This window comes from Garra rufa, chromosome 13 (genome assembly GCF_049309525.1).
Source record: "Garra rufa chromosome 13, GarRuf1.0, whole genome shotgun sequence".
NCBI classification, from domain to species: Eukaryota; Metazoa; Chordata; class Actinopteri; order Cypriniformes; family Cyprinidae; genus Garra; species Garra rufa.
The window spans coordinates 5,255,280-5,327,368 of NC_133373.1; the positions used below are offsets into that span (position 1 = coordinate 5,255,280).

The 72,089-nt window shown below is 35.6% G+C and overlaps 1 protein-coding gene across 3 annotated transcripts; it reads left to right on the forward strand.

Moving 5' to 3' along the window:
- Positions 1-15,383: 15,383 nt before the first annotated feature.
- On the forward strand, positions 15,384-45,525 carry kita (KIT proto-oncogene, receptor tyrosine kinase a). 3 transcript variants are annotated; one of them, XM_073853163.1, is made up of 21 exons: positions 15,384-15,514; positions 19,316-19,573; positions 20,195-20,494; positions 21,625-21,764; positions 23,002-23,170; positions 23,281-23,467; positions 25,546-25,661; positions 26,122-26,236; positions 27,912-28,096; positions 33,354-33,460; positions 34,040-34,166; positions 34,578-34,682; positions 34,964-35,074; positions 35,162-35,300; positions 35,387-35,469; positions 36,954-37,084; positions 37,867-37,989; positions 39,473-39,584; positions 39,673-39,772; positions 39,906-40,011; positions 42,755-45,525. In XM_073853163.1, exons 1-21 carry the CDS (start codon positions 15,460-15,462, stop codon positions 42,926-42,928), a joined length of 2,943 nt encoding a protein of 980 aa, XP_073709264.1. In that variant the 5' UTR covers positions 15,384-15,459; the 3' UTR covers positions 42,929-45,525. The 3 variants fall into 3 exon arrangements, with proteins under 3 accessions (XP_073709264.1, XP_073709265.1, XP_073709266.1); XM_073853164.1 differs by having other exon boundaries at positions 20,210-20,494; XM_073853165.1 differs by lacking the exons at positions 39,906-40,011; positions 42,755-45,525 and having other exon boundaries at positions 39,673-39,776.
- The last annotated feature ends 26,564 nt before the right edge of the window (positions 45,526-72,089 follow it).

Here is a 72,089-nt window from a genome sequence, read left to right on the forward strand (position 1 = left end):
ATCATGTGACTGGAGTAATGATGCAAAAAATTTTAGTTTAAATAGTACAAATATTTCAGAATTTCACTGTTTGCTGTGCTTTGGGTCAAATAAATGCAAGCTTGGTGAGCAGACGAGACATCTTTAAAAAAACATTAATAATCTCTTGACTGGTGGCGTAATTCTGAGATTATATCTTAAAATTCTGAGTTTATAGCTTACTTTTTTGTTTTGTTTTGTTTCTGCCACAGAATTTTAAAATATATATATATATATAAAACCAATGATAATACTTTTTTATCTCTCAAATCAAATTTTTGTTCACAATTTGCAAGCTTACATCTCACGATTCTGACTTTTCTCCTTAGAACTGTGAAAAATAGACTCAGTTTTGATATAGAAAGTCAAAATTGTGAAAAAAAAAAAATCTGAATTGTGAAATAAAAAGTCACAATTACCTTTTATATTTTTTTAATCCCACGGTGGAAACAATCTTTTAGTCAACAGTTTGTTGACTAATAGCAGAAGGGTTAGAGTTCAGAACCTGTTTAAAACAACTTTATTTTTGTATTCCATTTGGTGAGACTTTAACTTTCAAAAGGTCCCATAAAAATATCTTTTGTGGCCATGGGTAATAAAGTGGCAGATTTGAAATAGAGTAGTTCCTCTTTTGCATTTCATCTGCCATATGCAGGTGTGAAAGAGAGAGCGTGGAAGAAAGGCAAGAGGTGAACCAAAATAAATAAGGTGAATAAATTGTTCCTAAGCATCATCCTTCTTTTGCATTTCTTTAACGTATAAAACAAAGTTCGACAATTCTTGGAGACTGAAAAACACAAAGCTAATGGGGGGGATTTGAAGATATAGTTCTCACTGTTCTGTCATCTTGATATGATGCACGAGCAATCATGAAAGACTGTCATCAACACCCCTGCTGATGCTCATTTAAATACAACTGAGTAAGCATGGTAAATCGATGCACTGATGAGCTGGAAGCTCTTAACCAATTGACCCCCAGCAGCTCTTTTCGCATTTAGCCTCTCTTATTGTTTGAGACAACGTATAATGGCATCATTCATCAAAGCTGGGCTTGTGATAAAACCACCACAGCAAATTCAGATCTGGTTGTTATTGCAGCCCTCGAAACAGTGTAGAGGTTAGATTGTGTTCAAATGCAGACTATAGGACATTTTCTTTTCTTTTCTTTTAGGCTGTAAGTGTGGCATTCAGACTAGACTAACTTACCATTGTAGACTCCTGGGTAGCACTTTATGGTAAGGTTCAATTCATTAACATTGATTAGTTGATGCATTAGTCATTGTGGACTAACCATGGACAAATATGCACAATTTTATATGTATGAATTCCTGAATACAAATTTCCTGATACTTTCCTTACCCCAATGTCATGCAAGATGTTCATGTTTTTCTTTCTTCAGTTAAAAAGAAGTAAAGGTTTTTGAGGAAAACTGCCTAGATTTTTTGTCCATATAGTGGACTTCAATGGGGATTAACAAGTTGAAGGTCCAAATTGCAGTTTCAATGCAGCTTCAAAGGTCTCTACACAATCCCAGCCAAGGAATAAGGGTCCTATCTATCTATCTATCTATCTATCTATCTATCTATCTATCTATCTATCTATCTATCTATCTATCTATCTATCTATCTATCTATCTATCTATCTATCTATCTATATATATATATACTTTTTAACCACAAATCTTTGCACTAATGTCTTTTTACTTTGGTTCAAAAACGTACTCTAAAAAATGCTGGGTTAAAAACAACCCAATTAGGGTATTTTGGCAACCCAGCGCTTGGTAAATATTGGACAGAACACATTCTGGGTTATTTTATTTGAGTCTGGCACTTATTAAAAAAAAGACTGAGAGAATGAGAGGCAACAGCAATAATCAAAAGATGAACATTTATTATTAAGCAAGAACACATGGACAAAATACAAGACAAATTGAATTTATTTGGGTGAATACAGCATAGTTTACAAAACTACATTAATTTAAACTCATTTAACAAGCATTAAAAATGTAACCTTTAAAAGTAGCATTTTAAATTTAGTGTATTTAACCATTTTCTGTAATCACTTTTTACCGAAATAGCACTAATTCTCATGACGGTGTGTCACTCGTAGCTGAGAGATGCTGTGACTGACTCCAAAACCTGCCCATAAACAAACAGTACTGACATTAGAGAACGTATTTTATTATCAAACTGAATTAAACTTGAATAAAACCCATCTATTTTATGCAAGGCAAAACAAGTCAAAATTAAGTAAGTTTTCCTTATAACAAGCAAAATAATCTGCCAACGGGCTAAGAAAAAAAAATCTTGTTTTCTGTTTGAAATAAGGAAATTATTTCTGATTAGATTAGAAAGCTTTGTACAACTTTGTGAGGTTTCTATCGTGTTGTATACGTAGAGGTGCTGACCTAAAAGCAAGAAAAATAAACTTATCTGAAACATGTTTATTTTTCTTACCCCAAAGCTTACCTATTTTATGACATTTTACTTCTTAAGTAAATTTTTTACTGAAAAACAAAATGATAAAACTTTTTGCAGTAACTGATTTTAAAATGTATTAATGTATTGTATTATATAATGTATTGTAACATGGTGTGTAATCTTTAAAAAAGATTTCATTTTCTCCCCCAGCTTCAACATTGTCCAATATTTTTTTTTTTTTACCTTTTTTTGTAAAGAGTGTTTGACTTTCTTTGCACGTTTGCTTTGTAAACACTAGGTCAGTAGTTCCGCCAATGTCAATATATGAAGTTGACCTAATGGGGGATGAGCATTTGTGGTTAAAAACTATATACATTTTTATTTTTTTCTGAGAAAATAACAAATTGTTTCACTGTAAAGTTTTGCCAGATGTTGTAATGTACTAAGTGAGGTCTGTGGAAAAGGTATCTGATATATAACAGACATGTTCCCTATCAAATGCTATTTGTGAAAGGTGTTAAAATTGTAAATGTAATATCTGCAGCAGCTTGTCACACCTCTGGGAAAGAACATAATAGCTCAGACCACTTTCTCAGTCAAACTTCTTGTTTTTTTTTTATTAGAAAACTTTGTACAACTTTGTGAGGTTTCTATCGTGTTGTATATGTTGAGGTGCTGATCTAAAAGTAAAAAAAATAAACTTATCTGAAACATGTTTGTTTTTCTTACCCTAAAGCTTACCTATTTTATGACATTTTGCTTCTAAAGTAAATTTTTACTGAAAAACAAAATGATAAAACTTTTTGCAGTAACTGATTTTAAAATGCTGACAAATAATAGTTCAAATAATCATTATATAATGTGTTGTAACATGGTGTGTGTAATCTTTAAAAAAGGCAGAAATAAATCAAAAGCATGACTGTAAAATGCATTTTATGGTTACAAAAAGAGAAGTATTTTGTCACAAAGTGTGTTTGGCTTCTTTTATATTTCATTTATTTATAATAGTATTAATTATTAAGCAAAAACTCACTTAATTTTGACTTGTTTTTTCTGAAAACCAATAAATAATTTTTACTTGTGTAGAAAGTTCTTCTTAATTTAAGAATTGTTAGATATTTTGGCTGGAAACAGGACAAAAAATCTAAGTAAGAAAAGATTTTTGCAGTGAAAATATAAAAAATAACCCAATAAAATAACCCAACAAGTTGAACCCAGCATTTGGGTTAAAAACATAGCTTAGCACCTGGGTAAAAATATAAAAAAATAACCCAATAAAATGACTCAATGGGCTGAACCCAGCATTTTTTAGAGTGTAGGTCTCATTTTCTCCTCCAGCTTCAAAATTGTCCAACTTTTTTTTTTTTTTTTTTTTTTTTTACCTTTTTTTTTTGTAAAGAGTGTTTGACTTTCTTTGCACGTTTGCTTTGTAAACACTAGGTCAGTATAGTTCCGCCAATGTCAATACATGAAGTTGACCTAATGGGGGATGAGCATTTGTGGTTAAAAACTATATACATTTTTATTTTTTCTCAGAAAATAACAAATCGTTTTGCTATAAAGACCCTTATTCCTCAGCTGTGATGGTGTAGAGCCTTTTGAAGCTGAATTGAAACTGCAATTTGGACCTTCAACCTGTTGATCCCCAATGAAGTCCAATATATGGAGAAAAATCCTGGAATGTTTTCCTCAAAAGCCTTACTTTCTTTTTGACTGAAAAAAAAAAAAAAGACATGAACATCTTGGGTGACTTAGGGTTGAGTAAATTATCAGCATTTATTTTTTGTTCTGGAAGTGAACTAATCATTTATCCTAAATTAAATTGATATAATGTGTGTATTTAATGCAATGTAAGTTTTGCCAAATGTCGTAATGTACTAAGTGAGGTCTGTGGAAAAGGTATCTGATATATAACAGACATGTTCCCTATCAAATGCAATTTGTGAAAGGTGGTAAAATTGTAAATGTAATATCTGCAGCAGCTTGTCACACCTCTGGGAAAAAAACATAATAGCTCAGACCACTTTCTCAGTCAAACTTCTTGTTTTTTAGTAATATTTGACCAAACAGCATTCTGTGTTTACACTAGTTTGTGAAGTTTGACCTCAGTACAAGTGGGACTTTACTGAATGCTATTGACACCTTTTCGAATACCGAGGTAAGTGCATGTGAAACTAAACTTCCTCTCTCCCACAGCAGGCCTGACATGTTAACAGCCCTCATCAGGGACATGGTGACAACTTTACAACCACCAAAATAAACACAAAACTCTATCGTACAGGCTAGCAATAGATATAAAATTTGAGGAAGTGCTCCAAACAATTATAGTTTCACATTACCAGTGAAAATCACTGGTTTCTGTGACATATGTGGCCCTGGACTACACAACTAGTCTTAAGTAGCACGGGTATCTTTGTAGCAATAGCCAAAAATACATTGTATTTGTCAAAATTATCAGTTTTTCTTTTATGCCAAAATCATTAGGATATTAAGTAAAGATCATGTTCCATGAAGATATTTTGTAAAATTCTTACTGTAAATATAAAAAACTAAAATTTTGATTAGCAATATGCATTGCTAAGAACTTTCTCAACATTTCGAATTTTTTGCACCCTCAGACACCTGATTTTCAAATAGTCCTATCCAAACAAACCATACAACAATTAAAAGCTTATTTATTCAGCTTTCAGACAATGTTTAAATCTCAGTTTCAAAAAATTGAGTGTTATGACTGGTTTTGTGGTTCAGGGTCACATATAAACTTTTTTTATAACCACTTGAATACAGGTACAGTATAATATTCTTGCAGTAAACATTTGTCAATTTCTGATTAGATTAGAAAGCTTTGTAAAACACTGTGAGGTTTCAATCATGTTGAATACGTTGAGGTGTTGACCCAAAAGTAAGAAAAATAAACTTAAGGTAAACAAGTTTATTTTTCTTACCCCAAAACTTGCCTATTTTATGACATTTTGCTTCTTAAGTAAATGTTTCTCGATTTATGAATGTTTAAATATTTCTACTGGAAAACAAAATGAAAAAAACTCAGTAAGAAAATCTTTTTGCAGTGACTGATTATGAAATACCAACAAATAATCGATCAGGAAATGGATGGGTTGTCGTGCAAAATTATACTAAATTATGTAATGTATTGTAAAACAGGCAGAAATAAATCAAAAGCATGACTGTGTAATGCATTTTATGGTTACAGAAAGTAGTCACAAGTGCGTTTGGCTTCTTTTATATTTTATTGACTTCTTGTTGTTATTAAAACTGACTTATAGCTAATTAATCTTAAAGGAGAAGTTCACTTCCAGAACAAAAATGTACAGATAATGTACTCACCCCCTTGTCATCCAAGATGTTCATGTCTTTCTTTCTTCAGTCGTAAGGAAATTGTTTTTTGAGGGAAACATTTCAGCATTTCACTCCATATAATGGACTTCTATGGTGCCCGTGAGTTTGAACTTCCAAAATGCAGCTTCAAAGGACTTTAAACGATCACAGCCGAGGAAGAAGGGTCTTATCTAGCGGTCTTATCTTACTTTTCAACCCCAAATGCTTGTCTTGTCTAGCTCTGCGTGTACTCTGTGTATTCCGGTTCAAGACAGTTAGGGTAGAACAAAAAACTCCCATCTCATTACTTCTCTAACTTAAAAATCGCCCTACATCGCTGTTTTTTTTTTTTTTTTTTTTTTTTTTTTGACCTTCTTTGCACATTCACTTTGTAAACACTGGGTCGGTACTTGTGCAGACGTAGGACGATTTTGAAGTTGGAGGAGAAAATGAGATGGAATTTTTTCGACATACCCTAACTCTCTTGAACCGCACGCAGAGCTAGACAATACGAGCATTTGAGGTTAAAATGTATATAAATTGTCCATTTTTTTTTTAGAAAATGACTGATTGTCTCACCAGATAAGACCCTTATTCCTCTAACTCGTTGGAGAGAAACCCTGAAATGGTAAAAAATAGACTGAAAATAGAAAGACAATACCATCTTGGATGACAAGGCAGTGAGTACATCATCTACAAGTTTTTGTTCTGGAAGAGAAATTCTTTAAATTGTCCTAAATTCACAATTTGAGTTTATTTCTGCAAAGCAGTCTGCTGAATCCTAAGCGAGATGTGTAAACCACAGCAAGCCTATTTTCTCACAGAAACATTTGAAAAGAAGTAACAGCAACTAAAAATACACGTCAGCACCACCCCTGCCGTCCACTGCCCATTTATTTTGTGTGATGAGAAGAGAGAAGGGTGCATAAATATCTTAACCCCCATTTGGGCAGCGGGTGTGAACAATGAGGAGTTTTCATGCCATCTGCCTCGTGGACAGGAGCAGGCAGGAGGCTTGCCCAGAGGGAAATGTTGACTGTATCACATGTGCTGGGTTGAACCCTAACAAGCTCTGGTCTCTCAAGTCTGGTCCTCCTTTTTGGACTGGCTTGGAAATGGTGAGAGCTTTGGAGCTAACGCTGGCTGTAATGCTCACGAAGGCCTGGGTTCGAACGTGTGAGTTGGAATCTCCAAATTTTCTTTAAAAAAAAACTAACTCAAAAGCACAGGTATCAGGTGTGAAGGAATATACAGTATACAGTAAGAAGGATATGCAAATGTAACATGATACTAAAGATGGATCTTATCTATGTTCCATCAACTGGAAAGATAGCACAAAGAGGCGACACACACACTTGAGTTCTCACACACATCTGTTTCATAGTCATGTGTCATTTGATAGAGAGCTATTAGCTGACATAAAAATAGTTTTTCTTTCAGTGCTTTGCCTGCGGACACGCATGGTGTGGGGTGGCTCCGTAAACACATACAGAGGGGCCTCTGTCCGAGACTGCTGGGGTGTGTGAATGTATGAGGCGGAAAGACTTGCGGGATTGTCGCTTGCAGGGAGCTGAACAACCTCGGTTTTAAATGTGGTCACATCAGACAAGGAAGCTGTCTATTAAAGGTTTTATTGCACTCTCTTGTGATGCCTCTTAAATGTTGTCTTAAATCGACCTTTAAGGATGGCGCCGTTTATCATGAAACATTATACGCAATGTATGCAAGTGCACCTGAAGGCTTGATATTGATATGAGGGTTCATTGTTACCTAAACCGAAGAAACACTTCCCCTGAGATGTACATGTTGTACTTTGAGTGTCCGATTATTGTAAGTGGTTTTAAGGAGAGTTTGGGTGGTGGATCAATGAGCGGTGTTATGAGCGAATAAATATGGGACTTTCTGTGGAGGTTAATCGTTTGAAGCGGTCTGATTTAATTTAGATGGAGATCGTTTTCCACTTGAGGCTAACCGCCTGACCCCATTTATTGGCTATGCCTGAGAGAGAGACACAGAGAGAGACCTGCGCTGTTGGAACTGTTTAGAGGTTGATGGTTATCTGTTAATTAATTAAATATGGTTAATAATACATACAGCTGGAATTAGTATTATCAAAACAAATCATTCATTAGAAATGCTATACCATTCCTTTTGAAAATAAATCTACAAATAAAACCAAAAAAGAAAATAAGAAAACGCTGGCGTCAATATGCAGACGCGAAAGACATTGAGAATATATCATCATGATTAAATTATATGTAGCAGGTTTGCACCTATGTATTGGTTTGGTCAGTTTCCTGGATGCGTGGCCATATTGGAGATACTCAGATGTAAAAAAAAAAAAAAAAAAAAAGCAGCATGGGCTTGCATGGTTAATGTGCTACTGAATACAATGTTCTGCTTATTTATGCTGTCTAAATTATGGAAAAAATGTGTGGAAGCTGCTAAATCATTTAGAGAAGGACTTAGTAAGCAGGAAATGGTGCAATATTTTGACAAAATGAAGTTAATAGGTGGTAAAGTTACATACAAGCAATATTAGTTTAATATTTCAACGACCTGACTAGAAATTATAAGAACAAACAAATGTTGTCAAGATTCTTGCCCTGGAAATCATGGTTCAGTATGGCCAACCACAAATGCCTTTTGCTCCTCAGACAGTTTTTTGCTCTCTCCTCCTCAATTTGATATAACTTTTGGCAGTTTATAGTACTCCAAATGTTTTTCCTGGTCTGACGATTAGTACTCCCCAAAAAATGACAGTAATTGACCATTTTCAGCAGCAATAATAAGCAAAATAAGCGAGTTCTGTTTGGTTCGGTGACATTGTTTATGTTCAGTGCTGCCAATATGAACAATTGGTTTGTGAGAGGAATAGACATGATCACCATCTCCATCCGCCATAAAGCTCAGATTCTGTGTGCTCAAATTCAAAAATTCAAAAAAGCATTACACTATTTACACATTAACCCTGATCAGAAACATTTGAAGTACTATAGACTGCTAAAAGTTATAACAAATCAAGGAGAAGAGTGCAAAATCTATCTGAGGAACAAAAGGTATTTGAACTAGGATTTCCAGAGCAAGAATCTTGACAACATTCGTGTTTGATTCGGTCAGGTAGGTGAAATATTAGGCTAATATCTTAATTACTACTGCTTATGTCAGCTTTGGTTGTGAAATGCCATTGGCTCTTGTGTGTCTTGTGACCGATTGTGTCATGCTATGTATCTTTGGCTGCATTCGAAAACTGGAGGACACATTTCAAGGTCGGAAGGCATCAGGGCACGTTCGAATCCAATGTTAGCTTCACTTTCTGCTTTCTGAGATGCCTTCATTTGGTCGATTATGGAAGGCAGCATAGATGTATCCCACAATCCTGTGCGGACCTTTCTGTGATGGTTGAGCGAAAAATAAAGATGCCACCTTAACATTGCATTTGCTGGTCAGTTTGTGTGTAAATGTATGTTTCTGACTAATATTTTTTTGTTATGTCTAAAGTGAAATCAGTATTATAGTTATTAAATATTTGCTTAGTTATCACAAAAGCTCACTCTATATTGTTGTAGATCATTAAACCGTTACGCTACTTCAGAAGCATGTCGGAAATCAGTTTTGCGAAGTCATCGTCGGATAAGGCAAGTCAGCCTAGGTTTTTGAATGCAGCCCTTTTTGAATAAGAGGTGAACACTTTAAGAGAGCAGAATCATTTTCAGCAAATTAGGATTTACTGTTGTTCACAAAAATATATTGGCTTTAGAAGACTTGGAATGCAACACAACAGCTTTTTAATAGTTTTTGCAATAAATACCTGTGACTGTTCTTTTGTTTGCCTGTGTTTGGTATTGTTCACAAGTGGGTAGGTTTAGGGTAGTGGTAGGGTTGGGTGCTCTAATGAAAGTATACATTTATTTAAAATTATTTCTACAATAGTCTATGTTTGAAGTGGATCAAAAAATTTAATCAAAGTTGTTCTTAGACAAGAACGGATATTGTTTTGGTTTTAGGACAACTATGATGAAGGGTTTTGATCCACTTCAAATGTTGACTACTACATTTTTACAAATGCATGCAAATCATTAAATTAAGGAAAAGAACTGAAAGCAATGGAGAACACTGTCGAAAAGTAGGAATGAGAACGTTGACCACAATTCAGATTTTTTTTTCTCACAATTGCAGTTTACATCTTGCAGTTCTTGTCTTTTTTCTTTTTGACTTTTTTCTTAGAATTGATATAAACTCGCAATTGCAAGTCATGAAGTCAGACTTGTGAGATATAAACTCGCAATTCTAAGAAATGAAGTCAGAATTTCATAATATGAAACATATAGGCCTAAACTCGCAATTGCGTGTTATAAAGTCAGAATTGCAAGATATAACCTTGCAATTCTGAGAAATAAACTTGCGATTCTGATTGCAAGTTTATCTGACTTAATTTTATGTTAAGTTTATATCTTACAGTTCTGACTTTCCTAATTGTGAGTTTGTAGCAAAATTCAGAACTGTGAGATAAAAAGTTGCAAAAGCCTTTTTTTTATGCAGTGGCAGAAATATTTAACGATTTAAATATATTTTTTTTATTTCTTATTTAACTGCTCGTTCCAACATGAAACTCCAAGGTGTTGTTTTTTCTGCAGATGTCACTCTAAAACACTCTATTGAACGATTGATTTGAGAAAGAAGCATTACACTATTTACACATTAACCCTGGAATACTACAGACTGCCAAAAGTTATAACAAAGGTGATAACTTTTTTTTCTCGCAATTGTGGGTTTACATCTTGCAATTCTTTTTGCGGGATACAAACTCAGAATTGATATAAACTCACAATTGCAAGTCATAAAGTCAGAATTGTGAGATATAAACTCGCAATTCTGAGAAATGAAGTAAGAATTTTGTGATATGAAGCATATAGGCCTAAACTCACAATTGTGTGTTATAAAGTCAGAATTGCAAGATATAACCACGCAATTCTGAGAAATAAACGATTCTGATTCTCAGAATTGTAAGTTTATCTGACTTAATTTTGTAAAGTTTGTATCTCACAGTTCTGACTTTGAAAAAAAATTCAGAATTGTGAGATAAAAAGTCGCAAAAGCCTTTTTGTTTTTTATTCAGTGGCAGAAATATTTAATGATTTAAATATATTTTTTTATTTCTTATTCAACTGCTCGTTCCAGCGTGAAACTCCTAGGTGTTGTTTTTTCTGCAGATGTCATTTTAGGGGCACCATACAATCAACCCAAACATCAGTTTTACATATTTTTATGTGCATAATATTTATCTAATAATGTTGATAATCAGTTAAGGGTGCTTTGACATTAAAAGCATACTTGCAGAGCAAATAAAACCCTGAAATGGCAGAGAGAGATGAAGAAGGAGATAAATACTGTATGCACTTTTTAACTGCACCTCTTTGCAGACTTTTCACATAATACATCTTGCAGGTCAAAAAAAATGTGTTTCTAGCACATACAGACACTCATTTGACTTTTGAAACAGGTGCTCTTTAACCTTGCTGTAGGCTACATTGGTTCTTTTTAAACAGAAGTGTGCGCTTGAACACAATTTTAAGAGTTTTCCCAAAATAGCCTAAGAGAGCAAACCTCAAGCCGCAGATCGTTGGTGGATGTTCAGTTTTTTTTCAACGGCTGAGATGAAGATGATCAATGTTGCCTTTAAGGCAATGATTTGTAGTTTGAAGAGCTTGTTCTTCTATTAGGAAAACACCCTTATTGCTTTGTGTTGGCAAACAATTAAGACAAAAAAGTGGTACTGAAGCATTTCAAAGGGATATTTAATCCTGAAATTCTGTTATATATTTACCCTCATGGGTTTCAAAATGTGCAAGACGTATTTATATTTATAGTAGGCCTATATTGTGCACGCTGCTCTTTTTCATTAGTGTTTGGTGACACACACAAAGTACTTGTGAAATGAATTGAAATGTAGTGCACAAGTTGTATGTAGCACTTCTGAAATCTTTATGATGCTTTTTATGATGCTGTCTACTTTCATTGTATAATAAAAAGCAGCTTATACATTTAAGTAAATATCGCCTTTTATGTTTCTACTGTAGCAGACTGTCTGTTTAAATGCAAAGCACTTTTCATTAAATGATAACATTATTAACTATATGTAACTACAGGCAAATTCATACTCCTATCACATGTTTACCTTTACCCCTCAACCCCCGGACTCGTTTTTCTGTCCGGCTTTGTCTTATAGTTCAACACAGCAGTCATAAGCAAATACAGTCACTGTGTTCTTGAGAATTAGATGAATCAGGGAGCCCAGGAGCTTAAAGTCATCTCATGAGGTTTGACAAGCATGACCAGGGACAAGCCATGGGCCTCTTGGATGCCAGAAGATCCTGAAAGATAGGTTGTATTAAGAAAGCCTGCAGCATCTAACCCACTTTCTTAATGGTTTACTCAGTAAAACTTTTGAAACAAGTAACAGCAAACCGGGAATGGCCATGTGAATTCTCCGAAATGACTACTTTGCTTAATGTTTGCTTTGTTTGATACCGCAATACACCTTAATTGGAATTGCCATTATCTTATTTTGCTGACAACTGCTTTGGGTGGAGCAAAATGAAGAGGGAAGAACATTAAGAAACTTCAAAGAGATATTGTTAGGTCCAGACGTTTAACTTTTCTACTCTAAGTTTGATCTTAAAATGACTTAATACAAAAACTGTAGAAATTTTATATTAAAATTAAGCACAATCTTCACTGGGAAGGCAATACAAAATAGTGTCAAACATGAATATTCTGGGACTGACTAAATGTGCAAAAAAATGAAAAGAGGAAGGTTATTAGCAGTTTGATAAAAGATAAATAAGCAAATGGAGGGAAAAGGAAAGGGAGTTCAAGGAAACAAGTATTTACCTTAGCCTGCATGGCCTTGGATTCATGTGATTTTTTTTATAAGAGAAAGAAAGGTAAATATTATGGTTTCGATAAACTGAGTGACTGTGGATCAGTGTGGAGTAACTATAGCCACATGTAAACAGCCTGGGGTTGTTGCTTTAACTTAGTTTGTTCATAATGAAAATGTTAGAGAACATATATAGGTGTAGTCTAATGTACGAAGAAGTATTTTTGCAACTGTCTAGTTTAGTGCTGCTTATCAGCCAAATTTAAATGTAAAGGGATTACGTCAACCAACTGTGAAAATATATTAAATTACAGTGAAATGTAGGTCAACTAATGCTAGTTTTATTGGGTCTTTTCTGTGACCAGAATGAGTACTAGGTTATTTCCCTATTGCTAGTGATAAATTCATTTATTGTTTCCTTACAAATTCTGGTCTATCGCCAGTATGTCCTATAAGGACACTATCACTATCAAAGTGGAATATTTTAGTGTATTGCAGCTGAAACAAGCTTCTGTTAAACTGTTCATTTTGGAACAATCTGTTTATATAATTTATCATTTAAAATGTTTAACATACTTCCAGTCAAAAGTTTTTGAACAGTAAGATTTTGAATGTTTCTTAAAGAAGTCTCTTCTGCTCTCCAAGCTTGCATTTATTTGATTCAAAGTACAGCAAAACAGTACAATTTTTTAAATATTTTTAGCTTTCTGTTTGAATATATTTTAAAATGTAATTTATTCATCTTTCCTCTGTATAAATAGTCTTCAGTGTGACACGATCCTTCAGAAATCATTCTAAAATGCTGATTTGCTGTTTAAGAAACATTTATTATTAATGATAATATTTAAAACAGTTGATTGAATTCAGGATTCTTTGATGAATGGAAAGATCCAAAGATCAGCTTTTGTAACATTACATGCACCATACCCTTCAAAGGTTAGAGTCAGTATTTTTTTTTTTTTGATCGTTTAAATTGATGATAAAGTAACATGTTACAAAAGATTTCTATTTCAGATAAATACTTTCTATTCATCAAAGGAACCTGAAAAAAATATACTCAGCTGTTTTCAACATAATAATAATAAATGTTTTTTGAGCAGCAAATCAGAATATTAGAATGATTTCTGAAGGATCATGTGACTGGAGTATTGATGCTAAAAAATCAGCTTTGAAATCACAGGAATAAATAACATTTTAAACATATTCAAATAGAAAACTGTCATTTTAAATAGTAAAAATATTTAAACATTTTTACTGTATTTTTCTGTACTTTCGATCAAACAAATGCAGGTTTGTGAGCAGCAGAGGATTCTTTAAAAAGCATGAAAAACTTACTTTTTAAAAACATTTGACTGGTAGAGAATTTCTAGTCAATTCTTGTCAATTTCTTGGTTCAAAACATGTGACTTGTTTTTGTGTTTTGTCCTGTTATGGTGCAATCATCATTCAAGACCAATTCAAAGTCAATATATTTTATTTCCCTAACAATTTGATTTGCCTTATTGAACTTGTTCAGCAGTTTCTTTTCAGATTTGACAATTCAGCATTGAATTAAAAGAAAACAACAAATGTGTTTATCTTTAATCTGGAATGATGACAAATCACAAGATGATACGAACAAATGGGAATACAGCAAAGACAACTAAAACATTGAGAAATAGGGGTAAATGTTGAGTGAAAGAGAGGCCAGGGGTGTCACAGCGATCATAAAGTCGTAGGTCATATGTTAGAATGACAACAAGGCTCAATGTTGGCTTTATTAGAGCATCTAAGACGGGATGAGCACACAAAAACAATAATGGTACTTTAGAAAACCAACACAAATATTGTTGACAATGAAAAGATCTCCTATCAGATATAAACCCCTGGTTTCACAGACATGGCTTAAGCCTAGTCCTAGACTAAAATGTAAGTCTAAACTGTTTCACTTCACTAAACTTGCACTGACTGATCTTAAAATATATCAGTGCCTTTGTTTTGTCTCAAGATGTTTTTTCTAAGCACGTTTATAAAAAATTACCTAAATATTTTAAATGAAGTATGGCCTGATCCTGGTTTAGGCTAAGCCCTGTCTATGAAACCGGGCCAAAGCCTCTTAATGACAAACAAATGCGTAAAACAATGATCATATCCACTCGCTAAGTTTGTTTTTCGTTCTCAGGCAGTATCAACGCTGCACAGATGCTTCCAAAACTAATAAATACCACAATATGTTTGTCACACTTAGTGATAACACTAAGATAAATCAATGTGTTTTATGAAACAAACACATACAACACAATCTAAATAAGTCACCTATCACCTCATGCTATGTACATCACTGCTTTCCTGAGATAAGATAATGTTAGTTTTTAATAAACGCTTGTTAGAATTCCTTTTTCATCCAGCTGGAAAACTCAGCTGGGATTTTTCTCTTCTAATAACATTCCATCTAAGTCTGCAACTATTTAAATGTTCCTTGTTAGAATACGTTTTTAAGGAGGCCACTGGTAAATCAGTTAGGTAACCACTTTCTATAGCCATTATGATAATATAGTTTCTTCTGACAAGCCACGTGTCACCCTGTGGCACTCTTAACCTCATTTGTGCGTCTCAGGTATGACTATAGCGCTGTTACTGTTGATGTTGCCTCCTTGTCCCCGCCCATGTTCGCTCGTCGTTCCGCATGACCCGAGCGCAGAGTACAAGGTAGAAAACAACGCTGGCCCTTTAAGACGGGAGTGATCGCTCCGCTGGCGACCGTTCCGCGGTATTATCGAGCTCGAGACTACCAACACACATGAGCTAGATGGAATTATAACAATGGAATATCACTGCGTTCTGTTTACGGTTTTGTTGCAGTTAATCATCCAACCAGGTAGGGCGACTTTCATCAATTAATGGTGCTTTTGTGCTCTCACTTTGAAGGAGAAATTGTAGAAAGTTGTTTATTGAGAAGATGTTCTGCACTTGTTGTATACACCTATGGATGACAAGCAGTGGGGTTTAATTATCCCCTATGTGTTACTCAAAAACCAAACGGGTTACCTTCAGAGAATAATGCATGTATCTGTTTACTTTTAACTACTATAGAAGGACAATTTTTGCTGTTAACACTAGCGTGTTCTCTCATAATGAACCTCTCCAAAAGGAGCTTTCGCACCTCCGGGGACGCTCTGTCAGTTCAGAACTCCATGCGTTCTGCTGTTTAAAGTATCCTTACGCGCCAGAGTTTCCATTGATAATCCCAGTGAATCATTTCATCTTCACTTACCCTGTAGAGACTCATACCAGCAATTTAAGCGGTTACAGGAACCGATCATTGAAACAAGATATCGATCCGGAGAGCTGCAGGTGAGAATGTAAAGTAAAGCCGATCCTTGCGCCATGCGCTAAATTATTTATCACTCTCCGCAACAAGTGTAGGAATACGAAGCTCGCTTTAGCTATAATTAGAGCGAATGCTTAAAAACACATTTTGATAATAACTTTAGACGACTGACTTCTTCGGTTTGAACCCCCCAAAATGTCCCAGTACGGTTTTACAGAATTTCAGACAGATTTAGTTAAACTTATTGCTAAAGCAACTTGGTTTTGGGTACCAGAAAGTATCACAATTTCAGCCGCAGCGCGTTTATCTGAGGAGGTAGTCATAGCAACAGTGCGCAAATGAAGTGAAACAAGTACTGTGTATTTTTACGCGTATTAGATGTTTTAGAAGTCCGTGCAATATTGGGGCGCAAAATGCGCGTTTGCGCGCTAAACAAATTGAGCTCCTCTAAAATTTCTCAGGGCATTGAAATGAGCTGTAGGTTAAACTAAAATGAAACAAACAATTTTTCAGTGCTTTCCCACAGTTTTTGCAGTGTTTTCCTATTATTACCCTATCAGCATGGGCATGTAAACGATTGGCGATTCCATGTAATTTCATGAAAAGTTGTTTTGCATGCGGCAACCTGACTTTTCTGCCTGCGCTTTCTGGCACCTCAGACGTATCAGATGGTCTTTTGTAGTGCTCAGATAAGCCCTTATGGATGTTCCGAAAGATGAGGGGCGAGTCATTAGCAGGACTGCATCTGTTAACTGACCATTGCGTATCAGACATTTATCCTTGTGTAACTCGTGCTTGGAAACAAAGCTTTCACTTGTCTTATTTGCTATAATAAAGATGTTTAGTACGTGGTAAATTTAAGTTTGCTCAAAAGGATTATGTTTTCTTTTATAGAGGAAAAACTAAATTTGTTGTGTTGCATCATTTCAATTCATGTTTCTTTGGGGAAATATGGAGTTGCCTCAAGAAACCTGATTATGATAACCAAAGCCTTTTTATGAACCAGGATTAGAGTGAGCGTGGGCAATATTGAACACACAGAGCTTTGGTGTGGTTTTGGCGTGAATCTGATGATCTGCTTTGTAACGCCAGGGGGCAAGTCACTATTTTGCATCGGGTTCCTTTTGAACACATGCCGCTTTCAAATAACAGCCGTGAGAAAATCGTTTACATGGAAATATCCCTAGTTAATATTGGAGAGCTCTCATATGCATTGTTAGAGTTATCGTAGGCCTAATTATGCACAGAATTTACCTTTCTTGTGGGTGTAGATGAAGGGAGGTTCTGCTGTTTTCGGGCGGATACCCCTAGTGGCTGACGATGGTAAGACAACTTACAAAATACAGTTAATTTTTTTCAGAGAGTTTAAAAAATAGCGAGTATCCACCTGAGACTTCCAGTTCATTATCCACTATAGGGAAATAAAGAGAAGAATAACAACGTGCAGTAAACAGTAAAACTAGTGTGCTCATAATTACAATAATATGGTAAGGCACACCAATTTGCAATATCAAGCAGCAAACAAACTGTTTTGTACAGTTAAAAATAGCTGGATGCGGATGAGACTAGAAGCCAGAGCCACAAAAAAGGTGGATAGGAAAATTTGGGAAAACAGGCTTTTAAATTGCATCTTGGCACAAACGTTAATCACCTTGCATCCTATTGTCTTTGTCAAGCATCATTAGCTCATGTGAACACTTACATCACCTCTGTTCAACAACTCATAATGTTATCGTAATGGTGTAATTTAGATAAAAGCCCTTTTTATATGGTTTAAACATTTACTAGAGCAACTGTGAGGTGCTAGACTATGCGTGACCAGCATTGGTGTTGTTTTTCTGTGAAGGCCTTTCTCTCATGCTGTGATTCTTATTTGCCTTTATTTGAGCGCTAGAGAAGATGAGTAAACATGGACGGTTGTTATGCTAGGTTTTTCTCTGGAACGACACCTGACTTTGCCGACGCCGTTTTCTTGGCAGAGAGTGGCAGTTTGCAATGAGGCAAGCTACTTATTAGGCTAAACCACAGTTTACGTTTTTATCATGTTATCTCATTTTAGCCTGAGGCAGCTATGGAAGCAGTGCATAACCCCAACCCCCCTGTCTCTCACATTCTCAGAATTAGAATTAGAGCAAAAATGTCACGTTTGCTGTATTGAAATATTTTGAAAACATGAGCATTTTTAAAAGATTTTCCTTTAACATAAGGGCCATTATTGCATCAATCCATCAAAGCTGACTGCAGAAAGCAATGACAGCTTACAACAGTATTTACCAGTTACCAGGAACCGAGAGTAGACATTATTGCTACTGAATAATCTTTATATATCCATGCAATCCTTTACCTGCCAGACAGGTGTTTACTTGCCTTTTTGCCCTTTGCTCACTGTTTGCCTTGCTGCTTTTATTTTTAACATTTAACAATGCAGATGCGCATGTATATGTGACAATTTTATAAATAAATTTATAAATAAATAACTTTCCGTTGATGTATGGTTTGTTAGGATAGGACCATATTTGGCACTATTTGAAAAAAAAAATCACCTTTAAGTTGTACAAATGAAGTTCTTAGCAATGCATATTGCTAATTAAAAATTAAGTTTTGATATATTTACAGTAGAAAATTACCAAAATATGATGAAATGTTTATGATCTTAATATGCTAATGATTTTTGGCATAAATGACAAATTGATCATTGACCCATACAGTTTATTTTTGGCTATTGCTACAAATATGTAGCTTTTTTTGTGGTCCATTGTCACATACATGGTAGATAAAGTAATTTATATATCATGGTACATGCATTTTGTCAGTTTTGATCTATTTTTCCCTTACTTTTGTTATTTTCTTAACTTACTTTACCATTCTCCCAGTCATGTGGGGAGTGGGAGAATAAATGCTCTTTTGTTAGATTAAAACTCTAATCTGTTGCCTTTAAGGGTTGTAGCAGCGCTTTGAATAGAGAATGATGCTATAATTCAACCAGGAATCTAACACAACTAAAAAGGGGGCATAAATCTTTTTAAGAGCTTGTTCAGAGTTGTCTCATTTCTAGAGAAAATGCTATTGGAGGAACTCTGAAGGCTTTAGTTTGGATTTGTTGAGTTGTGAAACTATTTCACACACTTAACTGTCATTTATGCATCCCGAGAGGGCTTTGATTTGGGTGTGTGAATAAATGTGCAAATGTTTGGTATATTCTGTATATCAGTGTTGGTTTTTCTATTTTCCAAAACCAGTACCGTAGTATTCTGATTTAATAATCTACTCTCTTGTACGTTAATCAAATGTTAAACGTCTTTATCTTCCACTTGTGCACCGTGCTGACTTACTTATGTTTTTTCTCAGCCAGGTCCAGGCTCACTATCACCCCTGAAGGACCCCAGCTCACAGTACCACTGTACGGCGAGTTCAGCTTGCATTGCCACAGTAACAATTCAGTGCGCTGGCTGCATGAAAACCGTCCCACACGGAACCTTAAGGAACAAAGACAGGGTCAAGTGACAGTTTATAAAGTGAGCAAAGCTGGTCCACAACACATGGGCAAATATTCATGCCGTGATGATGAGTCTGGTGAAAAGATCTCCATCTATGTGTATGTTAAAGGTAAGTCAGCCTTTTGCGTTTGTGAGTCATTTTAATTGGGTGTAATAAATTGTCTGGGTTGAGTGATATGTCTGTAGGGCAGTATTTAAAGAATTCTTAAACCCTCCTTTGTGTCCCAGTGTGTACCTTGTGTGCATGCGAGTGCAGCTGCAGCATGTTTTATGTGTGCTAGTAACAGTATACTAGTAGAGATACTAGATAGAAAGTGTGCCTGCACCATTACGTGCTCTTTCTAACATTTTTCGTGCTTTATGTTTATGTCTTTCTCTATGAACATGCTCTCCAGCATCTCTCATCTTCCTGTTCCAAAGAGACACTTTGGATGCCCTAAATACCTACAATCAGCTCTCTGTGTACACTAGTCACCTGCATGATCTTTAATATACATTTAAGTCATGTGTTATTGCAAGCATGTTCTTATAATCCCAAAAAATTGGGCAGTCAACACTAATTTTACTAACGTGAACACTGCAGGTGTGGGTGATTTGTATTTGTTTATTAGGTATGATGGAGGGTAGTTTTCACTTTCAGTCTTTTTGTGACACTCTCTCTCTTTCTCTGAGCTGTAATGATGTCATGATCTAAGCCCCCTTGGTTGTGTTTCATTGGTTTTTGATTTAGCATTCCTCTCAGCAGATCCTGAAAATCCCTTCAGGAGGAGCATCATGTTTGACTTTGTCGCGGGAGAAGGAGAAACGACCACGATCCCGTGCTTGGCCACAGACCCACATATGACAGACTTGCACCTGCAAAAATGTGACGGACAGCCTCTGCCCAACAGCCTGCGATATTCATCTAGTATTGAGATTGGCATAACGTTGCAAGATGTCAGGAAGGACTTTGAGGGATGTTACGTCTGCGTCGGGACTCTGGAAGGCAACACGGTTAAATCCGGACAGTATCAACTCAATGTCCGCCTCGGTGAGAAAGAAAAGAAGAGACATGAATATTAGGGCTGTTGATTTAAAAAAAAAAAAAAAAAATTAAAAATGGCAAAATAATCATTCAAGCTTGAAATACCATCTTACCAAGATAAAGGCAGTAGATAATAAGTAAGGAGCCATTGAATGTGTTCTGGTATTCAAAACAGATAAAAAAAAATATACATTCTAGTGCTATCAAATCGATCAATCATGATCAATCACAACCAAATTAAAAGATGGTGACCCTGGACCACAAAACCATAAGTAGCATGGGTATATATGTAGCAATAGCCAAAAAATACATTGTATGGGTCAAAATGATAAAAAAAAAATGTATGCCAAAAATCAGTATTTCATGAAGATTTTCTTACTGTAAATATATCAAAACTTAACTTTTGATTAGTAATATGCATAGCTAAGAACTTCATATGGACAACTTTAAAGGTGATTTTCTCAATATTTTTTTTATTTTTTGCACCCTCAGATTCTTAACAAACTATACCATCAATGGAAAGCTTACTATTTTGCTTCAAAAAATTGGTTTTGTGGTCCATGGTCACATATTATGTAAACACAAACCTTTATTTTGGATGCAATTAATCAGTTTAACAGCACTAATCCATTACCTTTCGAAGTTTGATCTCAGTAAGATTTTCCCACAAAAATATTAACTGTTTTCCATATTGCTAATAAGAAGAAATGTTTCTTGTGCAGCAAATCAGCATATTAGAACAATTTCTGAAGGATCATGTGACACTGAAGACTGCTGAAAAATACTGAAAATTCAGCTTTGCCATCACAGGAATAAATTACAATTTAAAATATATTAAAATAGAAAACAGTTATTTTAAATTGTAATAATATTTTGTCATTTTACTGTAATTTTGATCAAATAAATGCAGGCGTGGTGAGCATAAGAAATATCTTTTTAAAACTTTATGTAATCTTACCATCTCCAACATCAGCCGACATTTAAATGGAAGCGTGTAGACTTCTAAGGCCATTTTGGTAATGTTTTTATTTAGTGGTATTTCAGATATTGTTTGCAGTTCATTTTTTCTGTTTTACCCCACTGTAGCATGCTCTTTCTTTCCTACACTTTCCCATTGATATAATCTTTGCTTTTAGTTCCAGGCGCACCTCCTGTGATCTCACTGGGTCAGCCTCAGAAAGTGCTGCTCGTCCAGGGAGAAGAACTCTCCCTATCCTGCAACACCTCAAATGTCAACAGCGACATCACAATTAAGTGGAAGGCTCCACAAGGAGTGGTAAGAGCACTCTCACAAACTAACCAGCTCTCACCGATTTACCTGAGCACATCTGTGATACTGCATGACACGCTTCATGACCACAACACACACTTATATACTGTACATTCTGCAGGCTTTATTAAACACATCAGTCAAGTAAAACCAATGTTTACAAAAGCAGACTTATAGTATAAGTGCATGTCCCAGTTGACTTACTTAATGTGGCAATGTGTACCCATGATTAATTTAGTGTTTGTGAACTGAGAATGAGAATTTAAATGTTGTTTGTACTTCATATTGTGCCCAGAGGCTAATTGGATCTTGTGTGGTTTAAGGTGCTCCTCAAATTCTATTTGATCATTTATGTATTATATTTATTTAGCAGAATATGGTTGTCAGCAGGGTTGTGAGTCATTCAGAAGTGAATTTAGAATGTCATTTAAATACCAATTTAAGTATTGTATGTTAGATTTAGATTGAAGTTGAGAAAGTAATGATGCAGAATTGTAATACATTTATAATTCTGTATTTATCTCAATCTTGATTGTCAGTCCTGTTTAGAGCACTATATATGGTTATGTTCAAACACAATTTAGTGCATTTATAATCAAATTCACTCCCTTACATTTTCAACACTCACAAATGCCAAGTTCTTTCATAAAACTCTTGATGGCGCAGACTGATATTATTCACAGAATTAAACTACTTGGCACAAGCTGATTGGTTCATGTTTCATATACAGCCAATGAGCTTCCAGCTTTACATTTAAATGGCTGGTTAGCATTCACATTCAGAGATCCTCTGAAACCCTCCACATCCCTAGCTCCATCTGTATAAATCTGCTATATATATCTTGTGCTGCAGCGTAATGTCTTGGTAGTAGCACATTCCTACTGATGCTTTGCAGCACCAATTATCTACAAAAACAGCAATAACCAACAGCAGCAGTGTAGCATTTATCTATTCCGCCAAGACCAAAAACATGAACATTATCATGATAGAACTGTATTTTTCTCAAACTTGTGCTGAGAGAACACAACCTATGTAAACAGATCTTCAGTACTGCATCAAGATTCCACTGGCATCAGAAACTGGGATTTGAGAGCTGAATGGCATGCATTGTTTTATAGGAAGATTATAAAAACAGCCACACCTACACATGAAGACAACCACAGACACTTTACCCAAGACAGGGTCATCCATATAATAGTTGCCCAATAAGCTTAGTGTCTGTTTTTCTTTTGCATGTGCCAAGCAACCATCAGTGCAGCAGTTCTCAAGTATCCTGACTGAGCCCATTTCTCACCTGAGGAACGCCACCTTAAATCTGGGGACTGTGACCAGGCAGGATGCAGGGAGTTACAACTGTGAGGCCAGGAATGAAAGAGGGACCAGTGCAAAGACGGTCTGGGTTGAAATCTATGGTAGGTCTCTACTGTTTTATATAAATAATCACATGAATATTTAGTAAGTCTCAATGGCTATATGGGGTGTTTCAAAGAATAAAAAGATGTGTATGTGTTTCTGTGTGCAGATAAAGGCTTCATTAACATAACAAATATGAATAACAGCACTAAAAGAGTGCGGGCTGGAGAAAGTCTGTCCCTGCGTGTGGTAATGGATGCCTACCCGAAACCTCATAGATTTTCCTGGAGCTACAGTGGTGTAAAACTTACCAACACTACTGATCATGTCATCACCAGTCGCTCACATGGGAATAGGTATGATTTTGTTACGTTACTACTTGTGGTTGACCGATATGATTTTTTCAGGGCTGATGCCGATACTGATTAATAGTGATCAAGTAGACAGATACCCGATATTTCGAACCGATATTTATGGTATATATCGGTATGGTATATATAATCTGTTTTGAAAATGACAATACCAATAACCATAAAATGCTTAATATCGGTGATGATAATCAGCCAGGCTGATAATCGGTCCACCCCTAGTTATTACAAACATTTTTTACTTTGTAATTTCTAGGGATGCAAAATATATCAGTATCATATTGGTTATTGGCCAATATTAAGATTCTTTACATTTATTGAAAATATCTATTGATAATGTATATTTAATTGTGTTACTCAGTTATTGTTTTACAAGTAGATTACCTTTGCTGTCATGTAATGCTAACTTAAAGTTCATCTTTATAACTAATAATAATTTAGAAACACTAATAAATATAATCTTTAGTAAATCTACTAGGGGTCGACCAATATGTGTTTTTCAGGGCCGATGCCGATATCAATTAATAGAAATCAAGTAGACCAACAACCAATATTTTGAACCGATATACGTGTCTGTTGTAAAAATGAAAATGAATGTCAAAATAAGAGTAATAAACTTTCTTTAAATGCTTTTAAATTATTTTATCGGCAAATCTGTTTTGAAAATGAACGATACCGATAACCATAAAATGCTTAATATCGGCGATGAAAATCAGCGAGGCTGATAATCGGTCGACCCCTAGTTACTACAAAAAAATTTTCCCTTTGTAGTAATTTCTAGGTATGCAAAATATACCAGTTATTCTTTAAAATCTTTAATCTTTAGTAAATCTACTAGGGGTCGACCGATATGTGGTTTTCAGTGCAGATGCCAATACCGTTTATTACAGATCAAGCTTTGACAAAAGCTTTTTTAGATGCTTTTAAATGATTTTATCAGCAAATCGAATTAAAAAAAGACCAATACTGATAACCATAAAATGCTTAATATCGGCACCGATAATTGGCCAGGCTTATAACATTTTTTTTTCTTTGTAGTAATTGCTAGGAATGCTAAATATATCAGTATCATATTGGTTATTGGCCATTGGTTTATTTTTTTTGATTTATTGGAAATATCTATCGATATTGTATATTTATTTGTGCTACTCGTTTACTGTTTTACAAGTAGATTACCTTTACTGTCAAATCTACTAAGGTTCGACCGTTATGTGTTTCATGGCCGATGCCGATGCCGATATCGATTATTAGAGATCAAGTAGACCGATAACCGATATTTAAAACCAATATATATCTGGTGTAAAAAAAATAATTAATGCCAAAATTAAGAGTAACAAACTTTCTTTAAATGCTTTCAAATTATTTTATCGGCAAACCAATTTTGAAAATGAAAGATATAATAATAACTGTAAAATGCTTAATATCGGCGCAGATAATCGGCCAGGCCAATAATCTGTCGACCCCTAGTTACTACAAACATTTCTTGTTTTTCATATGTAGTAATTGCTAGGGACACAAAATATATTAGTATCATATTGGTTACTGGCTGATATTACAGATTTATTTATTGGAAAAATTATTAGTATTAGTAAACAGATAACTGATATTTTGAACCGATATATATATATATATGTCTGGTAAAAAAAAAAAAGGAGATTATTACCAAAATTAAGAATAACAAACTTTCTTTAAATGCTTTTAAATTATTTTATCTGCAAATCGGTTTTGAAAATAATCGATACCGATAACCATAAAATTCTTAATATCAGTGCAACTACGGTGCAATATCTACTCATTTACTGCTATATATGTAGATTACCTTTACTGCCAAGTTATGCTCATTTCAAGTTAATCTTTAAAAATACCAGTAATTTAGAAAAACTATTAAATGTATTCTTTAGCTTTTTTATACACTATGCATTATAATGTTGTAAAGCCAAAATTTACTTGCTGCGTTTAAATTGTAAATCTAATTCTTTTAGAGAAAATACTATAGAATTATCAGCCAGATTTTTAAATTTTTTTCCACTGCATTAAAATATGTTTTTTTTCTCTTCATTCAACAGTTACATCAGCGAGCTGAAGCTAGTTCGTCTCAAGGTGCTAGAAAGTGGCGTTTACACCTTTTCATGCTCAAACCGAGACGCAGCTGTCCATCAAACGTTTGAAGTCCACGTCATAAGTGAGTTAAAACATGTAATGCAAATGGCAAATATTTGGCTTTTCAACTTGCCAGAAAAGCATATAGAATCTATGTGATCTATGAGTTTTTTGTGTGCATTCTGGTTCAGAAGTGATGAGTCATATTTTTTGGAGGATTTTGCTGGATAAAAGAACTTGATTGTCTGTGTAAGACCCTGGCTTAAAGCCCACTAACAATAGTAGAGGCTGTATAAAAACAGATAAGAAGGGACTGGCCTTCAAGACTGCAAATAAGTCCTTTTCATTTCTGATTGATCACCAATTACAAACAGATATACCCCTTAAACGGTTCTTACTTTCTGCCCACATTTTAAATGGCAAAATGTTTTAGATCCGGCTTTTTACTATGTCCCTAAAGTCATATTTTAAGACAGCTGTACAAACATCCATCCCACTAACCAAGATAGTAAAACTGACCCTGTGTCAATCTTTGCTGTTAGGTAAACCACAGATTGTGTCCCATGAAGGGCCAGTTGATGGACAGGTGCGCTGTGTGGCTGAAGGTTACCCCACTCCTCAGATCAAGTGGTATTACTGTGACCAGCCCCATTCAAGGTACGTGTACTGCCTTTCTGCAGTTTTGTAATTTTTAAATACATCCACAGGTACATGCAATAGGCTCTAAAAGTTGCTTTCAAATATTAGCCGCACCTCCCTTGTGCAGTGTTAATGTATTAGCCTCTCTGAGGGTACATTGTGACGCAGCACGGATTAGCTAATAACTTGATGTTTGACGATTGGACAACAATACTTTAGCCTATTATTAATAGGGATAAGCAATTTGACTCTGTCATGATTGTGACATCGCAAAAGCAGTCATGTGACAGCACCCAATGACATTAGAACAAGCTGCTTCCATTGGGCTGTTTATTCTTGAATAGCGGTGATGACAGAACACCTTATCATAGACTTAATCACAAGCTTATCCAATCAGTTCCTCATGATGATCAAATCCGATCAGGATAACATGCCTTGCTTCAGTTTGAGCATGCAAACACGTAGGGCACTGTGTCTTTTGATCTTGTTTGTGCGTTGCTTGCTTCATCTGTCACTGGCTTGATGGTTTTCTCACCGAACAGACATTCCAATGTTGCTAAACATTGTTGCTATCGCTTAGGAATAAAGAGATGGAACTAGGAATGTAAACCACTTGAGATTATTTGTTCTGGCTTTAAATCCAAAGCTAACTTCGAACTCGGTAGCACTCATACTTAATTTTACTTTAAAAAAAAATTGGAGAAATAAATCAATCAAAACACTTGACAGCAGTACATTCCACTCTGATGTGTTTGAATAAAAGAGCCCTTGAGGTCTGTCACTTAGCTGCCTGTTATTTTGCTTTCTTGAGCAATAAGCTATTTTTAAACACATCAGTAAAAATCTGCCATAGCCACTGATTGCGGTAAGAGATGCTTATCACATCTTTATCATATTATGTGTCTTGATATGCTGTGGTTCTTAACATTTGATCTTAAAGTCTACATCAAATCAAAAACGTCCTCACATGTCCCCGGCCTTATCGTTTAATTCATTGATGCATTTTATTCCAAAGAAAAAATGTTGGGTTTCATAATCTTTCATCAAAATGCTACAATGCAATACATTTGGACTGTAAAGCAGAGTTATTGTTAATATCAACAAAAACTATGAAACAGATGCGGCTGAAATTAAGTTAGAAATGTTCCAGAAATATGTTTCGAATTAATATGAGTTGAAATAACTTGAAGCACTAAAATAAATAAATAAATAAACTTAAACTGCAATTAAATGTGACCCTAAACCACAAAAACCAGTCTTAAGTAGCACTGGTATATTTGTAGCAATAGCCAAAAATACATTGTATGGGTCTAATGATTGATTTTTCTTTTATGTCAAAAATCATTAGGATATTAAGTAAAGATCATGTTCCATGAAGATATTTTGTAAATGTCCTTCTGTAAATATATCAAAACTTAATTTTTGATTAGTAATATGCATTGCAAAGAAGTTCATTTGGACAACTTCAAAAGCGATTTTCTCAGTATTTCGATTTTTTGCGCTTTTAGGGCTAGGAATTTTTTTTTGCTATATCTTGCCTTTGTCTTGCACAAGATTGTCTTAGAATGTCCATGAAAGACCTTATTTTTTTGTATATATTTTCTGCATAGTTCCTGTTATGCAGTGTTTCTAGAACAGTTCACCCCATAAGTGCAAGACTAAGAATTTACAAGTGTGTTGCATGCCTCCTCAGATGCTCCAATTTGCTGAACGCCACTCAGGAGGAGGAGGATGTTGTCACTGTAACCATGACAAATCCTCCCTTTGGGAAAGGCACAGTGGAAAGTCGTCTAAACATCACCAAGAACACTTACGCCACCGTTGAATGCGTGGCGTCTGCCAATGGAGAAATCGTGTACACTCTCTTCTCTATCAGCGGTGAGCAAATAACCTCTCAAATCACACGCACACATACATACACACCCTTTCAGACAATAACAGAAGACTCTAGTTAGTAATTACTAAGTATCAACCTCAGACAACTCCGCCCTCAAACTGCCTGCAAACGGTCTGTTTGCTGACCTTCTGATCCCCATTTCTGACAAAACTGGAAAGCTATAATCTGATTGGCTGACTTCATGCAAGTTCTGAGAGTAAGGACACACAAGTGATTTTTACTTGAATATATGTGACCCTGGACCACAAAAACAGTCTTAAGTAGTTACGGGTATATTTGTAGCAATAGCCAAAACACAATGTATTGGTCAAAATTTTTGGCAAAAATCCTTAGGATATTAAGTAAAGATCATGTTTCATGAAGATATTTTGTACATTTTCTACTGTAAAAATATCAAAACTTAATTTTTGATTAGTAATATGCATTGCCAAGAACTTCATTTGGACAACTTTAAAGACGATTTTCTTAATATTTAGAAGTTTTTTTTTTTGCACCCTCAGATTCTTCAAATAGTTGTATCTCAGCCAAATATTGTTCTATCCTAACACACCACACATCAATAGAAATCATATTTATTTAGCTTTCAGATGATGTATAAATCTCAATTTATAAAATATTAAACTGACATTTATGACTGTTTTGTGGTCCAGGGTCACATATCTGAGATGTTGTCTTTGTTGGACCAGTGCGGCCTGTATAGGTTGAGCTCATTTGTCACCGGTCTGGGCGTGTGTCTTTGTTTTGGTGTTCTAGTTGTAAAATATTCCGTTAGTTTTGTTGACTTGTTTGTTTTTGGGTTTTCTTCCATTGTTGACTCTGAGGGTGTGTCTCAATCCGCTCCCTAGTTCAAGAAGTCAGTGCACTGCCAGGGCGTCAGCTTTTTCTAGGGCCATCAAAATCATTGCTGTGCACTGAATCACTCATAAAACATAATAAAAAAACTTAGACGTCAACTGCGCAGTATATTTACATGGAAATATTCTTTTAAAGGTCAAAGTAATAAACAAAAAGTCCTATTCTGTGTTTTTATGATGACAGGAGAGCAACATTTTTATTTATTTGTTCTGCAGTTCTGAAGTGAGATACTAATATTATACATATTGACTACTAAATAGTTTCAGTTTGGGTTCAGTAAGATTCTTTTTTTTTTTATTAATTGGTACTTTTATCCAGTAAGAATGCATATAATTGATTAAAAGTTACAGTAAAGACACTTATAAATAATAATGTTACAAAAAAATGTAAATTACAAAAATAATTAATTTTTCTCAGAATTGCAATTCTGACTTTATAACTCGCAATTTCAAGTTTGTTTCACACAATTCTGAGAAAAAAAGATGAAAACTTGCAATTGCGTGTTATAAAGTCAGAATTGCTAGATTCTGTCTCACAATTCTGACTTTATAACACGCAATTGTGAGTTTATATCACAATTCTGACTTAATTTCTCAGAATTGGAAGTTTATATCTCACAATTCTGAGAAAAATCACAATTAACAAAAATCAGAATTACAAGATAAAAACTTACAATTGCTTGTTATGAAGTCAGAATTACTAGATATGCTAGATTATATCTCACAATTCTAAAAAAAATGTAAGTTTTGCAAGTTTATATCTTGTGATTCTCACTTTATGTCACAGAATTCTGACTTCATTTCTCAGAATTGGAAGTTTAATTCTCACAATTCTGAGAACAATCAGAATTAACAAAAATCAGAATTACAAGATAATTGCTTGTTATAAAGTCAGAATTACTAGATATGCTAGATTATATCTTGCAGTTCTGACTATTTCGAAGAATTTGCGAGTTTATGTCTCACAGTTCTATCTTTATAACTCACAATTGCGAGTTTATATCACACAATTCTGGCTGTATTTATTAGAATTGCAAATTTAATCTCACAATTCTGAGGAAAAAAAGTCAGAATTGCGTGATATAAACTCACGAGTTATAAAGTCAGAATTGCAAGATATAAACTCGCAAAACTGACATGACAACTGACAAGTTTAATCTCACAATTCTGAGAAAGATAGAGACGATAAAAAAATCGTTTTTTTCTAATCAAATTATTTAATGGTGGAAATGGGCTTCCATATTCCTGAGAATCTTTAGAAAAAAATGTACTACGGTGTCCACTAAAAATGGCAAGCAGCGTAACTTATTTTCAACATTGGTAATAAAAATAAATATTCCTTGAACACTAAATCAGCATATTAGAACGATTTTTGTAGGATCACGTGATGCCGAAGACTTGAGTAATGATGCTGAAATTATATTTTACTATATTTTTGATCAAATAAATGCAGCCTTGGTGAGTCTTCAGAAACAAATCTTACTTAAAATGCAAGATATAGTGCAATTTTCAAAATGCGACTGCGCACCTACAGCGAATATGAAGAACCTCGACCTTAAATCATCAGTGTTCCAGTGTTTAGTATTCATCTTTTGCACATCATAGAAAACCAGGAAATTAAATGAGACTCAGTGACCTCCGCCCAGGTGCTTCTAGTTTCCCATGAATAGTTAAACAACCAAACAAGAGGAAACGCACATCTCCTCACGTTCGCTCCAGCTGTGCTTTTGTCTACTAGCTGCATCTTTTTGAGAAAATCTAAACCAGCTGCCAAATCGTGGGTCACCGCTCCTGCTCCAGCTCAACCTGTGTAGGCAGACTTTTTGGAAAAGATGAGATAACATCAGACTATTATATAAACAGAGGTGCTGAGTTTTAGCCCTAATCTTGTTTCTTTTGTAAACCTAGCATTACCAACTGTTTGGGATTATCTCCTGGGTTTAGGGGGGCTTCGTTTTGGTTTGTTGCAAAACACCAGGACTTTTCACCCCAGTTTGTACTGGTATTATTGTTGAGGACAGGATGGTTAACAAAAGGTCATCCACATCCAGTCTAGTTTGTTTCTGGTACATTCACTTGTTTTTTTCGTGGAAGTTGTTGACTACATTGCCTGTTTTTGCATTTTCTCAACTAAATTAGCCGTAAGTAAAAAAAACTCTAGTTGAACGTTGACCTTTTTGTAGAGTCCATCAGGAATTCAACTGGAGGTTTTGAGAGCGTGAATTGAATCCACTGCCTCAGGAAAGCCTGTTAGGTGATGTGGGAACTTGTTTAGACTCTCAAGGCTGCAGCAGGTCCAGGAAAACCAGTGGGACGATGAGCCTTAGGCTAGACTGTTGAAACTGTTCAGCCGAGCGAGATGCAAAAAATGTCCGTTGATAAGGTTTGTGTTGATTTGTGGAGGACTTGTTGGTACGCTTGGATGCAGTGCGATGATAGACGGATGGACAGGGAAGGATGGAGGGCGAGAGAGAGAGACAGAGGGAGGGAGCAGAAGAGTACTGTGAAAGCCAGTGGCAGGTTTACAAGGGATTACTTCCTGCAGAGTCTGCATTCTTTGATTTGAAATGGAGAGAAAGCTTCTTATAGCTTAAGAGCTTACTACACCGCTCAGAACAACACAGAAAAACAATAACACACCACGCATGGACACATACACACACCTTACATAAAACACAGCTGCTCATTTAAAAAAAAAAAATGCTTTAGTGAAGAGTTTGACCTCCATGCATCAGTGAGGATTATTCACACCTCAGTAAAAACAAGTAATTATGACATAACCCCACTGTGAGACACTTATTTATTATCGGTGGTTTTTTAATGCTCATGTATTTTTTTATTAGACATTCCAGGCTGTGGCTTTGTTTTAATGTTTATACAGAGTGCTGTAATCATTTTTTATTTCAACTGGCACACTCACTCTAGTCACAAGACTAGCATCAGAGCTGCTGTGGTTTTCTGTGCTAACAGAAGTGATCCTCAGGGATGAGCCATGTGTATTGATTATCCATTGATGCCTTGTTCACACAAACACACTGTCTAGAGCTGTGATTCCCAGCTGGGCAGGTTACAGACGGAAAACGCTCAAACAAAATCAATTAATGTCAGGGTTTTATTTGGTTTTACAGTTTTATTTGTAATAATGTTTTACTGTTTTCACTGCGTTTATGAATAAAAAATGCAGTCTTGATGAGTACAAGAGACTTCTTTAAAAATAAAACAAAACAAAAAAAAATGCTTAAATGAAATCAATCTTTTTGTAATCAAATCTTTTATATAAAATAGTGTGAAATAAAATAACAAAATTGCATTAATACATTTAAAATACAACATTAGATAATATAATATATTAAGGCAATTATATTAATTGAAATAATTCAGTTAATTATTATTATGGTAATGCTAAATAATATCCATTATAATTTAGAGGCAAAACTGCACAATATACAGTCAATGTAAAAAGTTTTCATACACCTTGCAGAATCTGCAAAATGTTCATTATTTTACCAAAATAAGAGGGATCATACAAAATGCATTTTATTTTTATTTAGTACTGACCTGAATAAGATATTTCATATAAAAGACGTTTATATATAGTTGTTTAAAAGGTTTACATACATTTGATTCTTAATAATGTGTTGTTACCTGAATGATCCACAGCTGTGTTTTTTTGTTTAGTGATAGTTGTTCATGAGTCCCTTGTTTGTCCTGAACAATTAAACTGCCCGCTGTTCTTCAGAAAAATTCTTCAGGTCCCACAAATTCTTTAGTTTTTCAACATTTTTGTGTATCTGAATGAATGTATGATTTTGAGATCCATCTTTTCACACTGAGGACGACTGAGGGACTCATGCAACTATTACAGAAGGTTCATACACTCACTGATGCTTCAGAATGAAAAACTGCATTAAGAGCTGGGGGTGAAAACTTTTCAACAGAATGAAGATTTTTCTTATTATGCCTAAATATCATATTTTTTTCATCTAGTACTGGCCTTCAGAAGCTAAAGAATATACTTCCATGTTTGCCAGAAGACAAAATCAAAAAGTTTTCACCCCATCCTCACTGTCTCCAGAAAGTTTAAACGATATTTTCATTTTATCTTTTCATTTTATCTACATATAATGCATATTAATGTAGTATTAAAAACAAAAGCGGTAAGCAATAAAACACTGTATCGCTGCTGTTCCATAAGCGCCACCTGCTGTCACAGAGTGAATTTGCATTTTCATTCAGCTGTTTAAACCATGTCCTAAGAATCCTAAAAAAAATAAAATGTGATACAGATTTTTGGTCAAACCATACCGAATTAAAGAAACACATTACTTATATGCTCTTGATGTACATATATATGACATATTCTGCTTGTTTCTGATCTTCACAGAGAGCACTGTTCCTCATGAACTCTTCACGCCGTTGCTCATCGGTTTTGTTGCTGCAGCTGTTATCCTGGTTCTCATCCTGATTGTGCTGACCTACAAGTACATGCAGGTAAAGTGTCATTCAATCATTTCATAGCTTGTCTTCCAATACAGGAAGTGTATGCTGACTCACTGAGGTATATCATTAATTAGATAAAATCGAACAGGCTTACTTTTCATCCTATTACACCAATAAAATATTGTAACCTGTATTGTTATTCAAGCGCGACTTGTTTTTGGTTATTTGATATTAAATGTGATACTCAACGCTATTTACCTGTCACACCTGGCATTCCTCCCACACTTCAGGGCAACTTTGAAACAACACACACTCAAGGAAATTATTTACTTAACATGTCATGAGACCTTATGTTTCGCCACGCATTTTTGCACTGTTGCCCAGAGGATCAATCAGTGATATGTATATACGGGTACAAGTAAAAAAAAAAAAAAAAACTGGTCACATTGTCGTTTGAATAATTTATGACCATTTACACGAAAGTGTTATTAGTGAACTGTTTGCTTTTGTCTATGAGAGCACCTACACTTACAGTAACTGGATCTGATGTAAAAGGTTGTTTTGCTTGTCTGGAAACATCACCCATTGTCTATTTCTTCTCCCATTCCATCTCTTTTTTGCCTCCTACAGAAACCTAAATATCAAATACAGTGGAAAGTCATAGAAGGCATCCATGGAAATAGCTATGTGTATATTGACCCCACTCAGCTTCCCTACGACCACCAGTGGGAGTTTCCCAGAGATAAGCTGCGTTTTGGTGAGTTAAGTTTATGAATCGTTCTGCTTTGACTTGTCGGATCTCATAAATCATATTCCAAAACATTTATCTATTTTGTAAGTTATGTTTGAAAGTTATGTTTGGAAAGGCTTTTTTTCACTGGCTGTTACACGGTTTGTGACACTTCACTTGATAGCTGTACTTTGTGACATGGAATCCTATCTTTCCCGTAAAGAAACAGCCATATCCATCAACAAACAGGATCTAACAGGATCCAGCATATCCCGCTTCCCCACAAGCCACACCCCCTTGATTCAAAAACAGTCGATGTTTAAGCTAAAAGCTGGTTTTTGATCAGTTTTCAGGCACATTGACTGTAAACATCTGTATGAGGGAAAAGTGAAATTAATTCTGTGTCAATTTTCTAAAGTTTTTACTTTATGTTCCCAGGAAAAACTCTCGGATCTGGAGCATTTGGGAAGGTGGTGGAGGCCACTGCTTATGGGATGTCCAAAGCTGACACTGTGATGACCGTAGCTGTTAAGATGCTTAAACGTAAGTGAAAAGCATTGTGAAACATGTTCATAATCTAGTGAAATATGAGTAGCATAGTAACACCGCGGCATGTTTAACCAGCACGTTTATTTAAGCAAATAATGCACGCCAGAAAGTACACAAACCTGCGTGATGAGAAGAAAGGAGGTTAAACATTTCCAGTAACCCACAATTTTTGGTTCCCAGAACATTCTGAGAATGTTTATGTTTTTAAACAATGAAAATGAAAACGAAAACCTTTTGCTGTTTTATTTATGCTTTGGTGGTGTTTTGCCCCACAGCAAGTGCCCATGCCACAGAGAAGGAGGCTCTGATGTCAGAACTAAAGGTGCTTAGTTATCTTGGCAACCATATTAATATTGTCAACCTGCTTGGGGCCTGCACTATTGGAGGTAAGAAGCTACGGCTAGATATTGTTTGTCCAGGTTTTTCTCTGTGTTTTGTGCTGTTCTTCATTACTGAATCGGTCTGTTGCACAGGTCCAACTCTTGTTATAACGGAGTACTGCTGTTTTGGTGACCTGTTGAACTTCCTGCGCAGAAGGAGAGAATCCTTCTACTTCACTACACTGGGAGAAGACTCTTATTATAGAAATGTCATGATGCAGACAGAGGCAAAGTAAGTATGATCAATGCACCTGGAGTGAAGTGTGGTAGTGTGAAGTGCTTGTGGGTTCACTGAAACGAGTTTGGATTTGATTACAGTGAGAGCAGGAATGGATACATGACCATGAAGCCCTCTGTAATGGGACTTCTGTCCTCGGAAAACCGAAGATCACTTAATAAAGGTTTGATCAATGTCTTGTCTCTTTTTTTGTCAGTTCTCTTGTCGTCTCGTCTTGTTCTTGTGTCACTCAAAGTCTTTTTGTCTCGTCTTGTCTTGTCTCGTGTTCGTCATTTTTGTCTCATGTCTTCTCTTCTAGTCTTGTCTGCCCTTGCCTTTCCTGTTCTCTTCTCATCTCACCTTGTCTCATCTCTTCTCATGCCTTCTCTTTTGTCTTTTCTGTCTCATCTCATCTCTTTTAGTCTCATTTTGTCTTTCCTGTTCTTGTCTCATCTCTTCTTATTTTTCTTATCTTTTCATCTTGTCTCTTTTGTCTGATCTGATCTCTTTTTGTCTCAATTTGTATCTTGTTCTTGTCTCATCTCTTCTCGTATTGTCTCTTCTATTTCTTTTCTGTGTTGTCTTCTCTTTTTGTCCCATATTGTCACTTCTCCTTTCTTTTACTCTTCTTGTTTATTGTCTCTTCTTATGTGTTCTCTTATTTTAGCTCATCCTTTCTCATTTCATCTCACCTCTTCTTGTTTTGTGCCTTCTCTTTTGTCTGTTCTGTCTTATCTGATCTTGTCTCATTTTGTCTTTTCTGTTCTTATCTCATTCCTTCTCTTATCTTCTCATCTCATCTCTTTTTGTCTTGTTCTTGTCTCGTCTCTACTTTTTATCTTCTCATCTGGTCTCTTCTGTTGTCTTATTGCTTTTTAAATGTTGTCTTGTCCCTTGTCTCTTTTTTCTTTCTCTCTTCTTGTCTCTTTTCCTTCTCTTTTTTCTGTTGTCTTATATCTTCTTGTCTCTTCTTTTGTCTGTTCTTGTGTCTCACCTCTTCTCATTTTGTCTTCTGTTCTCTTCTTGTCTCATCTCATCTGTTTTTGTCTCATTTTGTCTTTCCTGTTCTTGTCTTTGTTCTTCTCATTTCTTCTTTAATGCCTTCTCTTTTATCTTCTCATCTTGTCTCTTTTGTCCTATGTCTTTTTGTCTAATTTTTTCTTTCTTCTCATCTCTTTATTTATATCTTCTCACCTTGTCTCCTCTGTCTTTTGTCTCATGTCACCTTGTCTTATCTTCTCAGTCTTCAATTTGTGACTTCTTCTTGTCTTGCCTTCTCTATCTTCTCGTCTTGTCTTTTCTGTTTCTTTTCTATGTTGTCTTATCTATTTTTGTCCCACATTTGTCTATTATCTCGTCTCTTCTCATCCCTTGTGCCTTCTCTTTTAGTCTAATCGCTTCTTATTTCTTTTCTGTTCTCATCTCAACTCACCTCTTCTTTTTCCTCTGTTTTTTTTCTCTAATGTCATCTCATCTCTTCTCTTTCTGTCTCATCTCACCTTGTTTTGTCTTGTGCCTTCTCCTTAGTTTTGTCTCATTTTATACCGTATTTTCTCAACTTGTCTCAGCTCTGTCACATGCCTTCTCTTTTTTCTCATCTCTATTCTCCTTCCCTTTTCTTTTACTCCTTCTCCTTCATCATCTGAAATGAATTTGTCATCTCTTTAGGTGACTCATACAGCGATACGGATGCCGTTAGTGAGATTCTGCAGGAAGATGGCATGACCCTGGACACCGAGGATCTTCTTAGCTTCTCCTACCAAGTAGCCAAAGGGATGGATTTCCTGGCTTCCAAGAACGTAAGAGTTTTTTTTCACTTGTTTGCTTTCTGTCTCACTGACGGATACTGAGTTTTATATTCTGAGCGTTTGCAGTAATCCCATACTGCATATCTTCTCGCTCTTCCTCTACAATGCCACAGGCTCACATTCCATTACCTCTGTCCAGTCAAGCATCGGGTTACACAAGGTCGCACACAAACGCATACATGTTGTCAAGCACATGCACACGCTCATTCATTGAAGATCATGCTGAGAAATATCACATTTCCCCACATGGTCAGCAGGTCCAGTATTCAGTTTAGGGGAAGGACACTAAATTAGTAACACTGTTAAGCGAGCATGTGCATTTTCGGTCAGTGAATTAATTCCGGCACCTCTGTGCTAACTTACAACACTTATTTGGCAATTAGGTTTTGAATATTGGCACGGGTATTGTAAATACCTGACAGTTTTGACAGTCCGGATACATAAGAGCAATTTTAAGCAAAACTTTAAAGGCAAGTGAATCTCCTCGGTGGTCATTTTGGTAATGCCTCCAAGCCATTAATTTCTATGCAGGTTACATGGTTATACCTTCTGTCTGCATGAATTGTAAAAGGTGAAATCTCAGAAGCTGTCAAGTTTAGGTTTCAGTAACATTATTTTAAATCAGCAATACACTCTTGAGTGTCTTTAGCTCACACTATAAACAAGTATTCCATTCCAAAATTCCAACATTTCTATGGCTAGTTTGCTTTAATACATAATCTTTTAGTGTGTACTGTATGTTAACCTGTAGTTTTGCATGTGTTTTTATGCAGTGTATCCACAGAGACCTGGCAGCCAGAAACATTCTCCTCACCCAAGGCCGAGTGGCCAAGATCTGTGACTTTGGACTGGCCCGGGACATCACTACTGACTCAAACTATGTTGTTAAGGGCAATGTAAGTATTAACTGTCATTACATGTGACATTAATAACTTTCCCACTAGGTTTTACAAGTAAATAGATGAGCAAACATGCTTCTTTAAAGCATGCTGTGTGTGTTGGATGTGGTTTATTCCAACAGCTTTCTGAAAGAAATTTCCACCTTAATGCAAAATGATAATAATACAAGAGCTCTTATCCATGTTGAGACATGTACCTGATATGAAGTATCCAAATGTGACATATTGGCAAGAGGTTGATGCAAAGCAGTGGGATAATTTTTGCAATTTTGGGACAGTTGGTTTGTTTTCAAGAATTTGCATAAAGCAGCGCTTTGACATGCAGCATGGTTGTGGCCTGAGTTCAACCTTTCATGATCCCGCCTTCCTATCTGTATCTGCTAATATTTTATGTTTGCCCACTGACAAAGAAATGATCAGTCTACAATTTTAATGGTAGGTTTATTTTAACAGTGAGGGACAGAATGACAACAAAAAATCCAGAAAAATGCATAAATTGATTATAAATTGATTTGCATTTTAATGGGTGAAATAAGTATTGGATCTCCTATCAGTCAGCAAGATTTCTGGCTCCTAGGAGTCTTTTATACAGGTAACAAACTGAGATTAGGAGCACTCTCTTAAAGGGAATGCTCCTAATCTCAGTTTTATCCCATTGCCATTCACCATCAAATCTTGGGTGAGAACCATTGAAAATAGGTCATGGATGGTATTCCAGCATGACAATAACCTAAAACACATGGCCAAAGCAACAAAGGAGTGGCTCAAGTAGAAGCACATTCTCCAGTCTACAGACCTAAATCCCATAGAAAATCTGTGAAGGAAGCTGAAGGTTTGAGTTGCCAAACGTCTGCCTTGAAACCTTAATGACTTGGAGAGGATCTGCAAAGAGGAGTGAGACAAAATCCCTCCTGAGATGTGTGCAAACCGGGTGGCCAACTACAAGAAACGTCTGACCTCTGTGATTGCCAACAAGGGTTTTGCCACTAAGTACAAAGTCATGTTTTGCAAAGAGGTCAAATAGGTGTTTCAGTCATTAAATGCAAATTAATTTATAACTTTTTTAAAATGCATTTTTAATACCCTTGCTGTATACTATTCCATTTCAAAGAAGGCCTTTTTTTTTTTTTGCATAAACCATAAATCTGTTTCTGGCTTATACTTCAGATACTTAATTTGCATCCTGTGTTAATGATCTAAAAGAAGCCCAAGGCAACAAACAGTCATAACAAACTTGATCTATACTGTTGATCTGTAGTCTTTGCATCAGTATTGTTTTTGCATATTTAACCTTTAAATTTACTGAACAAGAAAGGTAATGTCAATCTAGAGCTCTATGATTGAGCTTTCCAAATGCATGTTTTCTATCCTAGTCACAGACTTAATCCTTCAAGAAATGTGGTTTTTGTACTGCATGTTTCCATGCTCTGCCTGTGTTGTTAAGGAAGGAATGTTTGTAATGAGGCTCTTCTCTGTGCAGGCTCGTCTCCCGGTGAAGTGGATGTCCCCCGAGAGCATCTTTGAGTGTGTTTACACCTTTGAGAGTGACGTCTGGTCTTATGGTATCCTGCTATGGGAGATCTTCTCTCTCGGTGAGTTAAACTTATTGCATAATTATACTGACTTGTTATGATATACAGCACTGTTTTTAATCCAAATACTGGCACTCTGCTGCTGTAGGGAGTAGTCCTTACCCGGGTATGCCTGTAGACTCTAAATTCTATAAGATGATCAAGGAAGGATACCGAATGGAGTCACCAGAGTTCGCCCCGAGTGAAATGTAAGCCTGAACTGTAATTAGTTAAAATTTCTTTCGGCAGAAAAAAACATGACAAGATAATGAGAGCATTTATCATGTACACACCCTACAACACTGTTCCCAGTAACATCAGCGCTGCTGTGTTGTGTTTCAGGTACGAGATCATGCACTCATGCTGGGATGCCGACCCCTTTAAGAGACCTTCGTTTAGCAAGATAGTGGAGAAGATCGAACAGCAAATCTCAGACAGCACCAAACACGTATGTCTTTTGTTCTTTCGTTCACTGACATGATGCTCATTTTTTGGGTTCTATTACACTACCAGTCAAAAGTTTTTGAACAGTAAGATTCGTAACGTTTTTTTTAAAGAAGTCTCTTCTACTTACAAAGCTTGCATTTATTTAAAGTTATTTTAAAAAATTCTCAAAAAGCTTTTATTATGTTCAAAACAGCTGATTAGAATATTTTCAGGTTTCTTTGATGAATAGAAAATTCCGGAGAACAGCATTTATCTGAAATAGAAATCTTGATGTCTTTATCATCACTCTTGATTCATTTTAAAGCATCCTTGCTAAATAAAAGTATTCATTTCTGTAATTTCCTTTCCAAAAAATATACTGACTTCAAGCTTTTGAATGGTATAGTGTATAATGTTGCAAAAACGTTTTATTTCCGATAAATGCTGATCTTTCTATTTATCAAAGAATGCTGAAAATTACTGTTTTAAATATTGATTATATCAATAATAAAAATGTTTCTTGAACAGCAAATCAGCATATTAAAATGATTTCTTAAGGATCATGTGACACTGAGTACGTTTACATGGACAACAATATTCCGATTTTAATGCGATTAAGACAATACTCTGATTAAGAAGCAACCATGTAAACTGAGATTTTTGATTAATTTAATCCGACTAAAGTCATAATCGAAGTAAACACAAATCGAATTAAGACAGGTGGAGTATTCCTATTTTAGTCGCATTATGGAAGACATGTACACACCTTAATCACACTATTACCCTTGTGTAGGACTTTTCGCCACATTTTGCGACAGGATACACACTAATGCTGCGTTCTAGGCAGGTTTTTGAGCTCGTAAATCACGTCTTCAAACCACGACTCAGGACTTTAGCATTCCAGGCAAGTCACGCCAAGCATTTATTATTTTTATATTATTAATAATTTGACTGCAACGTTATATTGTCCTAAACTCTATTTTCCCACCGTGTGCCACTTGCATAAACACCACACCCCTAGAGGCTTTATTGTTGTTTCGCGGGCTATGTCACGTCAGAACTCGGAACTGGGAGTGCGTCGATCTAGTACGAGTTCGCGGATGGGAATTCACGGGTTTGACTGCCTTTCCAGTGCACTTTCACAGGTAGAAGTTATGGAAAAACACGGGTAACGTGTTGCCTGGAACGCTGCATAACGTTCTCAGTTGGTCGCACGTGCATATGCTTTGGTTTCATTTTTATTTATTTATTTTTTTGCTACAACATGGGATTAATCAATGCTCATTGCTGATAAATAGTTTGTCTGTTATCATAATTTATAGTTTTATGAAAACGTATTTAACATTCAACCCGTTCTTTTTCATTAGTATTATTTGTGATTTTAATTTTGTGAACGGGATTTCCGCTAATGGAATGTCTTAGGATGCTTTTCACTTTTACTTTCGAATTCATGATCTTGGTTTTGCTTACATATAGGCTATAGGCTACACCTATCAATTTTAAGATTAAAACAAATTCTTAAAAGATGGATTTGTTATTTAAACAGCATAACAACAATAAAATAAAACTAGCTTATGTAGCATTTATCAACAAAAACTAATAAGACGAGGCATGGACTCCATCGCATGCTGTGTTATATGCCGACTAAACAATTTATTACAGGGCGCGTAAACACTGTGCTATCAAATTAATTAATAAAAAATATAAATGAAAGCCTCCCAAGCGTAATGTGAGGTAAACGGCAAAGATAACAGGGTTTTCAAAATGAAAACAAACAAAAAAAGTAAAACTAAACTGGCTTTCGGTGACTGTGCTTGCGTGTGTTTTTTTTGTTTGTTTGGTTTTTTTTTCCTAAAAACTGGCTGGCTCTGAAATGCTCGCTGTATGGAGCAGACGCTTTGGAGCAGCACAGCATGCACTCGAACAAATGCGACCACGGCAAATTTTAACTCGCACAATCTAAAATATTTGTTGCATATGTCCAGTGCCACTTCAAGCTATTTGTAAAATTAAAACCGAAACATCCAAAAGTCTATAAGGAAGATGAACTGATAGTGTCGCGTGTGGACCCAATGATGTGTGTCATTAATCGATCTATGTACTATAACATGTAAAACGGGAACATGAAAGGAATATTCTAAAAGCCACTCATGTAAACAGCTTAATCATGTTATTGTCTTATTCAGAATAAGGTCATTAATTAGATTACTGGTGTCCATGTAAACGTAGTCACTGAAGAAACGTTGCTGACAAATTAGCTTTGATCACAGGAATAAATTACATTTGAAAATATATTCAAATAGAAAGGAGTTATTTTAAATAGTAAAAGTGAGCAGAAGAGACTTCTTTGAAAAACATTAAAAAAAATCTTACTGTTCAAAAACTTTTGACTGGTAGTGTATATCTATTATAGTTAAAAAAAAATAAAACTAAAAAACTTGATATCAGTCTTGATATCATAATTCCAAAAAAAAAAAAAAAAAGAATTTCATTAAAATGAAGCGAGGACGTTGTAAAAAATGATGAGTTAAAGGCATAGTTCACACGAAATGAAAGTACTGTTATTACTTGCTCACCCTCATGCCGTTCCAAACTCGTAAGACCTTCGTTCATCTTCGGAACACAAATAAGGATATTTTTGATGAAATCCGAGAGCTTTCTGATCCTGCATATAATTAAAGCCATATTAAACCAGTGAAATAGAAAGAGTATTTTTTTAGGAATGCATGTGTTTTAAACAAGATTTTTACCTTTGTCTCCTTCAGATTTACTTAAACTTCAGCTCCAGGTTGCCTGCGGCACCGGGGTCCCGCGAGGAGTCCAGTTCTCATGTCCAGCGGCTAAACTCGGTCGGCAGTCACAGCACCGCCACTCAACCCCTGCTCTCCAGCAACGACGTCTACTTGGAAGGGACAAGTCCACGTCACCCTCCAGTCTGAAGATCCAAATCTCAGCAAAAACCAGGCGTTCTGGCAGATGCCATTCATCTCTCTTTGCCCTGGCTAAGCGTCATTGTAGCTTTGAGGACTTGAACACTGATCGTAAATCTCTTTTTGGATCCAAGAGCAGTCATATTCTTTCCATTCACCTTTCTCGCAGATTGTGTATATAAGCCCCCCTGCCAGAAAGGACAGTGATGGTGTGCGTTCCTGTTAACCTTTCACATATTCTTTGGAGTTGTGGGACATTTTGAGAAAGCTAATAATCAATGCTGGTATCAGTTCATGGTACGCGAGTCTGCAAGAGGACTTGAGAACTTTTCTATTAAATACCTTTGCTTTATTATGTGGGATATATAAACACAATTATGCTTCTTTTGCTAATTGTCAAAACAAGTCCTTACAAGTGACAGCGAAATCAATGGAAATTTGACATCCAGTTTGATTGACTGTCAGTAGTAAAAGAGCCTGGCGTGAACGTAAACCGGTTATTTTTCCTATCAACTATTTTGCAGGTCATTCCACTTAAATGTCCACCACAAAAAAGGCTACACTGTATGTGTATAAGCAGCAATAACTCAGCATTGTAACATTGACAGCAGGATTGACAGTGTTGCTGCGCAAGCCAAAAACAAGCTACTTATTGCACGTTCAGCATAGTATTTTGTCAGTTGGCAGCTGAAACTGTTTTATGTTTAAAAAGTCCAAATTAAGGCGCATTTCAGTTCACTGTCGGAAAGGTGTTGAGACACGTAGAGGCAATCCATCACAGTTCATTGTTTACTTTAAACACTCAGTGAAATTTTGGTTCCGTAGCAGTATTATATTATTGGCTTGTGTTGTGTTTTTCCTTTTTCGACCAGGAAGTGTAATTCGGTACAGCGAAATGATCCAGTCAAGCTGTAATTCAAGCTTGAGGCATCAAACTTTTAGGCATCAGATTAGACAGTTTCTTCCACCAAGTTTTGACCAAGAGTTTTAAGGAATAATAATACTTTTGAAATGCTTCTTTGAGTAGTTTTACGCATGACACGGTTTCGTAGTGGACTGTAGAAGATCAGTAGCTTCTGTAGCATCGGTTCTCTTCGTGTGATTCCACATTTATCCTTTATCAAACTGGAAGACAATGCAAGTAGTGTTCTTTTGTACATTTGTAAATGCTGGCTTTTTCATGTCCAAGTTTGTGCATAAAAAGTAAGGTGGGATTCGAGATTGCCTCGTCGTTCTGCTTTCTCGCGGGTTATCGTTTCCTACAGACTTGACTCAGTTACTCTCGACTTCTTCTTACACACCAACTGTTGTGCCTGAAATGTCTTCTCTGCTCTTTAGCCAATGAGAATCATGCTTTTGAAGGTTGAGCCAATAGAAAGCTGCTGCTGCTGTGTAGAAATGGGTGCCAATGGCTTCTTGCTCTCTGTAGGAGTAGCCAACGAAGGATCTGCCAATAGAAGAGTGGCTTTCAGATGGAGGACAAAAAGAGCGGCTTTCTGTTACTTAGATGAGCCAAAAGGATTCTCATTCCACTGCCAAAGGGAAAAGGGCAGAGTGTTGGTCCGAATATGAGCTACGCACTGAACGTTTCAGTCAACACCGAGCGCAGAAACATCCAAACATCAGTAGTCCGGGCACTCAGTCAGTAGCTCATTTCCCAGGTCTCCCTCTGTTCTTTGTGTCCAGCTGCTTCCTCCGGCGGATGTCTCACTTCCACAAAGTCTCAGCCGAGGAGATCCAACTCAGCCTGTCTCCCATTTCCACCGCTCCCCTCCTCCTTCTCGCCACACTGGAACATTGTTCCTGATGGCACTGGCTTTGGCTTCCATTTGCGCTACTGTGTGTCTGCGGGAGCGTGTATGAATGTGTAAATGCAGGTCATTTGCTGTTAAAATACCAGAGCACTGATGGGTTCCTCTAGTGGAACAACTGTAGTTAATGAACTTCAGATTGTAGTGCTGAAGCAACTGGTGTTCAGCCGCTACGTACATACCATCACTGTTTGCTCTTTGCTCTTATATGTAAATAATATATATATATATATATATATATATATATATATATATATATATATATATATATATATATATTGTGTGTGTGTGTGTGTGTGTGTGTGTGTGTGTGAATCATAATGTTGCTTCTTGTTTTGTTATCACGGTACGTTCTCTCATGTGCTGAAAAGATTTTTGTATGTTACAGTTTGTCATTTCCGGTTTATCTTCTGTTGTTATTTTGCCTCTTGATTTCATTTATTCATAAGTGCAGTTTTCAGACACACAACAGGTACAGTTGGATGTATATTTAATCCATTTACGCTATATTCAGCGTCGCTTGTCGTTTCAGTATTTTCAGTGATTGTATGACCGGTGACTGGAGGAACATACGTGAAAACTAAACGCAGACGGTCCAGGAATTACATTTGTGGCTGCATGGTCACTATACAGTTCTCATATGCATTTTGAAAGGTTTTTGGCCCCTGAAAAGATTGTTGTTTAATGTATTTTATTGTATATTTATTTTACAGTTTTTATTTTGAAGACAACTGTGCAAATTCTGTGTGTAGCTCTTGTTACTTAAGTATGTAAATAAATAACTAAAACCATGAATCTTGCGATTTTTATGATTTTTAGTGTCAAGGTTTTTATTTGCCATCTGGAGCAAAATGATTGTTCTTCTTCTTCAAAAAAGGAAGGTTCAAACACTCACTGAAAGAAAGAAAAAAGAAGCAAAACGATGAAAGCTTTTGAACAGAATGATGTGTACATTTTTCTTATTTTGCCTAAATCTTTTTTTTTTTTTCATGTAGAAGCTACCGAAGATATTTACACGTTTCCCAGAAGACAAAATAAGTTAAATTTATGATGATCTTAAAATTCTAAAAGTTTAATGCATCATGTTTCCTATGAAGCATCAGTGAGCGTTTGAACCTTCTGTAATAGTTACATATGAGTCCCTCAGTTGTCCTCAGTGTGAACATATGGATCTCAAAATCATACAGTCATTGCTGGAAAGGGTTCAAATACACAAAAATACTGAAAAAATAATAATAATTTGTGGGACCTGAAGGATTTTTCTGAAGAACAGCAGGCAGTTTAACTGTTCAGGACAAACAAGGGACTCATGAACAACTATCACTAAACAAAAACACAGCTGTGGATCACTCAGGTAACAACACAGTATTAAGAATCAAGTGTATGAACTTTTGAATGGGGTCATTTTTATAAATTTAACTATTATTTTCTATATATGTGAATGTTTTTTAATTTAAATATCTTAATCAGGTCAGTACTAAACAAAAAATAACATGCATTTTGCATGGTCCCTCTTATTTTGGTAAAATAATTAACATTTTGCAGATTCTGCAAGGTGTATATAAACTTTTGACCTGCAAAAATCTCCCTTTATAATCACTCAAGCTGCGAAATTAATCTTTTATTTACATCTTATCTGCATTGCCATTGTTTACATGAGGGAATTCGCAACGAGTGCCTTAAAAACAGCTTGGGTGTTTTCAGTGTTGACTAATCGAAGCGCCTCTGATTGGCCAATGCATTCCTAAGTTCAACAGAAACGCGTCTGATTGGTTATAAGGCTCAACGCTGCACAAAACAGCAAATAAAAGCATTCTGATGCAATGTGAGCGAATCTACTGTACATGTAATTCCACTGATTGACATTTTTCATTCATTTCATTCTTCGCCCCTTTGTCATGAATTTATGGTGCATTTTTGTACATTTTGGTGACATTTTTGCCACAAGCCCTAGTTAATTTCCGACCAAGATACATAATAATAGCCTACTGCCTTTTGAAAAGGGGAATCATTATGTGTCACCCTGGACCACAAAACCAGTCATAAGGGTAGATTTTTTGAAATTGAAAAGCTGAATAAAGAATTTATGTATTTTTTAGGATAGGACAATATTTGGCTGAGATACAACTATTTGAATATCTGGAATCTGAGGGTGCAAAAAAATCTAAATATTGAGAACATTGCATTTAAAGTTGTCCAAAGGAAGTTCTTAGCAATGCATATTACTAATCAAATTTTTTTATATACATTTACGGTAGGAAATTTACAAAATGTCTTCATGGAACATGATCTTTACTTAATATCCTAATGCTTTTTGGCATTAAAGAAAAATTTTGACCCATACAATGTATTGTTGGCTATTGCCACAAATATATAGCTGTGTAACTTATGACTGGTTTTGTGGTCCAGGGTCACATATTTGACAAAGCAATTTTCAGTCAAATTAAATAAATTCATATTAACAGAGTGTCCCATATTAGTCCCAATCAGTCTGTATCTAATACATGAAGCAAATGATTTTGAGCCACATTGTAAGCCATCTGTCAGAGCATGCAGTACAGTTTCTGCAGACTGCAGTGTATGCAACCGTCTATGAAGAAATGCTGTGTCTCATTTATGATTTTGCCTAATGGGCTGTAAATGACGTTAAACCCATGCTGCCTGAAACAGCTGATGCAGGGACTGTGATTTTGGCTTTGATGCAACTCAGGACATCTGTTTTTAATGGGCCACAGACATGAACTCTCATTGCAAGAAGTTTTTTTTCTTCGAGGACTTCGGTTAAATTGTTTATTTAGAGTCCTTAACAGTAGCTTGAAGTGTTTTGTGTATATTTGTTAAGCTCTTAGATGGTACTTGTGGTGTGAGGTGTCCTGTAGACATCTTACAGCTCTCCGAGCATGTGAATCTCCCAGCACAGTCAGAGTTTATTGTTCACATATCTGATAAGAAGCAAAGGATTTCCCACTATTGAAGATGACCAAAAATACATGCAGTGAGTCAGCTGCACCTGAGGACTTCACTCACTGCCCAGTCGAAAGACAGCGAGGGAATTAAAGAATAAAGTTTTACAACTCACTACAGTTTTGTTGCAAGACAAGAAACACCTGCAACTCCAGGGGCCTCATTTATAAAACTTTCTTACGCACTGATTTGGTCTTAGAGTGTTTGTACGATCAAATCCACGTCAAAGTACAGATTTATAAAAACCGTCTTTGACGTGGAAAAGTACTTATCTCCACGTCAGATTCCAGCTTGGCGTACGACCGTTTCCTTGTGGTAATGCCTGGTATTGCAGATAGTTCAGCCTCACTATAATTTGATTTCTTGCGCCTCTTTTTTACTTGCCATTGTCACAGAGTTTTTGCTTTAGGAATGAGCTCATTTTATATGTTAATTAATTAAGCAGGGGCGTTTCGACGGCGGAACATTCAGCTGGACACAATTCCACGATCATTTGTGATTTATAACCGAATGATTGGCGTACGCATGGATTTCGTGGTACGTTTGTTTTCTCTGAATCGCTCTTACAATCAAATCAGAAAAGTTCTTAGATAAAATCAAGGATGGTTTCTACGCAAGTCTTTATAAATGAGGCCCCAGATGTTGAAGAAGTGATAATATTTACTTAAAGCTAGTGTGTAATTTCCATTGGCGGCATGAAAGTGAAAAACAAAAATAATGACTGGTTTCAAACAAGTTTCCAAGACATGCAGACATATTAACGACACATATGCACACTGAAATTCTTGAAATGTGAAGATTTTGTTTTGATCCTACCTAGAAATCAGGGGCATTTCTTCCAAAGAGGTAAGAAATATTGGATAAGAAAAAAATTGGTAGTACAAAAATAAAACAATGCCAATATTGCAAAAGTGTATATCATTTTTAGTTTTTTCTAAAGAAACATTGTCCAACAGTGACACCAGCAGGTAAAGTTACAGCAGGAATCCTTGTCTCTCTCGCCTCCCCTGAGCCCATTGAGTTTTAACAGATCTTTTAAAGTTTGGTGGGGGGCAATTGAGAATGAATTGGGGAAGTAATGTGGGAGGAGGCAATGCCTCCATTGTGACTGGTTATATTCGGCTGTGATTGGTTCATGCCATAAATCCCGCCTCTTGTGTTCGTGTGTGTTCCATGTTCGCAAATCAGTCTGAATGAACAACAGAGGGAAGACTAAGTAAGTAAACAACTTACATATAACCACTTACAAATGGCCTGAAAACATGATCTGTGGGAGTTTTTAGTGAGTAATCGGCTTGGAAAAATTTTTAAGTAAATCTCTATGTCTGTGACCAATGTTTAGCAAGCTTTAAAGACTGAAGATCCGAAATATTCAAAAATAGTTAAAAAATAAAAAATAAAAGCTGAACATAAGTTTACAAATAAAGTATATTGTTTAAATTGGTAATGTCTTGAGTTATTATTTTGGAATACACATATAAAATGCTTAAAAACACTACCATGATGAGATTCATACTTGACTTTAATAAGCAGAATATTGATTACATTGTTAATGTAAAAGTATAAAATAGAATATTTTTTTCTGATAGTGTAAGGTTTATTTAATCAAAAATAAACAATAAATTTACATTTGCTAAAAAAAAGAAGAAAAAATGTGCTGTGGTTTGCTGAAATGAAGAGGCAGTCATCAAAATTTTGTTTTAATCAATTCTATTTTATATTATTACATCAACAATGTAATCAGTAATCTACTTATTAAAGCCAAGTATGAACCTCATCATGTTAGTGTTCACTTCTAGCATCATTGCTAGAAATATATATTGACATAATAGTATTTTTTTTAAACTTTCTTTTGTTTTACTACGTTGCTTTAAGAGTACTTTTTGTGCTCTTCAGTAAGAGTGGTTTCTCTAATGAGCGTCCCCTTCCTGTGGTTTTTGTGGCGTTGCTGACAGTTTGACCTGTTCAATGTGCACAGAACAGGACAAGGAGGGTGAAAGGGTTCAAGGGGTTTATGAAAGAAATAATGAAAAAAAAGAAATACTGGAGGATGAAGAAATACAGAGTGAAGGAAAGAAAGGGAGACCTAAGCTGCCGATTGTGAACTTCATTTATCTTCAGGAACACAAATTAAGATATTTTTGATGAAATCTGAAAGCTTTCTGACTCTAGACAGCAATGTAATGCAACTACCACGTTCAAGGCCAAGAAAGGTAATAAGTATATCGATAAAATAGTGCAAGTATAGTTGAACACTGACACGGAAGAGAAGAAATTGTTGAATGAAGTCATTATTTTTGTTTTCTTTGTGCACAAAAAGTATTTTCGCAGCTTCATAACATTACGGTTGAACCACTGATGTCACACGGACTATTTTAACAATAATATAACTACCTTTCTGGGCCTTGAACGTGTCAGTTGCATCAAAAATATCTTAATTTTTGTTCTGCAGATCAAAGGTCTATGGGTTTGGAACACAAGGGTGAGTAATTAATGAGAAAATTTTCATTTTTGAGTGAACTATCCCTTTAAGAGCAGTTCATACTCCATAAAATGCACATGTAGCATCCAAAACAAACAATGTTTTTACAATATTCTTTTGAAACAGGTTGATAATTACTGATACTTTACTGATAATGACTGAGAATTAAAAAATTACTTTGACTATCATACCTTAGGGAAAAAAGACATCTTGTTAGGACCTGTCAGTGCAGTTAGAGAATAATAGGAAATTATAAAAAGTCTACACACATGAGATCAAGATTACAGTCATAACATAATAGTCTAAAAAAGCTGTTTTGTTACATAAGTGTCAGGCATTTTGAGATCACATGACCAGCCCTGTCTTGCAATCCAGTCCAAACGCAACAGAATGTGCAAGATCACTAAAACAAATGTCACTGACGCAAAATAACAGTTTTTAGTTATAAGTATTGTTTTAGTCTATTATTTGTGACTCTGAACCACAAAATCAGTCAGAAGGGTCAATTAAAATTACATTGATGCATGGTTTCTTAGGATAGGACAATATTGGGCCGAGATACAACTCTTTGAAATCTGAAATCTGAGGGTGCAAAATAAAAAAAATAAAAAAAAATCTAAATATTGAGAAAATCGCCTTTAAAATTGTCCAAATGAAGTTCTTAGCAATGCATATTACTAATCGAAAATTAAGTTTTGATATATTTATGGTAGAACATTTACAAAACATCTTAATGAAACATGCGCTTTACTTAATATCCTAATGATTTTTGGCATAAAAGAAAAATCGATAATTTTGACCTATAATGTATTTTTGCCTATTGCTACAAATATACCTGTGCTACTTAAAAGGGCTATATGTAACTTTTTCCCCAAAATAAACGTAACAATAGCCTTTTTATTTGACCATTTATGACTCAAACATCTCCTGATGAGCATACTGACACCTTGTCAGCTCACAGTGGGTGCACCTATAAGTCTGTATTCTATTTTTCCGATTTTCTGTCGGGTCGGATTTTTCGCGCACTGTCTGCGGACGTGACGTCAAGCTCGTTCATGTTAAACGTTTCAGATCACTCTGCCACCACCGCTAGTCATATATATTGCAAACAAACTTAGTTTCTCAAACAATATATGTATTTGACTGTTCTTACCTCTGTAAACATAATGTTGACTTCTTTGCAGCGGATGACTTGTGAAGTGTGTACGTATGAGCGCGCGCTGCGAGAGCGAGCAGAAAGGAAGAGCAGTTCCGTTTTTTGGCCACAGGTGTCAGTCGCGAGTTTTAATTTCAGAAAGTTACATATAGCCCCTTTAAAGGAACACTCCACTTTTTTTTGGAAATAGGCTCATTCTCCAACTCCCCCCGAGTTAATAAGTTTTACCGTTTTGAAATCCATTCAGCCGTTCTCCTGTTCTGGCGATATCACTTTTAGCATAGCTTAGCATAGATCATTGAATCCTATTAGACCAATAGCATCACGTTCAAAAATGACCAACGAGTTTCGATATTTGTCCTATTTAAAACTTGACTCTTCTGTAGTTATATTGTGTACTAAGACCGGTGGAAATGCAAAGCTGCGAGTTTCTAGGCCGATAAGATTAGGAACTACACTCCCATTCCGGCGTAATAGTCAAGGAAGATTGCTGCCGTAATATGGCCGAAGCAGGCGCAGTAATATCACGCAGCACATGTGCAAATGCTAAACTAATTTCTGATAATACTCCGCCTGCTTCGGCCATATTACGGCAGCAAACTTCCTTGACTATTACACCGGAATGGGAGTGTAGTTCCTAATCTTATCAGCCTAGAAAATCGCAGCTTTACATTTTCCGCCGGTATTAGTACACGATATAACTACAGAAGAGTCAAGTTTTAAATAAGACAAATATGGAAACTCGTTGGTCATTTTTGAATGTGATGCTATTGGTCTAATAGGATTCAATGATCTATGCTAAGCTATGCTAAAAGTGATATCGCCAGAACAGGAGAACGGCTGAATGGATTTCAAAACGGTAAAAATCAACTTATTAACTCGGGGGGAGTTGGAGAATGAGCCTATTTCCAAAAAAAGTGGAGTGTTCCTTTAAGACTGGTTTTGTGGTCCAGGGTCACATTTGTGTATTTATAGTAAGCTAAAAATAAGGGTAGGGATAGTCATAACAATCAAAAATATGACAATTTTGAAACTACATAGGTCTGTGCTGACTAAATACTTAGAAAAAATCAACAATGTAACAGACAAGACAGCAACAGACGTCTATGATTCCAGATAGAACCATGACTTGTAGATAAAGAGTCTCCTCCTTCTCCTGGAGGAGTTGAGACTGTTGTTTGGGCTGAAGGCACAGGCTGCCATAGAGGCATAAGATATGAGCCTAAATAACATTGTTGTTAGAGTCTACCTTGAGTCATAAAAAAAATGGTTGCTATGGTGGAAACATGGGATGTGGGAACATCTTAATCTTGGGTTAATCTACACCCTTGACAGTTGATGTAATCACATTGTTCCTTTCTGGTATTCAAACAACCAGCTTGGTTTGCCACACACTGTTGGCTATGTGGTTTTCAAGACATTGGTTTTCAATGTACTCAGGTAATCAAAAAAATTTTTTTGATGAGTTGCTGCTTTAATAAGACTTACTGACTGTTATTTCCTTGGGCGGTGGATTGCTAGCAGTTTAACTGCATGGGAGAAGCCCCACACAAAGGTCCAAGGGTGAATAAACAGGGAGGAGTTGCCTGAGGCAGTGTTTGAGCAGTTAAATGATGAAGGAATGCCCCAGGCAAACGAATGTGCTGTGAACACAGAACACAAAGCTTAAGGAAAAATGGTTGTTGTTAGAGAACCTAGAAGTAAAAGAAAGTGAGAGTTCATGTGTGTAAGGAATTGGTGATTCCATGTTATTTTATAGATCAGTACCCTAACCAAGCAATTAGTCTGTCTACACCGATATAAAAACGGGGTGTGATGCAACATATTCAATTACAAAACACAGCCAGTCAGAACAGATCTCTCCGTCTGCACACTCTCTCACACTCACAGCACACAACCAACAAAAGTATGTTCACACTTAGCACTGTTGTCACAATATCATATATTCACTACATGATTATAAAGGCCAAAATGTTCACAAGATGAAAATGCATTGTGTAACAGATGTTTACGAAGATAACGCATTCTGTACAAACGGGCCCCTTAAAGGGATAGTTCACTCAAAAATGAAAATTCTGTCAATAATTATTCACCCTCATGTCATTCAAAACCCACAAGTCCTTCATTCATCTTCAGAACATTAAGATATTTTTGATGAAATCCAAGAACTTTCTGACCATAGACAACAACACAACTGACATGTTCAAGGCCCAAAAAAGGTAGTGAGGATATTGTTAAAATAGTCGTACACTCTTAAAAATAAAGGTGCTTTAAAAGGTTCTTCACAGTGATGCCATAGAAGAACCTTTTTTGGTTCCACAAAGAATCATTCAGTCAAAGGTTCTTTTCATCACAAAATATTATCGTTACCATCACAGTCTTTTAGTACTGTTATTATTGCTATAATAATAATAATTATTATTATTACTGTTAATATTATTGATATTTCTGTTACAACATATTATTGTCATCATCACCATCTTTAGTTTTATTGTTGTTATTATTACTGCTATTATTATTATTACTGTTATTATTGATATTACTGTTACTGTCATCACAAAAATATCATCATTAACACCACTATCTTTAGTATTATTATTGTTGTTGTTACTTCGATTATTTCTATTTATGGTTATTTCTTTTTTTTCTAAACATGCTAATACCACTTATACCATTATTATTATTCAGATTGTCATTTTTGCTTATTTTCATTTATTATCATTGCTGTTTTGTTGTTGGTATGTTTTTTTTGTTGTTGTTGTTATTTTCTGTGTCCACCATGTTGTATGTTTTTGCACTCCTAATAAAAAAAAAGAACCATCTCTTTTTTACCTTTTCATAATCTGAAGAACCTTCTTTTGCCACAAAGAACCTTAAACACCTGAAACAGAAAGGTTCTTTAGATGTTCAGGGTTCTTTATTGAACCATTTACACAAAAAAGGTACTAGGCTGCCCCCTAACAGTCGACTAACTGTTAGTCGATGAGCAGAGGCTTAGTCGACCAAAATTGAATTAGTCACAGAAAAAAAAATCCACAGGAATTGGTGAAGTCACACAGTCTGTGACGGACAGGTCATTAACTGCTGGTCTATTTGGTATTATAGTACATTAGGCAGAACATCCAAACCCTCAACTATCATTAATCAACCTCAAAAATGGCGTTTCATCTGAAAGATGTAAGTAGTAGCAACTATACATGGCAGCTCAAGCTAATGTTAACCTAGAAAAATGTGCATTATTCAAGTCTGCGGAGTGTGGAAACAAATAGTAGTGCACTCACTGCATGACAGATGGAATCAGGTGCAGTCACTTGCTCTTAAAATACTGTAATTTTTGGTCATAAAGATAAAAGTAATCTTTTGAAACTGTAAAGACTACGTTTTTTGGTGTGCACTCAGAATAACAACGAAACGTTGCACTTTTGTAAAATAATCAAAGCATGCAGGACGCACTTTCTGCCATCTCGGTCTCTGTGAACTTGTCCGCATCACTCTGTGTATACTTGCCTTACAGACATAACAATATATCGGTAACACTTTCTATGAAACACGTATTTATAATGTTTTATAAGGGTATTCTTAAAGGGGTCATCGGATGCGCATTTTCCACAAGTTCATATGATTCTTTAGGGTCTTAATGAAAAGTCTCTAATATACTTTGGTTAAAAATTCTCAATAGTAGTATAAAAACACCATTTTACCTTGTCAAAATCAGCTCTGCAAAATATCAGCTTACTTTATCGCATGGGCCATTTAAATGCAAATGAGCTCTGCTAGCCCCGCTCCTCTCTTCTGAGGGATTATGAGTTGGAATGTTTACTTTACCCCGCGTTTAGCTGCATTTAGCTGCGTTTATCGGTGAAACTTGCCAACAAGCAAATTATTAAGAAAGGCCATTTGCAAAGATGCATAAAAAACCCTTATACTCACTTCTGCTGTGGGTGAAGCTGCATCACAAATGATTCACACGAACATAGATCATAAAGCTTTCCATTTAAAAACAAAAGTAACATTGTCCTCTACCTCTTAAGCAGCTCAGATGTCGGGAGTAAATGACTACTGCTATGTTCATTATTTTGCATTTTAATGAATGCATAATGCATTATATCATAAGTAATTAAAATCAGTTTGCAAAATTAAAAAAAAAAAATTTAATCGACTAGTTGGTGCAGAATGACTATTGGTCTTGTCGATTATTCATGTGCATCCCTAACGCATACGCATTTATCTAATTTTTGTTGTGTTTTTCACAAGCAGGGGAGGCCATGGCAGGGTAAACAGCACTTCCTGTTTTGTCCCAGCTGCTGAGGAAGTGTGTGTGTTGGATGTGTGTGTATATATACTGAAGGGCATATTTACCACAAGAGCCACCATTAAGCCCATCCAGGAACAACCCCCCCCACCCCCACCCCCCCACACACACACACAACCAACCTTAAGCAATAACATACACACACACACACACACACACACACACACACACACACACACACACACAGACACACACAGACAACCAACCTTAAGCAATAACATACACACATATATACTTGGCAGAGAAACCACAGGAGAGAGGTGAAGAGGATGGAGAGATAGATGAGGTGGAGTGGGGAAATGTGTGCTGGGTTTATCTCTGATACAGTTAACTTCCTCGAACACCACCACAGTGGTTTGGTAATACAGAGGTAAGGATACACATCCATCCACACACACACACACACACACACACACACAATCTCTTATTCCTCTTCTAAGAAGCTGCTTGCTTAGAATTTCTAACAATTCAGGGCAAGTTAACCCTCTGACTAACTAAACTAAGAACATACCTTAGAATTATAAGGTTCTATCTGACATTTTTGTCAAAATTGAGTTACTCATATATTTTTGAAGTGAAAACCCCGAATTTCAAACTGTTTGGAAAGCTTCCACACACCTCTCCTTGAGTGCAATCAAAATCATAGATTCATGTTGAGATTGATGTTTATTAAAATATAAAATGTTTATTAAATGTTTATTAAAATATACAATTTTGAATACAGAAATATTAAAGATTTAAATAACTAAACAGATCTGCCAGCAGGTGTCGCCAAGACACGGATTTAATCACTGAATCACATCATTCTTTTGATTCGTTCGAATGGATGGTTCATTCGGGAATAAAGCAAGTGTCTGTCTTTATGAATGGGAAATTGAATCTAGATTCGTTTGAAAACGCACATTTCATTCATAAACGAAACACCGCTGTGTTTGAATGGAGATGCGCGCAGTTGTGATTTCAGACTACTTTTGACGACGAAATAGAGCTAAATCAGGCAATAGTGTTGTAGTCAGTCAATGTAAGTCACTTAATAATAACTTACTGTTTATTTAACTGCTGTATTAGATCAATGTCATTTACAAACTCCCTTAAAAATTATTAAAAGCTGTCACTCATCTTAGTTCGCGATATCACAAAGCTCCATTATAAACAACGACGCTCTCTACACTGCACAATCAGTCTCTTATTTACACTTTCTCTACACTTTATTTATTAAAGGATTGGTGAGATATGTCTGTGATACATTACTCAACGTTGCAAAAACATGTAGAAACCTTTGAAGCTCCGCTGAGCACAAACACAAATATGCTGAAGGGGACAGTCGCACATGCTGCTCCTAAATATTTTTTTTACAGTCGCAAGTACTAATTTTTAGTCGCAAATGCGTGTGAAATGGTTGCACTGTAGAGCCCTGTGGCTGTAAACTAAATACTGCGTGCGCCATCCGGAATTGCAGGCTGCAAAATGCCTGCACAGCGTTACGCATAGTGCGTAAACATTATCGAGTGCTTATCGAATTGTCATTATCGTTTTATCGAAAAAAACTATATTCAGCCCCAGCAGAAACACATCAATACACACAATTTCTGTAAATAATAACTCGCCCTCATGGCGTTCCAAATCCTGTAAGACCTTTGTTCATCTTCATCAGGTTTGGAATGATATAAGGGTGAGTAATTAATGACAGAATTATAATTTTTGGGTGAACTAACCCTTTAAATTAATACACATTCATGTATGGCTTTCAAACAATAAATATTATTTTGTGGCTCTTTAATGTGTTGTGATTGATCGCTATAGCACGTAAACCAATCATCTCCTCTTTTCTACTAGTTATAGCACAAAATAAACATGATCGGACATCAGAAGGTATTTTATTTCAACCGTGGATAGAATACTATCAATTTCAGTCATTAATAACTCACCCTTATGTCGTTCCACGGTTGAAATAAAATACCTCATTAAATATTTTTAATGAAATCTGAAGATGAACTAAGGTCTTACAGGTTTGGACCAACATAAGCGTGAGTAATTAACGTCAGATTTTTCCTTTTTAGGTGAACTAACCCTTTAAAGTAAAAATTTCTTTCCATACCTGTATGATTTTTTTTCTTCAGTAAAAAGAAGATATTTCAAAGAATGTTGCTAACCAAACAGTTGCTGGTAACCATTGATTTCCAATGTAGTTTTTCCATAATTTGGAAGTCAGGGGGTGATTGATAACACTTATATATTTCTCAATCGTATTTTGTTGTAGAATGCCTACTGTAGTGCACAAAAAGCTTTACACAAGAGCTCAGGCAGATTCTGAACGTTAGTGTTGTAATGTTGCACTGGACCCACGGTTACAAAAGGATACTGTTTCAGAGCACCGCATACAACACACTACACCATCAAACGGCTTTCTGTGGGAATAAGCCAGATACACAAAAACGGCTTAGCCTCAAGACCCCACTTTATGTGCTCATACAGCGTCTAATCACTCCTTTACTCTCCTGCATGAATATTTCACCATTCAAAACAAAAGGCTGGAAGCTCAGTGCACTGGAATCTTAGCGTAGCAGACAAACACTGGGTCCCGGAACATTCCGGGTGTGGGACTATCAGCTCTCTGCTCATTAAATATGCAGCGGGAGGTGTGAGGGGTCACAAAGGACACCATATCAGGTTTCATTTTTGTTGTTCTCTTCCATTTCCTTTGTTCTGCTGTCTTGTGTTTGACCAGCCGCTGACACTTGCGTCACTTGTACAAGACTACACTAGTTAAATATTCTGTGTCTCAGTCAACAACACTGAGAAACTGCATTTAGCAAAAGACAAGAGGCTGTCAGCATTATTTATAATCATGCTCACCTCACCTGCATGATAGGAATATTACAACAACCTCTCTGTTCCTTCCAGGCCGTTGGTGTATAATTATCACATGCCAAAAATTCCCCTCGGGGATCAATAAATACATAGAAATCAATCTATCCGTTCAGCACCCATTAACAAACATCATGTATAACAAATTATTCTTGCACAACATTTGTCTTGCTCATTATGTAGGTGATGCATGAATGTCTAAAGATGATCTGATGAACACAAACATTTTTCTCCCATCTGGGCACCCAGATGGCGTCAGGATAAAGGCACGGTAAGGATATACCCAAAGTCCTCCATCATGCAGGTCAAAAACAGCACGGAGCACTAAAAGCGTTATGTGTCACTACACATCTTAATCAAGTTTGACAACAAAGCAGACTCTCCGAGCACGTCAGACAGTATTCATGCATGAAGACGTACAGCTTTTGTCGCATGCCAGTGAAAAATTATCACCGTGCTGACAGGAACCGGCTGGAGGAATGTCCTCAAAATCCTAAAGAGAGTCCTAAACACCTTGTTAAACCCACACAGGTGCCACATTCTTGCTGTTTAAAAGCTGAATTAAGATCAATTGCCTGCAGGTTTACACAAGATATCACATAGCTCGAAGACAGGCTACTATTATAAGATCTCTGCAAATGCATAGGTCTGAACTGAAAGGGTAAGTGTTGGAATACCTGTATGGTTCTTCACAACTTCATTGTTTTTCAATGGGGAATACACAGCATAAGCTCAGGAAAAACAGAGTTTTCCATAGGCTGTGTTTGTGCTTCATTTTCTGTGCTTGTGAAGATGTCATGTAATATTACAGGCTGGCTTATCCTTTGTTAACTGAAAGCTCCGTTCGTTTCTTCAGGCTGATCTTTCAGAACTTGGCAATATAATTTTACTGGAGAAGTTTCACCAGATCTGTTAAGCATTAAAATGCTATCCTAGAGATAACAGAATTTATAAGAAAGTTTGTCATTCTTTCTCTGTTTGTAATGTAGGGCCCTATGATTTCCGAGACAGAATCCCGGAATCCACTCATAAAATTGAATTTACTGCATTACGCGGAATGTCATGGAATTTGCCCAGTTTTGAATGAATAAATCAAAAGTAGGTTAGTACACTTAAAACAAAATCCATATGGATTAATGTCTGTGAATATTAGGCTACAAAATACCATTTAAATGTGAATCCTGCATGTTCTGCATTTGAATGAATGGCGCAGACGCACAGATTTGTTTACTACAGACATACTGAAGTGTTTTCAGTCTCTGTCGCTCAATATATGAACACATGAACACATAAACATCTCTAGAACTGCTCTGAGAGTCACTTTATGAGCATTTTACCATTTCTTGTGAGAAAAAACAAAACTACTGTCATATCATTTACAAAGAGAAACGTAAAGGTCTTCACAGCAACCAGTCAAAATAAAAGTTTGGTTTAACTTGAAGAAACTGTGACAGAAATATTTTACTTAATGTAATGACAGTACTACTACTACTACTAAGTTTTTTTTTTTTTTTTGTTGTTGTTTTTTTTTTTTTTTTACCAGAATTTATAAAAATGTAAATACACAACAGTATTTCTGGAAAAATAAAATAAAATAAAATAATAAATAAATTAAATAATAATAATTTGTTAAGAAATAATGGTACAAAAGCTGTCACTGGGGCTGTACCTTTTCAAGAGGTACACTTTTGTACCTTTTAGGTAGTAATATGTACACTTTAGGTACTAATATGTGCCTTTAAGGTACCAATATAAACCCTTTAGGTACAATAATGTACCTTCTGAAAAGGAATTGCCCAAGTGACAGCTTTCATACCTTTATTTCTAAAAGTATATATATATATATATATATATATATATATTTTTTTTTTTTTTACATATAAAAATATATATATTTTTTAAATATATATTATTATTTACAGATGCTTTTGATTATTAAATTTAATGAAAATTAAAAATGGAATCCAGAAAATGAATGAAAAGCACAGAATTTGGTAAAAATAAAGGTGAATTTGAGGGGGAAAAAACTAATTCATAGGGGCTTTTATGTGTCTAGAAATGCTAAAAAGGAAAAGAAATGGAATAAATAAATAAAAAATAATAAATAAATAAATAAATAAATTGGGAAAAAAATAAATTAAATTTCATAGGACCCTAGTAATGTGTAACGTATTTGCTCTTTAGATTTCAGACATAGAGTTATGTTTTGAAAATGTTATTTTTGTTATAAAAATCGTACTATGTTGATAGAGGTACAGGTTTAAATATACCTCTCTCAAGAGTCTTATCAAGTTATTATATAAAAAAACATCACAGTAAATACACTTTATACTGTTATAAACTTGCTCCAACATGTTATGCATTATTTATCATTATTTACTAGACATTCAAACCATTAAAATGTCATTACCTACACGTTTTAAGCTGAAAAAACTAAAATGCACAGGCTACTTTTAACTGCCTATACATCAATGACAAGTGTGTCACACTGTGAAAGATTCATAAAACAACTGAGGCTGAAATATGTTCCAAAAACTGTGTAAGATGACATTTAAATGAGGAACCAGTGGAGAAAAAAAATATCAATCACCTTTTTTTCACCAGTTTTATTAAATTGTTCTGATCATATTCTAGTTGAGAAGTTATAGTATGTTTTCAAAGTACATCAAGAATTCAAAAGGAAGGAAATATGATTCTTTATAACATGACCTCTTTAAAATAAATAATTGCTCCAGACAAATAGTATGTCTAGGCAAACAAAAGAAGAAAAACAAGCTGAGCTACAGAATAATTCGTAGTTTCTCAAATGAAAAACTTTTCAAATTCAAACTGTTTATATTTCCCGTCTTTGTCTTTTTCTAGGCTCCAAAATGACAATTGTTTCGCCGTTAACATAGATTCAACTGAACAATAAGTTTGCCACAGTGTCTTGCTCACTCACATTGAGTTTTTCCCACTCTCATTATAAAGAAACCCCATGAACTTGCGTTTGTTTACTCAAATACCATTTTCCATTTTCTTTGCAAAGTGAGTCCTTGAATGTGTGTTCTAGTTAATTATACACATCAGAAGTTCTTTCTGTGTCTTTTAAGAGTTCCCCCTTAGATGAACTTTAAAAATATTTTCTTTTCTTTTAGTTGAATCAATGGGATCTCTCTCTTTATTAGTTTTCTGCTTAGGGCATCCACCTTCATGATATTTCCGATAATAAGTTGTGGGTAAAAAGGAAGTTATTTTCTGAACGCTGAGAGGCCTTTTTATTAAAACAGGATTCAGTCAGGAATGCTCTCTGGAACTCCAGAGGCCACTTGGGAAGCTTTCAGGCACACAAAGTGTGTACAAGTGCTGCCACGCTTCATCAAATCCAGCCCCATCTCCTTCAAGGTAATTTATTCACAAGTTAAGATCCTATAGGACAGGTTAAATGAGCCATGAATTCTGCTCATCTTTTGAGTAATCAATGTTGAGTAATAAACAACTCACCAAGAAAATGTGTTTCTGTATAGACAAGCTTTAGGCATGGGCGGTTCTTGGGAAAGGGGCAGATTATTTGAAATAGCCCACAGAAGATGTTGGCTAAAGTTTGACCTTTTTTTGCACTTCTTGACCCAACAGATCAAGGGATGACGCACACAGGTTCTACTAAATAGGGTTTGTTGGGAAACAGGTGTTACCGCACCATTAAATAATGAAGAAGGTAAGTTAAGATGATCTAAAGAGCGTGATTTGCCACTTTATCTGGAAACTCAACCTGTGCTGAAAGAGATCTATTTAAAATAGGCATCTTTTGGGCATTTGCATAAAAATATTTGTGACCCTGAACCACAAAACCAGTCTTAAGCAGCACAGGTATGTTTGTAGCAATAGCCAAAAATACATTGTATGGGTCAAAATGATAATTTTTTTCTTTTATGCCAAAAATCATTAGGATATGAAGTAGAGATCATGTTCCATGAAGAAATTTAGTAAATTTCCTACTGTAAATATATTAAAATTTAATTTATGATTAGTATTATGCATTGCTAAGTACTTAATTTGGACAGCTTTAAAGGCTATTTTCTCAATACCATCAGATTCCAGATTTTCAAATAGTTGCATCTCAGCCAAATATTGTTCAGATTATGTATAAATCTAAATTTAAAAAAATAATTGACCCTTATGACTGGTTTTGTTATCCAGGGCCACATTTGTATATGTGAAAGTTGTGTCAACAGGCATTGATTTTAGTTTTTGCATATTTGTCTACATTGTAGTTGATAGCAATTACATTGAAATTTTTTAAACTATTTAGCCTTTTTTTTAATAAATAAACCAATTTGTATTGTAAGCAAGCCGATTAAAACAATGACCTACAGAAAAACTGCTTTAAAGAATATGACCTTGTCTGCCATTGGTTGAATAAAAAGATAGCCCCACCTCAAACACCAAGGTTGCTGTTCGTTGCATTGGTCCTTGTTAAAACTAAAAAATGAAATATAATCAATTGCTGCCAGTAGTGCATCATTTTTGCTTAATATTTCGGTCAATTGACTGACTGACCAATGGATGTTTAATTAAAGGATTAGTTCACTTCTAGAATAATTTATTCACCCCCATGTCTTCCTAGATGTTCATGTCTTTCCTCAGTCGAACAGAAACTAAGGTTTTTGAGGAAAACATTCCAGGATGTTTCTCCATATAGTGGACTTCAATGGGGATCAATAGGTTGAAAGTCCAAATTGCAAAGGGCTCTACACGATCCCAGACGAGGAAGAAATTGCCTTATCTAGTGAAACGATCGATCATGTTCTAAAAAATAGAAATGCATTATCATTTTCTCCTTCAACTTCAAAGTCATCCAACATCTTTGTTTTATTCTTTGTTAAGGCCGTTTGATTTTCTTTGCACATTTTGCACTGATTCTGTAGTCCTGTGACCTTTGCAACGTGATTACGTAAAGTGTAAAGTCCAGCTAGTGCAAGATGAGCATGTGTGTTTAAAAAGTATATAATTTTTTATTTTTTTATAAAATGACAGTTTGTTCCACTAGATAAGACCCTTATTCCTCAACTGGAATCATGTAGAGACCTTTAAAGCTGCACTGAAACTGCAATTTAAACCTTCAACCCGTTGATCCCCATTAAAGTCCACAAGATGGAGAAAAATCCTGGAATGTTTTCCTCAGAAACCGTAATTTCTTTTCCTCTGAAGAAAGACATGAACATCTTGGATGACATGGGGGTGAACTAATCCTTTAAAAAAAAGCCAATGGTTCAGCACTGGAAACTCAAAGAGGTTACACACATTTCAGTATGAAGTTTAAGGAATATTTGCATAAATGAATGATAGAGGGGAAAAAAATAGATAGATTTGAATAAAAGCACAGAAGCCAGTATTTTTAGTTAAACATTAAATTATGGACGTTTTTCTTTGCAGTTGCTAGGTTGCATGTTATTTCTACCATTTTAATATGTATGCATTCTGGTGGGCCAACAGTATTCCAGTAGTCAGTAAACCTCCATGACGTACGTGCATACCATAAATTATATTCTTCAAACGAGATAAAGAAAATACGCACTTATAAAAAAACATCCTGCAGGGCATCCTGGCTAGATACAGTAGATTGTAGACTCATATAGACACTCAGAAGAAGAGTGTCACCTTTTATCATATCACTAAGCATTCTTGTGGACATCATACAAACATCCTGTTTCTCTGGATCCACACAGGACAAGGAAATCAACTTTCCTTCCTCCACAATCTATTCACAAGCTAACAACCCAAAACCATCACAGACGTGAATGCACGAGCACACAAATAAACATCGGAAGAAAAACTTGCTCGCTTTGGAGCACGCACACATCACCATAGCTTCAGCCAGTAAAAAGCCTTTTCTTTTCACACAAATTACAGTCTATGCATGTCTAATTTTTCTGGAACTCTCCATAAACAATTGACTCGCTCATCCATAACAAAGCTAATCCAAAGAAATGAATATAATAGTCTCACATTCACTTCATATTCAAATTCCTAGCTGTCACATCCTGCATTGCGAACGCAGAACAATAAAATCGTATTGTTATCCAGCCCATTTATGCTTAAAAAGAGTCATAAAAATGGCATTCTCAAACAAAAAGCTCTTTTTTGTCTGTTAACAGTTAACCCACATGTGTAATTAGTCTTAATGACAAATAAATTGTATACTTGGGCAACATACTTTCACACACTGACAATGTTCTTACAATGCCAAGCCCTGACTAACAGCTGAAATACACAAATCAGTAATGAGTTTTCATGTCTGTTCAGTACCTAAAGCCTAATGAAATCAATGGACCTGGGGATTTACTAAATTGTCCACACACAAGGTCAAAAGAGTGTGTGTGTGTGTGTGTGTGTGTGTGTGTGTGTGTGTGTGTGTGTGTGTGTGTGTGTGTGTGTGTGTGTGTGTGTGTGTGTGTGTGTGTGTGTGTGTGTGTGTGTGTGTGTACCTGGTATTCATCACTTTGTGGGGACCAAATGTCCCCACAAGGATAGGAATACCAGTAGATTTTGACCTTGTGGGGACATTTCTCAGGTCCCCATGAGGAAACAGGCTTATATATCATGCACAATGAGTTTTTTTGATGAAGTAAAAGTGTGCACAGTCTCCTGTGAGGGCTAGGTTTAGGTGTAGGGTAGGTGTAGGGCGATAGAAAGTACGGTTTGTACAGTATAAAAACCATCACGCCTATGGAATGTCCCCATAAAACATGTAAACCCAACATGTGTGTGTGTGTGTGTGTGTGTGTGTGTGTACTGTATAAGCGGTATTGTGGGGGTGGACTATTGTCTCTTCATTAGTTTGTTTGTCTTTTCCGTTCAAGATTGTTTTTCTCAAACACAGCTGTGTGGATGAGTGGAATGTGACGTGGGAGACTCACACTCGTGGAATTGACAACCTGAGAACCACCACTTCCTGTACAGCTGGAGAGACACCGACTGTACACACATACACAGGTACAACCTTCATTCACTACATCTGTTTGACCTTTTTAGGGAGAGACTGACGTATATTATTGAATAAAAGACAAACATCCTAAAATCCAGCCAATCTCTCCAGCTCTCTAAACCCTTGTTGAGATGACATCATACTCAAGATTAAGATTGCAAGTGAGTTTTATCACTGACGAGTCTTATCGCTCCCTACAGACCTCCCCGAGCCAGCTGTGGCAACACACTCCCGGCGCAGAGAGAAAGAGAGGACACATCCTGTTCAACTCGTTGCTCTTACTATAACCTGTGAGTCTGTATTGTTTGTGGAGCATAATTGCATCAGTCTGATTGAGGTAATCCCCAGATCGCAGCTGCTGATAGCTGGAATAACACTAATTGTTTAGGAGAAGCCTAATTAGGCCCTATTCGGATGGGACTAGTTTACCAGGGGGACATTAGAGGAATTTGAACTTTGGGATTTTAATCCAGTGCGAATTGAGTCAGTGGTTTTCTCACAGTCTCTATAAAAATTCTGATTGCACTTCTTTTTTTTTTTACAGTACATGTACTTACAGTGTACTTACCTAACAAATACTAGTAATATTTGACCCTGATCCACAAAACCAGTCATAAGGGTCAATTTTTTTAAATTGAGATTGATACATCATCTGAAGAGATGAACTATTTGAAAATATGAGGGTGCAAAAAAATCTAAATATTAAGAAAATCATCTTTAAAGTTGTCCAAATCAAGTACTTAGCTATGCATATTACTAATCAAAATTTAAGTTTTGATAGATTTACAGTAGGAAATGTACAAAATATCTTCATGAAACATGATCTTTTCATTAATATCCTAATGAAATAAACTGTTGATTATCGTTTCTATATGACAAAATACTTAATATTAGTGTGTTAGTGTTTGTGTGTGTGTGTGTGTGTGTGTGTGTGTGTGTGTGTGTGTGTGTGTGTGTGTGTGTGTGTGTGTGTGTGTGTGTGTGTGTGTGTGTGTGTATACCAACACACACACACACACACACACACACACACACATATATATATACATACACCACTGTTCAATTAAGAAGTTTGCTTAATATGTGCACATGTGATACTTTTATTTAAATATAATTTAAATGTAAATTTTTACATTTTTTTCTTTTTTAAAGATTTTTTTCGAAGAAAAAATTAATTGATACATTAATAAAAAGTGGTAAAGACTTATATTGTTATAAAAGATTTATATTTTAAATAAATGTTGTTCTTTTTAACTTTTTGTTCATCAAAGAATACTGAAAAATGTATCACAGTTTCCAAGCAGCAAAAACTGTTTCCAAAATAATAAATCAGCATATTGTTAATAAATCAGAATGGTTTCTGAAGGATCATGTGAATGAAGACTGCATATTACTAATAGAAATGAAATCAAAAATGGATGATGAAAATTCTGCTTATTTTTTTTTTTATTTATTTTAACAGTACTTTTGAAACTGAAACGTTGACATATAAATCCACAACCAAGCTTAATTTGAAAAATATCAACAAAAAACATCACAATCAGTAACAGCCTATTAAAAGCTATTTCAATTCTATTCAATTTCTATTTCTTAATGTGAAACCATTGGTCGCTCAATGTTGCATTCCCAATTCAATACCCATTCCAATTTGGCTTGAGCTTTATTCAATTATTGTCATTTTTATATCTATTACATCTATTACATATTTACATCTATTAGTTTTAAAGGTGCATAGAGTTTTGCAAGTGTCACACAAAAACAAACGTTTTCAGTTACCAAGGCCATTGTGTCCAATAACAGAGAGTCTATGCAGATGAAGTAAGTAGTATTTGGCTAGTCATGTGATCTCAACATGCTACTACATCTGAAAATACACATTATTCTGTGAGTGGAATCTGATGTGAGCATACATTAAACATATTTTCAAAAATACTGTTAATTTCCTTATGTGTAACACCTTATGCAGGTTTAAGTTCTATTTGTGTGAAAAAAAGGTATGGTATGTTTTTCATTTTTTCCACACATGGTTGTGACTTTAAAGATGCCGACAAAAAGATACTATCTTAAAGTCTTCAAAACATTATGTTTTTTTTACTGGGCTGCACTCTAAACACAGTCCATCACAATGTGAAACCATAACACAGCTGAGACAAGGTACAGCTCTGAATGAAGCCTCAACCCTCACACATGAAGTGAAGCATTCAGGACTATTTCAAAGAGGTTTGAGTCCTGTTGATGTACAAATGTTACTTTGAAATGGAACATATTTTGCATGCTTTTATGTTAATACGGCCAAGCGACGCAGGCTTCTCATAACTCACTGTGATTATCATCTGCAAGTCTTTCAGAGCCTGGCGTGTTAAACAGGTTAAAGCTTTAAATTGTGTTTTTCTGTTCTGTTAATGTCTACATATTTCTCAGATCGTTTTACAGATGGTTTTATCCTCAGGGCAGCTGTCAGTCTTGGAAAGTGGATAAAAAGAGTGTTGCTTTGGGGGAAAAAAATCATGATTTATATCAGAATGCTTACAAATGTGCTGTACTTGACATGAAACGCAATCCAAGAGCAAGTCTGATTATGCAGCCCTTTAAAGCTCAATTCACATATTCTTTTGTGTGTTCGATAGCGCCTTACAAAATTTGCCTGAAGGTGTTGGTGTGTCATCTTCTGCTAATGTAGCCTCATATTTGAATATCGATTTCAATAATTTGTATCAAAAAGTGAAACTTGTATGTTATATTAGTTCACTACACACAAAGTGAAATATTTCAAGCCTTTATTTGTTTCAATTTTAATGATTATAGATTAAAGATTTAAAAAAAAACAAATCCAGTATTTTACAAAATTAGAATATTATGACAAAGTTCAACATTGTAGGCTCCCTGTGTCCCAATCTAGTCAGCTAATTGATGCAAAACACCTGCAAAGGTTTCCTCAGCCTTTAAATTGTCTCAGTCTGGCTTATTAGGCTTCAGAATCATGGGGAAGACTGCTGACTTGACGGTTGTGCAGAAGACCATCATTGACACCCTCCATAAGGAGGAAAAGTCTCAAAAGGCAATTGCAAAAGAAGCTAGATGCTCACAGAGCGCAGTATTAAAGCATATTAACAGAGTGTTAAGAGGAAGGGAAAAATGTGGCCGGAAAAGGTGCACAAGTGACAGGGATGACCATAGCCTTGAGAGGATTGTCAAGCAAGGGCGGTTCAGAAATCTGGGGGAGCTTCATAAGGAGTGGACTAAGGCTGGTGTGAGTGCATCGAGAACCACCGCATACAGACGTCTGCATGACAGCGGCTACAGCTGGAGAAGTCCATGCGTCAAGCCACTCCTGAACCAAAAACAACGTCAGAAGCGTCTGTGCTGGGCTAACAATGCAAAAAATGCTTTTCTAGCTTAGATTTTTTGTCTTGTTTCCAGCCAAAATATCTACAAACTCTTAAATCAAGAAGGATTTTCTAGACGAGTAAAAATTATCTTGTTTTCAGAAAAGAAAGTCAAAATTAAGTGCATTTTTGCTTGAAACAAGCAAAACAATCTGCCAGTGGGGTAAGAAAAATAATCTTGTTTTCTGTTTGAAATAAGATTTTTTTTCTTACCCCATTGGCAGATTATTTTGCTCGTTCTAAGCAAAAACTGACTTAATTTTGACTTGTTTTTTCTGAAAACATGAAATGTTTTTTTACTTGTCTAGAAAATCCTTCTTGATTTAAGAATTTATAGATATTTTGGCTGGAAACAAGACAAAAAAATCTAAGCTAGAAAAGCATTTTTTGCAGTGAAGGAGAAAAAGTACTGGTCTGTTGCCCAGTGGTCCCAAGTCCTGTTTTCAGATGAAAGCAAAATTTGCATTTCATTTGGAAATCAAGGAGTTTGGAGGAAGATCGGAGAGGCACAAAAGTCAAGCTGCTTGAAGTTTCCACAGTCAGTGATGGTTTGGCGAGCCATGTCATCTGCTGGTGTGGGTCCATTGTCTTTTATCAAGTCCACAGTCAACACAGCTGTCTACCAGGAAATTTTAGAGCACTTCAACCTTCTTGCTGCCGACAAGCTTTTTGGAGATGATGATTTTGTTTTCCAGCAGGATTTAGCACCTGCCCACAAAGCCAAAACTACCAGTACCTGGTTTAATAGCCATGGAATAACTACTTGACTGGCCGGCAAACTCACCTGACTTAAACCCCATTGAAAATCTATGGGGTATTGTCAAAGGAAGAAGAGGGAACAGAGACCCCGAAATGCAGACGAGCTGAAGGCCAATATCAAAGCAACTTGGGCTCCATAACACCTCAACTGTGTCAAAGGCTGATTGCCGCCTTGATGCTGGAATTAGTGCAAAAGGAGGCCCAACAAAGTACAGAGGACATAATACAGTACATTAACACACTTTTCAGAAGGCCAACATGTGTTTAAGATCCTTTTTTTTATTGGTCACATGAAATATTCTAATTTTGTGAAATACTGGATTTGTTTTTTTAATCTTTAATCCATAATCATCAAAATTGAAACAAATAAAGGCTTGAATTATTTTACTTTGTGTGTAGTGAACTAATCTAACATGCAAGTTTCACTATTTGAAACAAATTATTGAAATAAATTGACTTTCTCTCAATATTCTAATTTTTTGGCACATACCTGTAGCTCTAAACAGCATTTCAATTGCTTGTCATGTGAAACATACTCCCTCTAGAGGCTGAATGAAGTTGGACACCTGTACACATCCGTCTTCCTTTTTTCTTTCTGGAAAATATAAAGTTAATCTTCAAAAGATTACATTCAGCTAGATGCGCCAATTACACCTACACCTACACCTACTCAAATATGTCAAATGTTTAGATGTGAATAGACGTTACTATTACCCAACATGTAATTTTAAATGATATGGTACTGATAACAGGTTGAGCATGAACGTGCGCATGTTTGCACTGATAAAAGTGTGGCATACATGGACTACCCAAGACGTTTTTTTTATTTTAAGATACAGCTATTATTAATTACACGTTCATCTCTGCATTCATCTATTCATTTCTTTTCATTTAAGATATGAAAGAAAGCAGGAATTGACTTGTTAACAGTGACTTGGCTTGTTAGTGACTTGGCTTGTTAAGAGAGACTTATGTTTCTACCTGAGGCATGTCACGTCAAAGTCTTTCATTGTCACTGTTGTCTTGAATGGAAGAAAAAATTAAATACGTTGAACTGAACTGCGTAGGCACAGGACCAGTGACGTCTTTGCAGTTTCCATAAACTAAACTTGTTTTACATTCCTTACAGAACAACAGCGCTGATTTTTGATGCATGAATTCCATGTGCTTTACCTTATCTGTTCTTGATCAACGAACACACTTCAAAATAGTTGTGATTTGATACATTTTACTACTTATCTAATTTAAACAATTTAACAAATTCTGTCAACATCATATTTGTTCTGTGAAACATAAAAGAAGTATTTCTAACTAAGAAGTCAATGGTCACCAAAACTGTTTGGCTACAAACATTCTTCACATTATTTTCTTTTATGTTCAGCTTAAGAATGTGATACAGGTTTCAAATGACACAAGGCTGAGTATATGAGAGCAAAATTAAATTTTCGGTTGAGCTATCGCTTTAAAACAAGAGCAGATGATCTAAACTAATAAACTCTATGCCCAAAAACCTTGAAATCATATTGTAATATTTTTGTCCATATACACATAGTTAAAGTGCTGTCATACACTACCAGTCAAAAGTATTTGAACTGTAGATTTTTAATGTTTTTTTAAAGTCACAAAGCCTGCATTTAATTGATCCAAAGTGATCCAAATATCCATTCCTGAGGTCTTCTCATTATTACTTTAGTCTTCAGTGTCACATGATCCTTCAGAAATTATTATAATATGCTGATTTGCTGTTCAAGAAACATTTTTTTTATTATTATCAATATTTAAAACAGCTGAGTACATTTTTTTTCAGGATTCTTTGATGAATAGAAAGATCCAAAGATCAGAATTTAATGTAACATTACATATTATACTATTAAAAAGCTTGCAGTCAGTGTATGAATATATATATATTTATTTTATTTTATTATTTTATCAGTCAGTTGTCATACTGTAACTCCAACACTAGAAGCTCTATCTCAAAAATTAAATAGCCACTTTGTGTGACTTCTTCTTCTATAGTCAACCTCCTGTTCACATGTGGTCAAGACTGCTCCAATCTGAGGTCAGCACATTTTTTTTTTTTTTAACCTAAAAAGTAAAAAAAAAAATCACTTTAAATTTTCTTCAGTACAACTTTGTTAGGTATAGATGTTAAAGATTATTATTTTGCACAAAATAGAGGAGACAGTAACGTGTCTTTTGATACTTTAGCTGACGTGCTATGTTGAGCTAACTCTGACATTTAGCCAACATTAGCATACATGTCAGTTTGGGGCAAGTCGTCACATATGACAACTTGCCCCAGTACAAATACATATTCAAAAAACAAATGGGCCCATGATGCTTGCACCTCAGGCCAGGCAATTTATCTGTGTCAGAATTGTGACTTTGAAAATGAGTCTGATATTAAGCGAGTTATATTTGCAGCATTTCATTCAGTTTTCATGGATTTATGTGCAAGCCAGAGT

Excerpts from the sequence above, each read along its gene's own strand:
- kita (XM_073853163.1), top strand. The coding sequence starts at position 15,460 with ATGGAATATCACTGCGTTCTGTTTACGGTTTTGTTGCAGTTAATCATC. Across the intron at positions 25,662-26,121 it reads GTTTGAAGTCCACGTCATAA|GTAAACCACAGATTGTGTCC; the intron begins GTGAGTTAAAAC and ends CTTTGCTGTTAG. Across the intron at positions 35,075-35,161 it reads TGGGGCCTGCACTATTGGAG|GTCCAACTCTTGTTATAACG; the intron begins GTAAGAAGCTAC and ends TCTGTTGCACAG.